Genomic DNA, 51,382 nt, shown 5'->3' on the forward strand with positions numbered 1-51,382 from the left:
ATGATCGTGCAGGTCATTCTCCAGACTTCCAGTAATGATTTATAACTCTAGTAAGGGTAGGCCAATCTGTTCAAATTCACCTTTCCTGGATAAAACTTCTGAGAGAAAGCAAATGTGGTTACTTTCCCAAGCATATCATGGCTTTCCTGTGCACTGATCATCAACAAGGAAGCCACAACCCTCCTTAAATAGGCTGATGCTCAGTCTCACGCTCCAAGTCTTTTCTCTCTTACACCCACTAAAATATGCACATACACACACTCCTGCAAAATGCTGAGAACTTAATTTAAAAGCAAAAAATTAAGACAAAAATGCATTTTAAATATAAAGCTGAACCACAGCTCCTACTGCCTGGCAGCATCTAGGTGATATAAACTATAAACATGCCCTAAGGGTCAGCTCTGGAATTCCTCCCTTACAGGGAGATGAATGCTTAACGCATTGCAAACAACAGTGTTGCTGAATTTGCAGCTCCACCTATTTTCTGAAGGTCAAGCAGCCTGACCTCCTTGCAGACACACTGCTGCATGTGCACACACACACACACAGAGACATAAGTAAAAATAAACAAAGTATTTACCAGCGTGCCTTTCACTTACATCGACTTAGTATTATCTATTGTAGTCATTCCATTGGAGAACAACATGTTATTAAGGGAGGCCAGCTCTGCCAAGTGTTAGTCCCCCAGAGGGGACTCACCCATGTGTTAAACATTTTAGCTCTTGTAATAGAAGGCTATGCTGTATATTTCAATGACAATTCACTTAGTGTTTACAGATGAGATACTTGGGAGTGCATCCCAGCAAGCAGTGTTTGCTTTTGATACCGAGAGAGTGGGCAATAAAATCATGTAGGGCATACTGTTTGTGAGGCAGATGTGTCTTGTAGCAGCCAGCAAAACAGATACTCAAGTTCATCTCAGGCACTTAATGTGTGCATCAGACTTGCTCAGTTATGAAGAGCCCTGAACATACTTGACTTCCAGAGGCAGCAAGTGGTTAGGAGAGTGGATGGCTGAAGGGTTTAAGAAATGTAGTGTCCCTTTACAATTAGGCAAACAAACTGCTCCCTTCTACACAACAGTTATTCTGAAGACATCCCATAATAGGAAAGAGGTAGATGGCTCAGGCTGCCTCATCTGCTTTAGAATGGAAAGTAGATTTCACAAAACCTAGTTACTATAAGTAGAGAGTATGCAAACATGAAGGAGGAAAAAACCAGGAATTACAGGAGGGAATTACAGATTCCTCATGGAGTCTTTCACCCAGTACTCTTCTCAAGCAGTGTGGCATCCTGAAGTGGCATACACTTCAAAAGAACGTTCCAGTTTTTGTTTCCTCTAAGTAGATTTGACTTTGTCTCATTTAAAGCAAATGTGTTGCTTTGTTGACATGAAAGTTTTGACGACATACCACCCTAATTGTTCACTGCTCTAGAGAAGCACAAACCTGCAGCCGATGCTCTATGACATGTTTTTGCGTTTCTCGTTGTTATTGCTTTCCACCAACTGATCATCACAGCAAGTCAGCCTGCAAATAAGTACTCCTGAGCACTTTAATGAGGCCCTTATCTCTGGCCAACTTAGGAATACTCGCTGGGCTCTCCCCTGTTGAACAGCAGCAACTCCAAATAACCCTCCCATTAAAACCAATGCACTGCTGTCAGGGATGTCAGGTTGAAGGGCTGGCAGGCTTCTGAAGCTGCTATTGCATCATCCTTTTGTTGGGCCAAGGTACAATGCCTACCGGAGTGATTAGAGCAATTACTCAGCACTGTTTGTCACAGACAATCAGATCTGACCAGCATGAATGCAGCAGTGACCTAGACCTGCCTCTCTAGCAAAGCATTATTATTGGTTGTCATCTTTGTCTTCAGTAGCTCTATACATGTGTCTAAGTTGGAAACACACCAAGAAAACTTCCTAGCAATTATTTCTCTTTCATTTTTCTCTTTGATGGGCCTCTCCAATCATCTGATATATACTTTCTTCCCCTGTTGTTTTGTGGCTGTGTTCCTGCTGATGTGTACTGTGACTTTCTGCCAATGAGTTAAGTAGAAAAAGCCGCTTGGGAGTCTCTAATGTCACCTCTTCTCTGTTGTTAGTTTAGCACCAACCAGAGAAGGCTGCTGCTTGCTGGGAGCTGATGGAAGATATGAGAGATCCCAGTCTTAGTAAGTCCAGTTCTCTGTACATCTCCTTTACAACATTTTCTATGGCAAATACAGTCTACAATAAGTATTTCATAGTAAACTGCTTATCAAGATTAAAAAAAAAGATAAAAAATGCGTTGCTCAAATTAATGTAAAGAAAGTTATATGATTTGTTTTTCTATGACTTGAATTAAGATATTGAAGAATAACACTTGAATCCAGTGACTGAAGTTGCCTGGCCCCTGTACATTGCTACTCATTCTCACCCTTGCTTTTCATCTTCAGTTTTGCTAGAAATCTGCAAGAAAGATCTGGCAAGCACATATCTTCTCACTGCTTTCCCTACTTGGACAAAAGTATCCAGCTGTACTGCATCTTTGAACCGCCACATTGCCTCTTCTTTTTCCTTTTTTTCCTATGCACATACAAGAGAGATAGATACTTCACCAGCATTACCAAAGAGCCAAAAGGCCTAGAGACATATGTTTCAGGATGCTGAGATGCCCCATTGATGCAGCTTCAGACAGATGGATGAGGTGAGGAAACTTGAGTCTACCTAGCACTATTCCACAGCACACCGATACAAATAACCTGCATGCAGATGTATGAGGGAGACTACTGGACATAATTTCATGCAGGTTATGCCAGCAGAGATTCTTACACTGATTCTGTCAGTGGTTAGTGGAGAAACGAAAGAGCTTGTGACAAGAATGTGTGCATGAACAAGACTTCAAATTTCAGTAAGAGAAAGATCTTAAATGTACAGTATAGTGATTATTGTTATTAAGAAAAATGCCTGTGTTGGTACTTCCAGCTATTACCAATAATGAAGGAATAAAGACCCCTCTGATCACAAACAATCCCAGCAGTAATTTTGTCACATTAGTACAGTAATTTCAGTATTGCTTTTAAAACGGTTGTTCAAAGCAATCAGCAATAGATTATTAAAGCACAAAATGCTTTGCAATTGTTTTTCCAGGAAGTAGCTACATACTACAGAGTTTATAATATAAACTATGTTCTGTGATGGTATAAGGACCCTGATGTTTAGACAGTTTCTCAAATTCTTTGCGTGAATGAGGAAACATTTGCCTTACGCAGGCCACTGGTGATGATTCTCTCACGTGCCCCTTAAACCATCTTTTCTCAGCTTGGCCAAAGCAGAAGTTCAGCATTCTGATGTTCTCCGGATAACATGGATAAAGGTATTGAGAAATGGAGCACAACAAAGAGTTTTTCATCTCTCTGACTTTGGGGACAAAGAACTGGGATGCTTTGTAGTTTGTCAGATCCTTAAATCCTTTGAAAAGGTTTAAGGATAAAAAACCTACAGTTAGCTAGGAAACAATACACATTTGAAATAATAGAATAAAATTACAAATAGATGAATTAAGAAAATGTATTACTAAGATTATACTTAATAAGTATCCTTCTTAGCAGATTTAGCATCTCAGCTTCTTGTCAAACTGGCTGATTAGCCTTTACAACGTACCCCAGGGCTGGTATATCCTGCCAAACTCTGAAAGGTATATATTTTTTCTCACTAGTGAGGGTGGTTGCCAGAGCCATCCAGTGCAACTGCTGTGCACAATCTGTTTCTTTTGTAGTTTAGAAAGGAGTAATTTTCTCTTCCTGTTCACTTATTGTGAGTAAGGAGATAATGCAGGGCATCAATTTTTTTACCTTTTCTCTAAGGTTACCAATTGCCTATCTTAATTGGAAAATTCCTGTTTTCAGCTCTGATCTGTCTATTCTTGCAATCTAGGACACAATAGCAAAGCTTTAGAAATCTTACAGCAAGTGTCAGTAAATGCAACTTAATAAATGTAGGTTTAACCAGACTTTTGACACCCCCCTATGGGTTTGAATTAAAAATGAAGGATGAAACCCTGGTTTGTATTGGTTTAGTTTGGTAACCTCTATATACCTTCTGTTAGATTAAGTAGGGTCTTTTCATGCTTATCTTAGAAGGCAAAGCTGAATAATCTGGGGGTTACCAGAACCACTCCAATACTCCATTATGGACACAGTCTCATGTTGACCATTTGCACCAACTGTTGACATTTCTTTAGTGTGAGGCAGGAAAAAAGAGAATGCTGGTACAGTCTTATTTAAATAATCTTATAATTTATTACTTGGAAATGCATGGTCATGAAGTCAATGTGGCATACAAAACAACTGAAGTAATTTAAGAGTTCAAAGGCTTAAATATATGTTTTCTTCAATCTAAGAACTGAGTTTAATTACATTGCTGCAAAATGGGTTTCAATTATTTTTTTCTCTGCTGTGTAGCCAACAGGTTGTGATAGGGGTGTTGCCATTCCTACTGCAACTTTTCCTCCTGTAAAAAGTGGCTTGAAAGCATATGTTGATATTCATAGAGAACAGACTGAATTCAGTGATTGTCCATGTGGGTGAATGCGCTGCAGGACCAGAGCCTTAATGGGGCTTGAGAACTGCCAAATGCTCTTTCTCACTGTTTGACTACCCTCAAGAGGTTGGAGAATCTGTAGGTGGACATGCTTCTGTTGTTGCTGGAAGACTTCATGGTATGGACTCTGCTCATGCAACTCAAGGAAACAGTAGAGACTAATACAGTCAGTGGAAGTGTTAAGTATACATGGAAGACACAGCCAGGGCACCAACTCACTAGATTTTTCAAAATCTTGAACTCCAGATGTTTTACTTATCCATATAAACCAGTAACTAAACAGAAATGCCTTGTGTGTCCTAATATTTTCCTTAAATGTTCTGTTCTTCTACATAATTTGCCTCTCACATTGGCAGTTCTCCTACTGTGAGGCAGCTATTAAGTCCAATCAAAGATGGCTTTTACAAACAAAATTCCCCAAGAAAATAAGGTTAATACCTTTTAAACTAAACAATGTTCCTAATGCAATGTGTTCATTCCTTGACTGAACTAATGAGATAGCTCTGCTCTTAAATTAACTGTAAGTAAGGCTATGGCTGATTGAAACTGTGCACGTTGGTCTGGGGAAGATATTAGCGATTATGAAAAGTTTGGCCAATGCTGAGGAGAAGGCAAAGAAAAAGAAGTCAAGTTGCTGGATCTGGTTCCACTGCAGCTGATTGCATCTGGCAGTCTGTCTCCATCTGAGTTGCTAACTGTCTGAGTACAGTACAGGGCTGTATCTTTTTGCATCCATTAAATCTGAATGGATTTAATAAATCCAAATAGCAGCTTTCTTTTTCCTACTTTCCTGACTTTTCTCTGGTAGGAATAGACTTCTTGCCATGCAGTTGAATCATCATTATCGTTATTACCTGATATTTTAATCACAGGTGATAGACCCAGTGTTGTATAAGACTAAAATTGTCCCTTTTACAACGAATTTATGATAAATAATATAAGAGTTCTGACTACAACATGGCCACTCTGGACAGAGTGACTATACGTAGCCATCTGGAAGAAAGATTTTAAAAAAAAAGATAACTGACTAACTTTTGCCAAGCTTTGTAGAAATTTTACTTTTTTAACCATGCTTTTGAAATATCTTGGGGAACATCAGTTCTATGGACAAGTTCGTGGGCTTACCCAGGTTAGTTTCAAACGTTCTAAGGGGTTAGCTGTGGCAGCCTAACCAGTGCCCCATCTGAGTTAGTAACTCTGTTGAGAAGCAGATAAAAGCTTTTACTGGAGTGGAGTGTGCTTACACATGAGCAATGCTCAAGTTGATTAACAGCACAAAATTGTTGTTTTATTATTACGCAGCTAACTTCTCCCCTTCTTTAGATATTATCAGGAATTTCAGCAGCAACCTGAGATTCAGCAAAACCCTATAATAAACTGAGACAACTGAAAGGCTCCTCTCAAAAAAATAACCCACTAGAATCACTGGTGGTTGCCTTAGAGAAGACACTTTAATGTGTGTAGATGTGCTGAGGTGGTGGTCACCCCCTAGCTCTACAGTGAGCCAGCAGGGCAGAGAAGAAAAGCTATTAGCTGAATAAATTTGTGGCCACAGTAAATCTAACAATAGGGTGCTAATTCCACATCAAAAACTTTTTGGCTATAGGATTTAAAGCACTGAGCCAGGATAATCTCACTCCAGCAATTTAAATGTGGTAAAAGTATTTGGATGTATTAATTTCGTACTGCTGGAGTTTCTGCCAAATTACATACTGTCTGCCTGCTTCATTCAAACTTTTGCTTTAAACTAGCAGCTGATCTCCCTCAGCCTAATCCAACATTCATAAAAAATAAAGCTTGCATAAACTCTGTATAATGTACTCAGGCTAATTCAACAGAAAAGCAGTCATATATGTGTGCATATCTAGATAGGACCTGTACCACTCTGTGCTCCAGTGGGGAGTACGTCTGATGTGGTGAGTGCAGAACATCAACCTTACATTTAGTGTGGGAAGTGAATCTGAGGAAATATTTCCCCTTGGCTTGAAACCAGCCTCATGAATTCTCACCTTGATCTAAGCTCCATATGATATTAACTACTTATGAATACTCTGTTCCCATGGTTATTGGGAGTGGGTTCCTTTGCCCCTGCTGCTGCTGGGGTCTGATTTCTCAGTTCACTTGTGATAATGTAGCTGTAGCCTAACCAGGTCTGTGAAGTTTGCTTCTGTTATTGCCCTCTCTGTTACATTCAGCTTCTAAAACCATGTGTGTATCAAGTACACATTATCGGTGTAGGAAGCCTAAATTAAAACTAGGATAATGATAAAGTTTTGGTCTGGTAGTTAAACCAAGGAAATGATTTTGGTTTCTTCTAAAATAATTTTTTCTTCTCTTTCACTCTATGTTGGAGGGAAAAGATTTTCCCTTGTTGCTTTACTTACACTGTTTTGGATAGACCAAGACACAGTAAAAGAAAAGAACGGTACAATCAAGCACAGTATCGAGGTGCATTTATAATATGCAAATCAAAATTTCTACAGCAAACATTTACTTCCTTTGTAACTTTTCTCTTTAAATGCTCTTGGTTGAGTGTTTATATTTTTCTTATATGTGGAAAACCTGTCAAAGTTGTAGCTAGATAGGTGAATAGTGTTGGTGTTTTAGGCTGGGCTATTATGTTGCTAACATTTCCTATTGCCTTCACATCATATTTCCAGCACATAGTTCTCCTATTCCTTATCACAGAAATTGATGCCTTGGCTCTGAGTGCTTCAGGTCTTACAGACAGGTGCTATTTCCCCAGCAGCTTAATTACACTCTTTCTTGGAGTGAGTACACAGCAGGCACTTTGCATTTATAATTTAACCCCTCAAAGACAAGCAATAGAAAATGACATGACACACACAGACACTTTGCACAAGATCTTAAAACCAATTATTCTATTCCTGCATAACATGAAGAATTCAGATTTGTATACAGCAATGAAATCTATACACATTTCACACCTCAATTTTTTCATTAATCCCAAAAGACCTTTTGAGTCAGGCCAGACCTGAATCCCTTTTTCAAATCAGCATTTTTGGGACCGTTAAGTCTCCGTTTTAATCTCTAAGTTCCAAGTAAACTTACTCTGCACCTATTTGCTGCCTGATTTTAAAAGTCTTTCCCTATAACAAGGATATATTCTTTTAATCCTCTCACTTGACATGTGCTTCCAATCTTCCTGTGTGAGTTTCACACCCAATACTTGTGCTTCCTACAAGAGGTTTTGTATTTTATAATTCCTCCCTCACAGAAAATTTGGATGGATTACTCTCTTCAATCAGTTAATGTTGAAGGTGTGTATTTCAGTAGGAGACCACTGGTATTCAAAATGTCATATTTTCTTAAGGCTGATGAATATATGATGCAGCACAGATAGTGTATGGTAGATCCTACTTACGCTGGTATGTTTGGTGATAGTGTAATTTCACAGTAAAATTAGAATTCATAAAATGCAGATAGACATATTAACCGTCGTGTCACAATTTTGTTTTACAATGCAGACTTGCTCAAGAGGCACAGTTCATGAGTTTTAATACAATTAATGTCACCTTGCTGATGAAACTAAACATCAGTCTGAATGAACAGTTTGAAGATGGTTAGAAAGAGGCAAATGGGCTTATGTGGCTTGCCAGAAGTCACCAAGGCAGAGTGCAAAAGCACTGGGGTAGAATTGTCTTCTCTGCCCCATTCTTCTCTTTGAGCTACCATGGCTTTACTTACCTGCTACTCTAGTAGCAGTTTAGCAAATTTAGGTCAGACTATTGTTTCAGAAAAACACAGCTACCCATTAGTGGAATTAATATATAGTTCCAGCTTGCATTTTAACAAGATTTCTGTTGGAAACATGTAACTGGGCAAACATGGTAAAGTTACTGCAGCAGTGGATGAGACTGGGTGATTTTTTTAATAATACTTTACATATGGCTTTTTTATTTCAAGAAAGGCATGTTGAAAAAGAACTGCTCATGTGTTATGAAAGAGCAGGATATATGCAGAAAGTATTTTCTTGTATCACTGTATAAATAAAAGAAAAACATCAGTGATGCGTAATATGCTTTTCAAAAAAATTCGAAGAAGTAAATTGTACCAAAGTGAATACACAAAAAAAGTGCCCCTTAAAAATGACTTTGTCATTACAATTTACCTGTCGACTTGTTATGCAGGACCTGAAGGGCACTTGCTACAGGATGTTAAAGAGGTTTCAAAGTATCTTCTTTGTTGTTTTACCAGAGGCTGTTCGCAAAAATAAGGTGATTTTGCTCAGAATTTAATTTCAGATCCTTCTAAAATAAGGAGGGGCATGCAAGACCACTGAAAGTTCAAGTCTTTGATGATGGTTTAAAACTTTCTCTTTAGCTGGTGATTCCTTGCTTTTCAGCCTAGTTGGTTCTGCAGCAAAGTATAAGAGCCATTTTCCTCAACAAAATAGATTGCTTTCTAATATATTTATATTTATATTTGCACCTGAGGTGATCCAGCACTCCTTGCTAATGTTTAATCTTGAGTTTGCTTAGTATCAAGTATTTCTTCTCACCAATAATGAAAATATTGATAGAATTTTACTAGGGTTCTATCTCCCTTGCTTTATGGTCTTATAGATAACAGCTACAAAGGCTTTATCATCCACATAGATGATGACAAGGCAATACACTCAAATTCTGTTGGAGTCTGTCCTCTCTTTACCTGGGTTCCCCAAAGCTTGGGTGTGAACTAATATGTGTGCAGTTCTGGCAGTCAGAGTATGAGGACCTTGGCGAGAAATACAGTACCAACAACTTGACAGTTTATGGATACTTTTGGCTTTAACTGCATGGTAACTTGGATGGTTCGGGTCAGAGAATTCTCTATTTCCACTTAAGGCATACTTAGTTAAAATACTGGCATTTTTTTGGCTCATATCATTGGCTATGAGCCATGCGCAGATATTTTTTCCTGGCAAGCAAGTCCTTCCTCTTTGACCATCTCGTTGCTGTTACCACTCTTACCATCACCATTAAGCTTCTGCTTTTGAAATGATGCTATATGGATTAACAGGTCATTTATAACTAAACTATGCAAACCATGTCTGTGTGACAGTGCATTAAGTAACTGAAAAAGGCAAAGGAGTCTAATTATCTGAACTTGACAGGATTCTATGTGTCAGTGCAGGTCAGTATGCTCAACTATTACCAATACTGTTACTATGCTGTTGTCACTGGTGTAACTGCAACCATTACTAAGGGCCAGTATGAAGCATAGTCATACACATGGCCTCTGAATTGAAAATCAGCATTGTCACTAAAAAAAAAATTGGCTTGGCAAACATTTAAATCGGATTTCCACAAGAACTTCACCTGCACATTTTTAAATGTCGAGATCTTTTTTTTGAAAAAAACCCTCAATGCATGGAGCCTCACAGCATCCCAGTCAGAGAGCTTCTCCAAGATGGATAATATACAGTTAGTACTACCCTCAGTAGGTGAGAGAGAATGTGGTGATAACTTTTCATAGAAGGTGGGAGTAACTTATGAGCTGCTGTGATGCTGCAATTGGTAATCAGAATATTAAGAACACACATGATGTGCTCGAAACAAACATGTAATCAGATGATCTATGTCTCGTTAAAATATGCTGACATGATGGGCATCCATAAAACAAACCACAGCGTTTCAGGGGAAATATCCTGATGGGAAAAGCTATAGATACTAATTTAATTTAAAATAAATAAAAAGGGTCTCCTGTGGCTTATTTAGCTCAGCACTTCAACTGGTTGTTTGCCATGTCACGCTGATCTAGGGCTGTTCTCTTATCAATTTTAAAGCTTTTGACATCCTGCATTCAAGATCACTTTGGATTAGCAGGGATTTTTGACCCTAAACTTTTGATTGCTTGTGACATCTTTGTCCATTTGGTCCACAAGCATGTACCAATGGATCGTTTTATTTAAACCAGAAAATTAACTTCTTCTCCATAATCTTTAGTTTTATTTTTCATCTCCCATCCGCATGCTAGAAATAGACACGTAAGTACGCACGTAGGCAGTAGGACTTACAGACACACATCCACAGTAACACGATTCGATATCACTAACTGTAACAGGAACAGAACAGTAACGCTCAGGTCCCTAAGTGGATGTGGCATTGTTTAAGCCTCAGGCATACAAATTAAAGCACCTACTAGCTGGCGTAATTTGCTTGGTCAAATATCAAGACAATTCTTCCACTAGCTCCATCCTAAGAAAAAAAACCCCAAACTTTAAAAAGAGCCTCTGCTTTCTTCTATTCCATGTATCTTGGAACAGACTCACATACTGCAGAATACTTGCTGGTATTGGAAATAAACTGGCACTGGAAAATGAACAAAGTGTAACACTAGGAAGTAACAGAGGCCATGGCAAACTTCAGGTATGAGGACTCCTCCTTCACTGCTCAGAAAAGACCATCCTTGGGGAAAAAAAAGTGAAAAAAAATTGCCCAAGTAAACTTGGTCAGAAGTTTCTGATGTAAAAAAACCCCCGCTGTAGGGCCTTTAAAAGCAGCTTTCTTATTGCAGTACAATTAGATAACTAACATGGCAGTTGAAATTCAATGAAATTTGGTACTTAACTCCCTTAACTTGGCATTTCCTCAAGCATCTGCTATTTTCACTACCTAGGAATTACAATCTTTCTAATCACAAACCTAATTTATCACAGCATTGTTATTCTGGTTTCTCCTTATTCAGTGAATTTTTTGAACTGCAAAACACGGTCCTATTGCTGGCCAGAACCATCCACCGGTATAATATAAACATTTACTCACGTTGGCTTATACATTTGCTACTTGGCTACATTGTTTGTTCTCTCAGCTACACACAGAACTAGTGACTCTAGCAAATCTCCCCTGGAAGAGGTGGATTAGCTAAAATGTAAGGATCCTGTCTTCATTAGCTATTACCTCCAATTCCTGTCATGTCAATATTGTTGGTATTTGACTTCTCAGACAAGAACAATGTAATCAGTTGTGCGTCTGTGCTTCTCATTCCAGCTGATATATACGTTCACATACAGTCAATGAAATTGATGGTAGGACTCTTCAAGCATCTCTTTGGAATGTCAGATAAGACATCTATTTTCCATATCAGGTAAAGGATGGGAGGGCACTCCAGCAAGACACCAGTTTTGTGATTTCTTAGAGAAGAAATATATTAAAATACAGTTGAGCTGAATCCTAGGTTGCTTACTAAGTTTCTCCTCCTTGTTTTTCCGGTTAAGTTGTAAGCAAACTCAATAGTTTTCTTACTAAACATGAAAGGCCAGACTTTTAAATGCGTTTGAACACCCACAATAGAATTCAGTTATACTACAGATGCACAGGGTATAAAGTAATCTAGAAAAACTGAGGAAAAAACTGCTGAAATGACTCAGCAATTGTGCTGTTATGGACAGTGCCTTTTTTTGTTGTTTTCTCCCTTGTGCAAAATAACCTCAGAAACACCCATCACACATAGTTTTAAGCCAAGCAGAGCAGCTTTTCAGTGAAAGGATGGCTTTCAGTTTGTGAAGAGGCAAACTGGAAGCTCTGAGTCACAGAGGGAGCACCAGTCTGCAATTCAATATTATGCTTCAAGCTTGGAAAAACCAGCAGAAGTATTTGTGTTGTAAGGTTGGGTTTTCTGAAAGTAGAGAAAATATGTCCAAAATAGTAATAAATTTCTCATATAGGTACAGGAAAAAAAACAAATGCAATTCATGGAACGCAGTTAAGATGATGTTACGTTTCATGGAAGCAGAATGTGATAAAATACAAATTCCAGCATATGATTTTTTTCTCTATTGTGTTACTGTTACAATTCCTCTCATATAAACATAGCAGTCATAATCCAGAGCTCCCTATACTGTACAAAAAAAAGACTATAATGATGGACCAAGATTCAAGTAAGTTTGGTGATGTCATGACGGCCAGGACAGGCTGAAATACATCAGTAAAATTTCACTGCACCACTTTGAAGTGTTGAGTAAACTGCTGTTATTTATTAATCTATTCTTAGCTTTTTTACCTTCTAAAAGGCAAATTGTGATCTACAGGAGCAGAGACTGCTTTCTTTTTCTCCTCTTTATATAGAGATTAGCGCAATATACCCCTCACTCTTCCAAACGAGATGCTTGGAAGTTTTGCTGAAATAATAGTACACTTTTAGTATTAAAACACACAATATATTGATTTTAATTTTTTTACTTTCTATTTGAACTAAACAACAGTATTTAGTCCTGAAACAGGAAAAAATCCAAGAAATCGAACTTAAAATGGTTCAGTTCCAGCTTCTCATGAAATTCAAAAATATCTGAAACACGTATTGGGGCCCAAATCTCTCTTTGTGACCAATCTGAGGTTAATTTTTTATATGTTTTTATTTTCTAACCTAGACTGATAGTTTATAAACATATGGTTGACAAAACATTATGGATGGAAGGCGCATTGGATAAATTAATCAATATTTAATCTACTTCTATTCTTTTGGGTTTATCATTAAAGTAATATCTCTTTTTATGTGTGGTCAGGGAACTCTTTGATGAAAGCCAAGTTTTCTGAAACAAACCACAGCTGAATTCACCTTTCTTCCCAAAAGCAGAGCTTGGTCCTTGGCATGAAATTCAAGACTGAAAAGTTGATAAAGATTCCCAGGGAAATCTTCCAAACATTCTTCATAATATCATGTGTGATATAGTGACAAGCTATATGTTTCCCTGGCACTGAGATTGAAAATGGAAATGTTAAGTATAAATCTTTGTGGAAGTTTCAGTAATTTTTAATAATTTGTTCTTTTGTGGCATTCATATGTGAATGATATATTTGTCCTAGAGCAATGTGAATTCATTTCCCCACATCTATAATATCTGCAGTAAGCTAAATTAAAAATACATTTGTACTTGTACAGTTAAATGATCATATTTAATGAAATGTCGGAGATGAATCTTAGCAAATAGTCAGGAAATTATTTCAGAAAGAGCAGCATTTCATTACTGGCAGTCAGGGAAAAGCAAAGAGATTAAACAAATGGTTTACTACTCCAAGATATCAGAGTAGGTGGGGGCAGTTCTGTCAGGGGAGTGACTGTGAATGTGAGACCTCAGCAGGGATTTGTACCTACGAGTGAGGAAGCGTTTGTATCGCACGAGGCTGGCATGGCTAATGCTTGGTGATGAGAAAGAGCTGTTGGCACCTGGCACTGAAAAGGCTGCGGGTGTTGCACGTTTGGCCTCTGGGAAGTGTGAAGGCTTCAAGCCACTCAACATTTCCTGACGGCTGCTGCCGTGGGTGCCAGTGCAAGGGAGTCCGCCGGCTGTCTGCCCAGTCCCTGAGCAGTCCTGGAGCTGAACCCCTAGGCTGGGTGAACAGGGATAGGTAACTATGAAAGTAACAGAGTTAAAGCAGGCCTGACAAGGTCAAGAGGAATGGGGAGTGGGAGAGTTACTGCTCAGGGGCAAAAGAAGACCAGGCAAATTGGTTTTGCTGTAAACATTATGGCAATAAGAAATGGTTGAAAGGTGGAGTGTGAGACCCGATTTTTAAAGCCATCTAGCTACTTTATTTCCATGAGAATTAGGGCTGTGTTGCACCCTCCCCTGTGGAGCTATCAGCATCTTTCACCAATCATGTAACTTCAAACAATTTTGTCCTCTAGCCCCTCAAGGAAACCTCTCTGTCTGGGAGCACAGTTGCCTTTGGCTCTCTGTTTAATCCATGGGAAGACATTCACAGCAGAGACTCAGATCTCAGGTAGGCTGATCTGGCTTCTGCGAACTTCGTTTCTTTAGTTTATAATTTAACTCTGATATTCAGATTACTTCAGTCCTCCCACAGGACTTCTTACTTAACTTCAGAAAATTAATTAGTTAAAATGTTGATCCTGTTGATAGATGTTGATTTATTTTCTGTCATGCGTTAGTAGCAGTCATTTTACGGTAGCAAGGGAGATTTGTTAGACCAGATCCTCCACACAGACCTGATTTGACCTGTGATGATCTGCAGCCTGAAGATCTTATAATTTAAATAATCGAAAGAGATGGAGGTGGGGAGAGAAGGATGGGAAGCATCCACAGTTTACAAACACAGGTAGAGGGACAGAGTGTTGGAGTCAGAGCGCAACCAGATGAAGCACAGCTAAGCCAGGTTTCTTACTGCTGTCTGCTCTTTACAGAAATAGAGGTGAAAGAAGATGTAGGTGTGAAAACTCTCCGCTGGCAAAAATTCTACATCAGAAGAAACATTTTCAGAGGCATAAAATAAATGAAATAACTGAACTGCATAATTTAATTACTTACAGATATTAACATATGCACATGCACACATATATGTACAAATAGAAGACAGTGCAAAGGTGACAAGGCTGTGAAGACATGGGTGGTTTCGAGTCTCACCCATCCAAGCATGCACACATTTAGGCTGCCATTTCTTCCTTCCTGATTTCTACCCTGACTTGAGCTCTTCAACCACAATGTCTTTATGAAAGAGAGCTGAGCGTCTTGCACACCATTATCGCTTTGTTTTACTTTTCCTTGTTTTTATAACAATAGCAAATTAAGAAGGCAGACAATATAAGTTATAGATTAGTTTGTACATCTCCACTTATATTATGTTTAAAATAAGCATCTGAATTGAGCAACCCACATAGAGGTTCTGATTTGCAAAGTGGAAAGAAAAGGCTGCTGGATTAGCTAAGTAATTAAGCAGTTGTGCAAAGCCATCTGAATTCTCTCAACAACACATTGTACAAGAACTCAGATCATGCATACAAAATTGAATCACAGAAAAATGGTTGAGGCACATCAGGTCTGAATGAGGAGAGTGTCAATCACTTCTGTTTGTCATGGTTCTTTGAACTGTGAGTTACCAACCTTAAGGAGAGATAAAGGATCAGTGTAGGGATCAGCACAATTCTTATGTCTGATCTGATTACATTCAGGGACATACATATAGGCTTTCCACATATTTCTAAAGGGGTTCTTATTTTTGGCATCATCTTTTTTCTCCTTTGGATTTCTTTTTGGTGTTTTCACTGTTGCTGCTCTTCAGGGAACTGTTTTAGGCAGGCAAATGCTGTCTAGTGGCCAGTCTTGTGAAGTGCCCATAATAACACTGGGAAGGCTGAGGGAAGTGAGAGAAAAAGACTGGAAATAGGTTCGAAACACAGCTGGAAAATTTGATCCACTGTAAATTGTCACCATTCTTTTTTACAGAGCCTGAGGTCTGAGAGATTTTTGTGGCAGGAGACAAGAGTGGACTTTCTACACAGAAATGCTAATAACATTTTTTTGCTCCTTATGATATCAGGCTTAAAACATACAGAGTAGATTCTTCAACAAGACTTTTTTTCTCCTAGTTGCTGCAAGATAGATATTCACTTACTAATCGCTGCAATGCACAATGATGCTACTAAACCAGATACTATCAGACTATTACTTTTCAATTCCATTGAAACTTGTTTGGATAAGGATGTGCTTCAAACATATTTTACACTTGCAATTTAAATAGGGTAGAATATACCACAGACAGTTTTACGTAGCAACGCAATTTGGGTTTTTTTGCTACCACGTTATAAAACAAGGTTATATGAAAAAAACAAGCTACATGCCTAAATTCAGGAATCTTGAATTTACTTCCAAAGTGTGGTTATCTCAGGTGAAAACAAAAATAAACATTAAAGAAAAACACATTTTCTTAAGTAGCAGAGTTGCCTGGTCACTTCTAGTTTTAATAATACTTGGTGAAAGAGCTGAGGTGTGCAATGAAGTTTTAAGCTTCAATTTCTGATTTAGCAAATCTCTTAATTGTCTGCATACATTTTAATCAGATATTCTGAAATGTGTTACTGAACTGACTCCTTAAATCTGCTTATATTTGTCTCTTTCCCATCCTACTATCCAGTCCCTACTACCCCTCTACTTTATTGCATATTCACTTTCCCTTAGCTTTTGTTTCTTTAGACTCCTTAATCTGAAGCACCAGCAGCAGCACAGCATTCTACATCATAAGCAGCAGTTGCTGTGAAAATCTAGGGCAGGAATAAACCTTTCTCAAATTGTGTTATGTGAGGAGCACTGCAAAAAGCGATAAAGAATAGCTACTCAGGACGGGCAAGTTCAAACTGGAAGACAGCAGCAACAGCAGTAGCCACAATTGTGCTTCTGTAGGAGAAAAGTGAGCTTGTGCATTGGATAAAACACAATGACATCTTAAGATTTCATCCCAGCTGCACTAGAACAGCAGGAATCAAAATACTTGTTCATGTTGTAATATGTTTGCTTTCAATCAGACAACAGAAGAATTCATTCTGTTTGCTTGGTGTTTTGCCCTCCTGAACTCCATCCCCACAATAGCTTTGCAAGCACATCTGAGCAATTCCACAGTGGTTTTTACATCCATGGTAAGTCATATCTGCTGGGCCTATATGCAGGAATTGTGTTTTACAGAGACTGCAATGAGTGATTCTTCCCCAAATTTGATTCTGTAAAAAGCTACTTGACTGCTCCAAGTAATCTTTTTTATTCTTCATCTTAGTTTACTCTTAAGGGTTTTGTTGTTTCATCTATTTCTGCTGTCCTAATGTGCACAAATCACTTTTAGAGATAGTGTCATGCGTATGAAGGGAGCAATTTATCAATACAGACACCTCTTTGATGAAGGACGGTTTGTCTTTACAAGGCTGGACAGCCCCAACTGAATTTCAATTTGCTATGGCATGCAAGGGATTTAGGGGATTAAGGTTGGTGAGAAGCTTTAAGCATCAACCACCTTATTATTGCTGAAGGAATATATGATTTGAAAACCTTGCTTGTCTTGATTTTTTTTTTAGTATGTAGGGTTGAGGTGGAGAGGGATGAATAAGAAAAGCAATAGCCTACTTGATGATTTAAAAGTTATTACTTTTCTTCTGCTTTTCAGTGATATCTGTCTATTTTTTACTGGGACAACTAGAATTTATAGGGCCAGATACAGTTGACACCAACTAAATATCTGGTTAATAGTATTTTACAACTAATAACAGATATAAAAGCTTGTAATAAAAATAAAGCTGTTGGGGAGGGAGAGAATGGACAAGGCAAGAAATGTAAGTCGGAAGTATTTATATAAATGAATGGATGGTGAACTGCTACAAATAAATATTGTTCTGACTGTAACGTATTATCTGCTTCTTAATACAAGCAAATTGATAAGGAATAACATTTCCTGATGAAAAAATATATTAAATATCTCATTCACCCATTCGTTCTTGGAATGAGAGAGTGGGAGGAAATCCAGAAGGTTACCAAATCTACTGGTTTAAAGCTGTGTTAGTTACTTTGTGCACCATGATATTATTTAATTTCTGATAAATACAAAGATACTGTGAATCAAAACCACCTTGAAGTTTAGCATTAAAGCAACCATTACTATTATTTGTTGATTTTTGATTCTTTTAAGTGACTAAACCACTACAGGAGTCATTTATCTGTTGTGCTGACAAAGACCCATTGTGGTTGGTGTCACACTGCCATGAAACTGAGTACAAGGGAGAATTATAGCCATGAGTTCCTTCCCAGGGCAAAATTTCCACTTCTGCCATGTATTCACTTATGAGGATCTGGTCTAGCTCCCAAAGAAAATGTTATCTCTTTTCTTCAGAAGATTTTTTGATAGATCCATACTTGGATAGAGAGCAAAAAAAAAATTGCGTAAAGTAGCTTTTCTCTTTCCCTTCCTTCTTCTGTCAGATCCTATGCTTTTAGAAATGGTGACTAAAGTCCTTCCTGCAGCCTCTCTGCCTGCATCCTCAGAGCAGAACAGCACAGCAGAGAGGAGAGAGATTGCTTCTATCTATGTCTGTCTATCTATCTATCTATCTATCTATCTATCTATCTATCTATCTATCTATCTATCTATCTAATCTATCTATCTCTCTATCTGTATAATGCAATCAATTCTGTTTCTTGGCAGGGTTTCCTGGAGAATAGCTATCAGGTTGTTCTCACACTCTCCTTCATGTGCTCTAATGAACATTTGTTCTCCAAGTAGTGGAAGCCTTTCAGCAGGTGATAAATCCTCCCCTGGATACTCAGAGGAATATTCCAAGTCCTTCCCAGGAGAGCTGAGATTTGAATTGAGATCTTTTCCTATCCAAGCACTCTATGGTGCACAAGAGAAAAAATCAGAAAAAAATTTGTCCCAGTTCTATGAATCTACTGCATCTTTCTCAAGGAAAATTGGTACATGTTACTAGAATAAAATCTTCAAATTGAGATAGGGTGCTTACCCATGCCCTTCCAAAATTTTAAGCCATATTAAAAATATGTACGTTTTCTGTATTTTTTGTTGGCATTGACTAACTCACTGTTTATCCATACAACTCTGAATAGACTTCCATGTCACCTTGTTGCCATAATGCTCCTCCCCTCCGTAGCATGGACCATAGCAAAGGAGGATAAATCAAACTTCATGGCTGTGCTGGATTATCTCTCTGATAAAGTTGCTAAAAATGAGTGCCAAATAACTGTCATCTGGCATCTTCTGAGCTGTGTTTAGTTGTCTCTGTGCTTGGCTAGGGGTTTTGAGTCTGAACTTTTTTGCTGTAGACCTCAGGTTTTTGTTGTTGGGTTTTTTAGTAGTTTTTGTTTGTTTGTTTTCAATACAACATCTTTAAGGCTTGGCACAGCTTGAGTATGGAATTGGGCATCTAGAAATCCCAGCACATTACTTACTTACATGTACTGTATTATGAGAGAAAGTTGGTCTGAAATGAGGATGTGAGGCTGTAATGAGAGATTAGGAAACTCATGGCAACATGAGTTTTTGTGAAAACAGGAAAATTTCAGAGGCATCCAAACCCCAATTTTCTTCCTTCATGAATGAAATGCTCTTCTGCTCTCCTGTGCTATTGTGCTGTAGCGTCCAGCCCTTATGGGCAGCCATGCTACTTACTCCAGAGGCAGGACTTCTGTCCTCCACCACTTGGCCCATGGTGAACACGGCAAGTCTGGTGCTCTCTGGAGCTGCACGAGGGAAAGTACTGTCCTACTCTTACACAGCTCAAAGAAAGAAAGATGCAGAGGAAGCTCAGTCATGATCTTGGTAGGGTACAGGATGAAGGCACCCAGTGAGGTTTGTCAAGGCTATAGGGGCCCATTAGTACCCCCAGGATCCTGGCACCAATACCTCTTCCTGCACAATGACATGTTCCAGGGATTGTGTGAGAAAGCACTGTAAACACTTAATTCCTCTTGCTTTCATTAAAGTTGGAAAAGACCTTTAAGGTTATTTGGTCCAACTGTTAACCCAGCACTGCCATGAACACTAAACCATGTTCATTTCCTTCTCATGTCAGAAATAGTTCTGAAGCCTTTCCCTCTACTCAGGTTCAGAAATGACCTACTAGGGTTTTTGAAGTAATGATGATCTGAGGATATATGTTAATTTAATGAGTCAGTTTAAAGCCTGAAAGCTTGCACTCTTTTTAACTTTATCAATTGTCATAACACAAAATATGACCTCTCCCTTCAATGCTTGTTTCCCCTGGAGTGCAAAGACACTGCGTGCTGCACTGGTAGTCCTCTGTTAAACCATGCCCATGTTCCAGTTCTATTCATTGGACTGGTTTATTGCAATACGTACATTAACTGTAACCTCCACATGGTGGTATCCTTCAATTTGCCATGCTTTTACAGGGGTGATGATACATGTTATGCTGTTTCATTTCCCTGTCTTGACTCTCATGTACACCTGCATGGGTAATTCAGCATAAATATATTTTTCTAAAACTGCCACTTGGAAAATCATCACCACAACATCCCATGATCAGTATAACAGCTTGGGAAAAATACATGCACTTACATATCTAGCAGCATAAGTGAAGTCTCTACCTTCTATTTCAGGCCAGGCAACAGGAGACAAATGGGAAAAAAAGACAACCGAGAAAAATCAGATTTTCTATAATTATATAAATTACAGCAAGAATGACTGTAATCACCTAAAATGCCTCTGGGGAGTTGGATTAGCAGAAGACAATTTCTCAGATCCACACTCCAGGGTTTAAACCTAGGGTTGATATTCAGAATTCGACTACCAAGCTAAAATAATTAACCCTTGGGAAGCTAAAATATGGAACTCAGAGGTGTACCATCCAGCTAAAAGGGAGGAATATGAGATTGATATTACTTTAAATTTCCTATGGATCCTAATATTTGACCAGGTCAGTCAGATCTCACACTTCAGTCCAAACTGTGAGTATATTTAAATAAAAAAACCTTTTCAGTCTCCCTTCTCTTGACATCCAATGAAAAGCAACAATCACTCAAACAAGTATTCCTTAAAACCAATAACCGATTTCCTTCAGTAATGTATGTCTCTTGCTAAGTGTATGATAAAAATACATATACAGATAAAAAAAGATACAGAACTAAAACTGATTTGTAAGAAAGAAAGCTAAAATATTGTAAAAGAAATTTAAAAAACTGGCTAGACATGTAAGCAGGGTGGGTGGTTAGGATATGAAAGTAGATGTAAAGACAGAAATTAATAGGAATGCCTTCTTTTCCTTTATTTTCTTTAGACAAGTGAGACATAATTCCTCTTTCCTGGCATATGGAGAATGTCCCTAATAAAAGAATTAAAACATTCCAAGAAGCTCCCCTTCACACTTTCTAGTTTTGAGGTGAGATCATGGATGCGACAGTAGAGGAGGGCAGAGTGAGCAGGTCAGAAGTTACTGTTCCTCCATGTGAATGTTTCCCTAGGTGTGCACAGGCTTTCTCTATACCTCACCTTGAATTTCATACCAGCAAGTGTCAAGGGATTGACCTTAAGCAGAACTGTGAAGGCATGAAGTTGTATTAGTATTATCTGAATCTCCTGCTTCTCTGCACTGCAAGTTTTGTGCTTTGCCTGGGGTCTCATCCCATGATTTGAATCTGTTATACTGCCACAAATACCTAAAACTTGTAGCTGCTGAATCTGCTACTGTTTGTGAATCCTAGATGAGATGTTACTGTCTAACAATGAAAACATCAATAATTCCCTTAATCATGGTGAAATGTTTTATCCATGTAGATATTGCTTTGAGAATAGAAGTTTGTATGAACAACATCAATCAGGGAGCTCACACAAATGAAAAACTTACAGCCCCACTGGCAGCCACTATTGAAGATTAATGCTGATAAACACTACATTCAACATAAGATGTGATTTCTGAAAATAAACCAATTTATTGGATTCCCAGACATATGTATTTTGTAGTCAACCATTGATTACTGACTCAGCTGATTCTACTGTTCATTCATCACACATGCTTATATAAAAGCTGAACTGTTCTCATTCAGGACTTCTTCTAATATAAAGCACAATTACTTGTGAAGCAGTACTGTTCCAGTTAAAAGCAATTGCATTTGATATCTGCACACTGAAGTGTCTCCATTTACTGTTGCATGTTGAACTGTACTGAATTGTTTTATGTTGGATACCAAAGATGACTCTCGTAGTTGTAGGGAAAGGAGGCTGGGTTTAGCATTAGGTGGGTTCCACAGGGTGAAAGCAGAAGGGACACCATTGTCATTTGCCTGGCAAGAGAGGGAAGGACCTGTCCCCACCAGAGTTGCAGTCCAGCCCCGAGGTCACTGTTCTGCTATCACAACCTGCCACAAGCAAGCCCGAAGTCATCACTTTGATGCCTCTTTGCTGCTGTAAACTACAGGGGTCTCTGCCACTGCTGTTGCTGGGACTGCTGCCAGGACTGTGGCCACCATTGCTTCCGTTGGAGTTAGAACTTTTGGCAACATAGCTCTTTTCAGATGACATGGCTTTCCAGATTTTGCTCTGCCCTTGTTCTCCGTTGTTTTTTGGCTACAGGAGGGCATTAAACCATGGAAAACTAGTTTGCCATATTGTTTTCTTTGTTCTCCTGAGCTCATAGTTATGGTCCAGCATGGGACCCCCCCCACCATTTTGTCTTTGGGAAACCACATGGAGCCAGCAGAGTGGGGTTGACCACCATTTTTTATTTTATTTTTGTCATAGGGGACCAGGCAATTGTTCTGTGTCTTTGTTGATTTAAACCATTTTCCTCCATATCTTTGCAGTTACTGCTATTTGCTTCAGTAAATTGTTATTTTTACTTGTATTTCTCTGTATTACCATCTCATTACTAGACGGGGCGGGAGGTTACAAAAGGGAAGTAACCTATTTGAAGTTCTAATTCTCCAGTGGTTGGTCCAAAACCACTACAATGACTTTTCACTGTTTGAAGAGAGTGTTGGTGTTTATAGCTTTGACTTTTATTTATCGAACAATAAACACCAAATGCTAGCAAACAAGAAAGGAAAGATCTTGTCTTCCTTCCCTTTCCATATAATTACAACATATTTCCATTCTATCTACTCTTATATATACCTCAGTAATTCAGAGGAGTTGGCACAAACAACAGGTCTGTAAGCAAATTAATGGCAAAGAACGGATGGTAAATAGGTAAAATATTTGATGAGATTTGTTTGTAGGAATGGCAAGATAACTCCCTAAACTGTTGTCAAGTCTTTCTTTATTTTACCTGAAAAGATAGGCTTTTGTAATCATGTTCTGATTTTACAAAGGTACTTGAACAGATGAGAGGCTCTCTAAGTTTCACACTTAATGTTAGGCACACACTCAAGATGCAGATGAACTAAACGCCATTCCTGTTAAGTAAAAAAAAAATAGTCTTGACTACATACTTTTTTTAATGATAGGAGCCGAAGAAATGTCAATTTTCATTACAGACTTTATTTTCACAAATAGTTCATGCTACTTATGCGATAAGGCTTTCTTATTTTTGTGTTGTTTTCAGTAAAAAAAAATTGTCTCTGTCTTTTTAAAAGACATGGCTGCTTCTTAATGCATTGAGATTTTTCTTAATAATGACACAGCACATAATCCTGAAAGCCTGAGGGTAAAGTTTAACCGTTTGGAAAAATGACCCTTTGTACTATTATGAGAACTAGCTAGAAGGCTTTGGTGTCTGAATTTTGTTCCCTCTGTATCATCAATTCAAAACCTGTTGCTCAGTGTGTTAGTTTTGGTTGGGGTAGAGTAAATTTTCTTTAGTGACTAGCATGGGTCTGGGTTTTGGATTTGTGCTGAAAATGGTGTTGATAATGCAGGGATGTTTTTCTTATTACTCAGCAGTTTTTGCACAGCATCAAAGCTTTTCCCGCTTTTCATATTGCCATGCTGGTGAGGAGGCTGGGGGTATGTCCTGCTTTTGGCTGGGGTAGAGTTAATTTCTTCTCAGTAGCTGGTGCAATACTGTGTTTTGGATTCAGAATGAGATCATACTGATATTTTGGTTTTTGCTAAGTCATGTTTACCCTAAGTCAAGGAGTTAATTTTTTGGTTATTTTTTTTTGTTTGTTTGTTGTTTGTTGGTTTGGGTTTGTTTTGTTTTGGGTTTTTTTTTGGGGTTTTCTTTTGGGTTTTTTTTGTGTCTCATGGTCTGCCAGTAAGAAGGTACACAAAAGAAACTGAGAGGGAGCGTAGCTGAGACAGGTGGCCCAAACTGACCAAAGAGTTATTCCGCACCATAGAGCATCATTCTTGGTTTATAAACTGGGGGCTGATCTGGGTTCAAGAATGGAGATCTGGCATCGGTTAGTGGGTGATGAGCAATTGTATTGTGCATTGCTTGTTTGTTTTTTCTTTCCATGATATAATAGTAATAATAGTAATAATAACAACAAGAACAATGTTATTATTATTACTACTGTTACTATGATTTTCACTAAAATATAATTATAATATAGTTATAATATAGTTATTATTATTGTATTTTACTTTGCTTTCAATTATTAAATTTATCTAAATGATTAAATTATTAATTATTAGACTTTTAACTCTCCTTCCCATTCCACTGGTGTGTGGGGAAAGAGAAGAGGTTGAGTGAGCAGCTGTGTGGTACTTTATTTCCAACTAGGAAGAGCTCAGTGAGGCACTGTCCATAATTTATTGTCGGTCCTGGATAACTGGGGAGGTCCTAGATGACTGGAGGTCAGCCCCTTCTCTGAGGCGACTAGCGATATGACGAGAGGACATAGTCTTCAGCTGTGCCAGGGGAGGTTTAGGTTAGACATTAAGAGGAATTTCTTCAGAAAGAGTGATTAGACATTGGAATGGACTGCTCTGGAAAGCAGAGGTGTTTAAGGAAAGACTGGACATGGCACTTAGTTCCATGGTGGTGTTAGGTCATAGGTTGGACTTGATGATTTCAGAGGTCTTTTCCAACCCAATTGATTCTGTGATTCTGTCATTCTGAGGGGACCTTTGGGGTTACAGCATTTGACTTCCCAGCAAGTAGGCGTTCACCCATCCGCGGGAAAGCATGGCTCCGTCATCACAGCAATGGTGACGTTGGAAGATAAACGCCCTAACTCCAAACATGTCCCCCTTCTCTTCCTTCTCCCATGCTTTTTGTTATAGTGAGTGCAGTGTTATATTGTTCGGCATATCCCTTTGGGCAGTTGAGGTCTGCTGTCCTGGCTGGGTCTACTTCCCATTATCCATGTAACCCCAGCCCAAATAGCACCAGGGAAAGCTGGCCACTGCCTACCCAAAGCCCAGGTAGGTGCCCGGGTAGTCTTGCCCCACTGCAAGCACCAGCACAGCACAGAGGTCCATCTCTTGCTGCCTTGCCTGTTATCTTTATTTTATTTACGTGTCTTTACTAAGGCTGAGTTTCCTAGAAGAAGGAAAGACTCTGAGTAACAGACAAGACAATGTATTAGTGATACTGTGGGATATGGAGATTTGATACCCAACTCTACCTTGAGCTCAAAGACTGAAGTTTACCTGAAACATAAAGAGGTCATTTGCAGACCCTGACTGTTCTGACAGGGCAGAGCAGGCTCACAGAAGGTCTTACTTTGGTGAATCTGAATTGCTTTGAATTGCCAATAGGCACTGGAACCAATAATAAAATGCCAGGTGGCATCTTTACTGTGCAAAGCACCATTTTATTATCAGCTATACATAGAGTCACAGGAAAAACTTGTGTGATCAGTACTTTTGTATTTCTGGGTGGAAGGTTGGTTGTGCTATCTTTTTTATAAATCTGTTGCGAACATGATGACAGGGATAAAAAGAATCCAGGCAATGAAAGCTTTTTCAGGAGTTGGTACAGCTGAATAAGAGTTGCAGCTTCATCAATTATAGTTTTACAGTGTTAGCAAAGATGAAGGAAAATTTCCTTTCTTGTTTCTTATAACTTGTTTATTGTTGGATAAATATATTTTAGTTCTGATTCATTTGTCAGATCCTGGAGATTCCTTGGTTCTGAAGCTGTACTAGGTCTTTGTTAGGACAAGTATTAACCAAAATGCTCTGTAATTTAGCTGTGTGCACAAAAAAGCAATTTTTTTTTGTTCTTTCTCTTACCTTTTTCTCTAATCTGCTTCTCACTCCAAGTTCTCAACAGATAAATATCATTAACTTGATGTCCATCACAGGAGTTTCCTCGGCAGATGTTGCTCTTCTCTGTGGAGCCAGTTTTTGTTACCATTTTTACTGGCAGATTCAAAATTTCATGTGTGGAATTTGTGTCTATTTTCAGATTCACCAACACTTGCTGATGATTGCATGCACTTCATCATGTATATGCTTTAAATTCATTGTGCAAAGGCTTATCCTCTCAGCTGACCCCTTGCTGCATTCATAGGAAGTAAGATACAGCTGTCATGACACATTGGTTAGCAAAACCTGCTATTCTGCAGGGAGAGATGTGCATTGTGCAATGCGAATGCCATATAAGCATTATTGTTTTTCATGCCAAGTATCTGTTTATGGCTGTTTATGAAAAAGCCAATCCAATCAGCATGTTAGAGTATACAGAACAACTTCGTTCTCATTGGCATTGGTAAAAGGAACAACACACTGAAAATTCCAGTTCTGCTTTGGAACTGACTAAATGCAATAGCTTTATAATATTATATGACTAAAAGAAAGATAATCCTCTGAGTGCGATGTAAAGCAATTCAAAGCCCAGCACCCAAAGAGTTTTAACGAGGGACCAATTAAGTGCCTTTGATCATCAGATCTGAATGTTCATGAAAGAGAATGTAAAATAAGTAGATTGAAGAACATAGCCATAAATGCTTTTGTGATTTAGGTAAATTTGTTTTAAAACCATAAGTAAAAGTTGAACTTGATGGAAAATGATTGCTGGTCTGTCTAGAGGCATCATGATGAGAAAACATGCTGTTCTGAGAACACCTAGAAAAGAAATATATGCAACCTTTAGTCTGGAGATAGAAGGAAAGATTCTGCTTATGTTAACAGCTGCAAAACAGCTCTGCAGGAAACATGATAAAACACAAGAGAGAAATAAATAGATGAACATCGTGCAAAATAAATGGGATTTCATTCTGAAAAATTAGTTCTGAGAACAGTAGAAATGGCAAACATGTCCACTATGGCTTTGTGTCTTGTGATTGAATTCACATCTGCATCAGACACACAAAATAGCATATACAGAACAACCTTCGCTTGCCAATTTACTACTTCATGACTACTGTCTCCAATTACTGGTTTTTCTATTGCTAAGTAATCAAACCATCACAAGGAAATAGAGGAGGGGAAAATTATTTTGTTAAGGTCTACCAGAATGCCCACAAGACTGGAGAATCCTTGTCAGGATGAAGAGCAAGTCTGCCCAAGACATATTCCCTAAACATACAATATGAGCCTATTGTGAGTTTAGTTATAATACCAGCACAGGTAGCATATTGGAGGCCATAATTGTTTGCATTGACTTTTTTCTTTGCAAGAGAATGGGCTTCCAGTTAAGTTAACACTTGATTATGTTCTACAATATAAATGCTTATCAATGGATTACTCAAAGCTAGTAGGAACTGCCAGTATTGCACTTGATTCCATATGGCCAGTGGTACCCTAAGAACAACTGTCATTATTTTGGCAATATCACAAGTATTAATCAAGTGTTCAATTGTCTATTGTCTTTCCATGTACAACTGGTCATTCCAATTCAGGGTGCAAGGAAAGGGGACCTAGATTCCTACAAAATGGCAATATTGATATCTTCAGCGAGTCAACACTAGTGTAATGTCTAAATGTGAAGCAAGTCATCATAAATTAAGCTGCAAATTTATAATACTAAGTTGGTCTGAAATAGTGCATTGACTTCAGTGGTGCTGCTATTTCATTTACAACAGCTGAGAACCTGTACAATGGTCTTTGATTTAAAAGATATACTTCTTCTTGAAATATATGACAAAATTTATTCTATTCTATTCTATTCTATTCTATTCTATTCTATTCTATTCTATTCTATTCTATTCTATTCTATCCTTGGTAATTGTTTTTGTAATATATAGTAAACCTTGTTATTTCTTTGAAAGTCTTTGCTTTCAGTGGTACTGTGAAAAATTCATAGTTGCTTCACTGAACTGCCATCATACTGTCATGACAATAATGCAACTGCCATTGATTACTGATATTTTACACATAGTCTTACTTTCACTCTTCTCTACAATCCAGGTTCCTTTTCTGTTGATTTAAACCAAGCCAATTGCAGAACTGACATTGTCTTCAAAGACAGCTCCATCAGTCTCCAAATATAACAACAATAACATCTTTAAATTATACTGAAGCTTTGCTTTCAAAATGGCTTTTACAGTGAAAGCATCTCTCCTCTCTGTACTGCACTGCTTGCATGTTTATGACAGTCTGACTGTAACTGCGAGAGAAATAATTTAGATTTAAAAGCTATTAGTCCCAGATGTACAATTGAATTTTAGTCTTCATTACAGAAACCATGGAAGACTGAAGAATAGTGGACAAGGTCGGAGCTGTCCAAGGAGCAGTAAGAGGAAAAGGTGATTATCCTGGCAAAAGCCCACAGGTGCATTGCCTTGTTTGAGTTGTCTGACTGGGGAAAAGCTACATCTTTAAGGAATGCTGCTGTCCTTTTAGAGGTATTGTGTGGAGGCAAATGCCAGGGAGATTTATGTGGTTCATTCTCTGACCTGTGATAATGCATCATTAGAGCCCTCCGCGTTTTCCACCTTTGTGAACAAAGACTCATAACAGGGACGATTATGAAAAAAAGAAGAGGAGAAGCTGCAGCAGTGGCAGGAGGGGAAGCGAGGTTCAGGCACACAGAACGTAATTCAGAAGTTGAACTGAGATATCTTTTTTTGCATTGCACCTTCATTTCACTTTATTCTAAGGACTCCATCCTTCCCTGCTTATCTGTCCAAAGGTCAGTCTCCTTTACAGAATTAGAACATAACACAAAGCCAAAACACACATCCCCCCTCTCCCCCAGTTGCCCTTCTCATTTAACCCTTCACTTTCTTGGTGGACATTATAATAAATTTAAGGGCATAAAAAACTTATAAGGAGAGCTGAGGTCACTCATGATCTTTGGTGAGAGCTCTATTGGGTCCTCTGAAGTGCAATGATAACAGCAAAAACTATTTCATGGCCCTGCGTACCTTTGCTTTTATCCTGACCCCAGGCAATCTTTTTATTTAGCTTGCTGAAATGCAGGGCTACTGCTCTAGCTGACTGACTGGGGAATAAGTTTATATGTATTTAACCAAACCAGACTAGCATCCCCTCTTCTCTGGCCATGGATGGATATGGATTCAAGCAGTTGTAATGCTTTTCTGAGAACATTACCAAGACATTTTAATCACGGCTTACTGCACTGGTAGATTAGTACCCAAATGCAATGACCTTCTTTTTGCCGTGGACACGAACATGCCAGAAAACCAAACTGTACTATTCTTTGTCTTGATTCAATAAATTAGGATTAAATAAAAAAGAGAGACAAGTGTGATGTACTTTGAAAATCTGAGTGCACCTGTTTTGTAGTGGAAAATTGAATGTTCTTTTTTTTTCTTCCATAAAAACGCTCCTGCCTGTGTTTGTCTCTTAGGGGATGACACTATAACCAGAATTTATGCATGGTTTCCTACATATTTTGCATTTGGAGGTTGTTAAGAAACAAAACAACAAAAAAAAATTGGTCTACATTAGGAGGTATTAGAATACATTAATCTGACTGTCTGCTCCTCTACTGCACTGAGGTCTGATTTCACAAATGTGCACAAGAAAGTGGATTGTAGGGGAGCAGAATTATGGAGGGAAGAGCTACCTGAAAGCCTTACAACCATATTTAAAACCAACCATTATCCTGAAGCGCTATGGCCGAATGCTTCATTCCTGGACACTGTTGTTTTGGCACTTCCATTGAGGAAAAGTAAGCATCAGATACTTCCACATCAAACTACTTGCGGTCTGTATCCACTTTGTGTTAGTTTGTGTGGATACATAGTAAGAAAGGGGGGGTCTGATCTTGAAATAGAATATCAACTTCTCAAACCAAGAATGTTTCAGAATATGCAGCCCAGGCTTTTCTCAATTTTACTTCCTTGTGCACACAGAATGAGACATTTCACAACATGGTGGGGTTTATGGCAGCATATATCAACAGATATAAAAGTGTGCATACCTTCAGGCATCTCTGCCTTCTTCCGTGTCTTGGAAATGGTCAGAGAAGCATCTTCCACCTTTGTGGAGAGGTGCAAGTGCATCAGTTATCCTTTTCTGCAGGGAAAAGGTGGTGAGTTGGATATATTTTGTCATGTTCCACCTGTTAGGAGCTGGTTTCCATCAGCAGTACTGTATTACAAATCGAGACTATCTGTTTTTATTATCTAACATGTCAACGTCCAGACAGCAGCAGTAACACAATGCTTACTTTCCATATTTAGGAGACTCTATTTCCACATATGCAAGTAACCAGCTAGTGTCAGAGGCAGTGGCATGTTCTGCACGTGTTCACAATCAGATTTGAAGTAGGGACCATCGTGATCCAAAAAGAAATAGCTTTGCATGGTAAGCAAATGAGGAAGCCTCTGTATCTTTGAGCTTTTTTGAGTATTTGCTAGGGTAATCTCACCTGTTGATTACTCTTTGAATACTTCTGATGGTGTGGAAAACAAATCATTCAAAACAAACAAGAAAAACAACCAAGCAACATAAAAAGGTGAGGTATAACAGATGTTTTGCTTAAGCATGTATAATACTTACATAAAAATGAAAGTGTTTTATTTCTCTTATGTCCTGAAAGGCATGTGGTAAAAATAATTTTATTACTAGCAGGTGTCTTCCTCAGGTGGTCAGGTAAAAAATTAAAAATATTTTTATAATGGTTATAAACCATTCTACATTATCTTAATTTTGTATAGTCAAAATCAAGATAGTACAGAAGTACTTGATGCACAAGAGAAGGGCAAGGCAAAAAAGATTGCAGTTTGTACAGTTTTGTTCTGTGTATTAAATTCGATGAAAGCAACTCTGCAGGTAGAAAGCTGTAGTTGCCTTCAAAAGAATGTATTTTTATGTGATTCCTTTTATGAAACAGCAACTGTAATTCCAGCACTTCACTTATGACATCCTTGACTCAGCTAAGTGCTTAAGCATCAGGCTAAGTCCCACTGAGATAACTTACTTGTGTAAAGGTCTTTATGCAACAGCAACAGAACAACAAGATGGCAAGAACAAAATAATTCGGGAAAAAAGTGCAAAATGCAATAGTATGCTAGTGATATAGGTGATAAGTGAGAAGGAAAAATGAAGCTTTTCATTTGACAGCTTCAGTGGTGTGTAACTGTTTTAGGAAGAAGTTTCATGAAATATATGGAAAATTTATCTAGAACATTACCTGGAGAAGTAAATTTGAAGGTGACTAAGTCAAAGGAAGTGAATGTATTATTTCTGAGGAGAGATCGAGTAGATGGAGACAAGGCAGAGGACATCAGAACAGTGATCATTGTGTGTGGAGGACAAAAGAGAGAGATGCGGAGGGATTGCATCACACACAAATAATCAATTGCTGTGTTTGTACTGTCAAACTGAAAATATTGCTACTTTATAGGGGTGGATGCTCAAGGTATCCTCTACTGATGAAGTATTGTAACCTTCTACATCAGGCAGCTTCAACATGTACACTAATCTCAAACCACTCATCATTCAAGCAACATCAAGTCGTAACCACACATATGTGCCAAATTGACCCTGCTTCCTCTCGCTTCACCATTGACAGTTCCCCAAAAGAACATATCTTCTCCCTTCAGAGCAACTCGCACAAGGTTTGGTATGGTCTTACTGGAAATAGCAAGCAATGTAACAGGTGTAAGAAAAGGAGATTCATTCTAGAAGATCTTAGAGAGTTATGAGATTTTTAACCTGTTCTTGAGAGAGGAGTAAGATCTACTTTTTGGGTAACATAAGCCACCTTCCTCCATTCTGCTTCACATTTCTTCTTTGTGTTGCTGTGAAAGCTCCATAAAACTGAAGTCAGTCATTTCCAAGAGAGGAAATGATTGACAGTGCCTGACGAGCAGCAGAATCAGAGATGGATCCATTTCTCTGTCCTGATCAACACACACCACTGCTATCTGACTGTCCATTACAGCATTAATACCGAATTTTTGCTTTAGTATTACAGAGCATCAGCTCTAAGTGCGTCACGCTCAGGGGTCCTGTATACCTGACTGGTCCTTTTATTAACAATGGGAGATGTAATATGTAGTGTCAGGAGTAAATTACACTCACCCCTTAGAATTACACTTGTTGATCCTATAGATACTCCATGCATAGGTAAACCTTGGTGCACTTCCAAAGCCTGGTGCTGATGTATCCACTCTTCAGAACTTTTCAATGTAAAAACAACTTGGAAAATGTTTTGAGATGTACAATGAAGTGTAGCAAGAGTTTAAAAAATTTTGTCATCAGGTTGCAAGATATCCTTCCATAAGTCATGACTATCCACTTCTCATGCACAAGGGTCAACCAAGTTTTCTAACAATGTACACTAGGATGATAGTGGATCTAGGACTCTGCAGTCACTGTTCCAGTGAAAGCAAAACTTCCTCCTTGTGCAGTGCTGGAAAGCCTTGCAAAAGAGAAATATGTGTTTAAACTCCTTTAAATGATGTGAAATTCACGTGGTTGTTCATACAGTTCTAGAATTAAAAAATCATATCCAGGTAATCAGAGGTTAGAAAATAATGCTCCAAGAATTCCTACTGCAAATCTTGACATTAAACCAATCTTACCCTTGTCTTACCACTTGAATCATTTATTTAAGCGGTGATAATAAAAGGTGTCAGCAATTCAGTTGTGAGCTCTTGAAGATTTCTGTGCGCATTGACCTTTAAGTGTTTGCATCTTGACAGGTGAGCCGTTCTTAACATCCCCTATGAGATATGGTGGGGGCAAGGGGTCAGGCATGCTAATGATAAAATTACCATTTACCTTTTACCTCACCAGTCTCAGTACCTGACATTATAAATGTAGGTAACCTTTCACCTGAAGGATCTCTTTCTTCTGCACTGCTAAGGATTATGCAGAAATGAATGTGCTTGCAGCTGCAGAAGAGGCATCAGTCATGAATAAAAGGTGCTTTTGGTGATCCTTTCCCTTTAATTTTCATTTTTACTGTTTTTTGAATTATATTTTTGGAAAAAAGCATGCAGAGTTTTGTCCTGTTTTATTTTAAGTGATGGTTATCTGGCTATTTCTGTTCTAGCATGCTAAATCTATTCGAGATTATTCTGTTCTTTCTTATTAAGATGAAAACGTTATTTGTTAATTGATTAATACAACTGATATGACAATGGTCAATAAGGTTTCTTTCAGGTATAAGTGGCCACATTAATGAGACCGTATTGATGATCTTCATTGTTTGCCATAGCCCAGCAGAGTCAACTCATTCACCTTTGCATCCTGATCCAAGTTTTCCCATGCTTCCCCAGTTTTCTGACTTTGGTCAATATTCCTCTCCCAAAGGCAATACCATTCAATCTGTGGTAATGGGTACACAACAGCTTTGGAGATATCAGTATGAGTCTGAAGACTGTATAAGGACTGCTGATCTCCAGTCCACCTATGACGTGCCTGATTGCTCAGAAGTAAACACTTAGACAATATGATATACTGTGAAGATTAAATAACAAGAGAGGGGAGTATTTACTTTTCCCCCCCAAAAAATATTTCATATTTCTAAAAGTGATGCATACTGTGGATAGAACAACTAACATGTTTTGGAGAAATATTAAAGATAGTGCTAGGTGCAGAGCCTGCATTTGGCTGATTCATGGGCAGGTGATTCATATCCTGATTTGAAATATGTATCCTTCTTGCCAGATTTAAAGCATATGAGGGTGGAAAACATGAAGAGACAGACACAGAAAATCAGATTCAGTTCCCTTCACTGATCAAGAGTCAAATGATCACAAGCTTAAGTAGAATTACCTCCCTGAAGAACAACCCCTTTCTGATAAATGCAGTCATGTAACCGCTAGGGCATAAATCGTGCAAATTGAAGACTATAATTCAAATATAAATCTTTATATTAAGTTTAGTGAAATTTGGTATTGTGTGAACATTATTCATATCTATGAATCTTCAGGCACAAATCTTGTTGCATTTTATTCATGTAATAAGGATATACATTTTGCAAAAGTTTCATTCAGCAAATATCGACCTTAATGAAATTGTACTCTGGGAAGTCTATAAAAATTGTTTCATCTCCTTCATATTGGAAAAACCTGAGTAGACCTGTTTCTAGTTTTATCTGTTCATGTACACACACAGAGTTCAAGCATCTTATAAATGAAAGGCACAACTTCATTACCTTATTAAATTGGCAGAGTAAGGAAAAGGTTTGGCTAGTACATATTGAAAGGACAGAGAGGTTACAATGCTTAAAAAAAAACAAACCACAGAAGAAATATTGTCCCTTCTAGAAAAGTGTATAACTCTTCTCTCACATCAGCCTGCGCTGCTTCTGCCATCAGGGAGTTTGTGAAGTAGCGAAGCAGGACAGAAAGCACAGGAAAAGCCTTCCTCTGGGAAGCTTGTACTCAAATCAAACGTGTTGAAAGGACACAGACAGGGATGTCATTCAGGCTGAATAGCCTGACAGAGTTATTTCCAGGCTTATCAGATCATGTTCCACTTGTCTGAATACTCTTGTTTTACTTCGGTGCATCAACATGAACTCAGCCCCCAGCACCAAAACGAGATTCATTTCCACAGTACAAAGGGTTCAACTGTGCTTTTCAGCAGGTTTCCCTTCTACTCCTCTGCCCATCTTTCTCCTGAAATGGATTGGTTCTTCTACATTCATATTCTGAATTTACAGTGGTGTAACTATTTTCTAGTAATGGTTTAGGCCACAGAGGCACACACAGTATTGTAGAGATATTTAGGAATTTTAGTATCAATATGAAAGGTTGCAGGGACTCCATAGATGTCATAGAAGTTGCTGGCAACATTTATAAATAGATTTTACAGATTATTATGTAGCCCCATCCACTGATCTATTTCTCTGGGACTAGGACTAATATTCCATGCTTCTGCAAATTGTCAAGCACATAATATCAAATATATTGAGGTGAAAAGAGGATCCTGCCAGTAAAATATTTCTTTTCCCTCCTTCAGACTGCAGCACATTGAAGGATTAGCATGGGCCAGGCTCAGTTGGGCAGTCAGTTTCTGATTCTGAGTTAGAAAACAGGAGTACTGTGAGCACCTATGGGGCAAATTCCTACATTGACAGCGAACACACATTTAGCCCTCACAAAACCTACAGTGTTTCTCAGCATGGATTAACATGATCTTCGCAATATCAAGCCAGTAAAATCCCTCAAATACTGGATTATGCTCTGTCTCATCCCCTTTGTGTTCATTGAATATATATGGTGCTAACTGGCTTCAAGGAATCTTTCTTTTGATTTCCCCAGAGGTATCCACTGAAGGTTTGATCCTGCAATACACTGAATATGCTGAACATTTGAGGAAGACAGAGGAATTTGAGAGCATGGAGGTATCTCCTGGCTACAGACATGAAGAAATGTGTTGCACCAGCTATGTCTTGTGCACCTTTATGCAAAATCTTTCCAGGACAGCAAGAGCAAGACAAAACAGTGGCACTTCAAAAAAAAAGAAAAGGAAAAAAGAAATCTAGTAAGAAGCACGCTTCCTGGAGATTTGGAGGGAAATCTTACCAGATACACCACATTCCTGAATCTACAAGGAGGATCTGGTTTCATGGCAAGGACTCACTCAGATCAGAAAACCTTCTACATTATCACTAGCTGCACCACTCACACCTATTAAGTCCAACAGGAAACATACTTTGCAGGTTGGCTTGTAAACTAAGATAACAGAACATATTTAAAATACAGTTGTGTACAATTGAGACTATTGATTCTCGAAGCTTTCAAAACAACATTAATCATGCAAAGAGGCAAAAATATGACATGCCAGTTAAGGAATGGAAGAAAAGGGAAGAGTCTTTTTCACAGAGATGTCTGTGTCAATGTATTTCTGAAAATGAATGAACAATCAAGTAAGTCTAGTGATGGATTGACCATTCCAGGAGGGACTAGAGGATATAATACACCTTTTCTTTTTTTTTTCCAGTTTATAGAAAATATAGCTTGCTGATGTAAAAAATAAGTGATTATGTCTTTTTATATTTCAAAAAGCCACTCCGTATTTCCAGTAAAAATAAAAGTGGTTGCAGTGCTGATGGGAAAACTTACATATAATTTAGCAATACATTGAATTATATACAGTTTTGGGGAAAAAAAAGTTAAAGTAGTTCATCCCCAGTATTCAAAGATTGTTCTATTCTGGGTAAATACTGGAATTAGCTTCAGAGAAAGACTTCAGTGAACTCTAGATCTACCGCTTATACCTAACACTACTCTATGGTATCTTGCTATGCTTTATACGCCACCAAGCACATGGAAATTGTTACAAATGGATTTGTTTTTTATAAGTATCTGTAGCAGAAAGGGTTTATTTAAATGGAAAATGTGTATTTCATGTGATCACTTTCCAGATTTCTCATTATTGGTAAAGCTTAATCAGGGGATGAGTTAAATATCTTACTTACAGCATGGTATGCTGTGCAAATATCTCCTAAATGCCAAATAACTGCATGTGTATATGTGTGTGTACACATACACATAGATATGCAAATAAGTATGCAGGTGTAATGTACATATATGTAAGCATATGGAAGTGTTTATCCTTAGCAGCAACACAAAGAATCAATGCATATTGCAATTAAATGAAGTATGTAACTTCTGAGTTAAGATAAAGACCTGGGAAAGGAAATCTGTGTACAGGGCTGGCAATCCTCTGGGGAAAAAGCCAGGAGAGTTGATACCTAAAAGGTTCATTCACTGCTTCTTTCTTCTCTGGAAATGCTGAATGAGAAACTCAGGTGCAGCATCTCCAAAAGCCTGGCCTGAGAGTGCTCCTGCCTGTCAAGGATTGTAATGGGAAAAGACTTTCAGCTTTCATGCAAACCCTGCTCCTTCGTCCAGCCTTCCTTCAACTGCAGGGAAGAAAGATGTGAAGGTCTTGGGATGACTGTGATATCTGTGGGCAGAATCCTCTTCTTAACTGGATGAAAAACATTTTCTTCTAATGAGAAAACCTGGAAAACAGCTGAAATCCCAGAAGTTTTAAATCTCCATGGTTATCTTCTTATGTGTTTCCACTGAAGAATGTAGTGGGAGCCAGGGCTATTTGTGAGGACATAGTGTTGCTATCTCTAATTAGACATTATCATTTCTTCCGGACTGGAAGCTTTCCCATGCCTTATTAGATTTATTAATGTGTGTTTATAGTACTGCAGTTGTATTTTGATGATTTTAAGTCATCTGAGACTGAAAGGGAATGAGATGATATTTCTAGTATAATTTGTTCTGCATAAGGCCTGTTTCCTTTAATACTGAAGTCCATTCTCTATTTGTGCAGCTATTGGACCAAATCAGCTCGTGCCAACAGGCACACTCTGCTAACAACTCAAGAAGTTTTGCCAGTTGACATCAGCTAAGAATTTGACTCCACAATTTGAGGGAGGGAGAGACAAAAATAAAAGAAGTATTATCGTGTCAAACTATATTTTCAGTTCCATCAGACCAAGTCTAGAGTAAGTTCATTTAAAGCAAGGAATTTTTTTAGATTTTCTTTGGTGTAACAGAAAAGAGTTTGTCCCTGAGCATTTATGCCTTTGAAAAAATCTCAGTCAAGCAGAAAACACTTTTTAGACAGTCTCTGAGATGCTAATGAAACCCAGAGCAACCCACTGATCTGCAAAGTACCTCCTTTAATGAATTTACACACACACATATGTGTATGTGTACGTGTATATGTATACATATACACAGTGTAACTGGGGAAAAAAAAACCCTAAGCAAAAGAAAAAACCTCAAGACGAGATACAGTACCCTTTAAGTACAGAGCTGTTTAAAATATCAATCTCCTTATTGTAATTTGATGTGTGAAATTCAGGCACGCATTTACAATTCAGATCCCATTCCTTAGGGATTCCCATTTAGGGCCTGTTCGTATGATTTATTTAGTGCCTTTCTTCACTTACTTACGCTTGAGATCGTTAGGTATAATGCACATATATGCACAGGGATAAAATGTTTATCATCATTACTTCAATGAAGTCATTTGCCATCCTTGACACCCTCTAATGTCCCAAGTGCTTCAACCCACTGGCTCATTTGCCCAGCTTTGCTCTCTCTTCAGTTTTTCATCTCAGATTCTCAATGTGTTCTCTTCATCAATCACAGATGTTTAGTCAGTAGCAGGAGGGAAGACAGCAGAATAATTATCCAAATATAACAAAAGAAGGTCCCCTTTGTGATGTGAGAGGGACAGGGAGGGGGGAGGGGGAACAGAGGAAGCATGAGTGTGGATTTCATGCTTCTTTGAAAACATTAATGATGTTTAATGGAAGCCAAAGGACCCACTGGAAGTCATCATGATCCCACAACTGTGTCTCGCATAGCTATGCCGAGGACATGGCTCCCCCCCCCAGTGTCCTCTTTCTTCTCCGCCTCTCATTGCCCCAGGTTGCCAGCATTTCACCACCACTGATGTTTGCAGTCAGGATCCACTTCGAATGTACCCTTTTGGGTCTATTTTTCAAAAAACTAGGATCCAAATCACTGTGCTCTGACTACATTCACCTAATTGGCCCTTGTTTTCGATGACATCCATGGAGTGGGGATGAACAAATTGAAGATGAAAGGGTGGGCTAGTGTGGGGGCAGGGGGAAGTTAGCATGGCCTGGGGCACAGTGTCATACACAACTGGGGAGAGGCGAGGAGGGTGCAGGGTCCCCAGGTGGCTGTGTGCAAGGTGACTTTTTCACTTTCAAAGAAGATTGGTCTTTCACATTTCTCTGCCCCCCTAGTACAGACACCAGCTGCAAGATGGTATTTCTCTGTGACATGAAAGCAGGAATATACAAAAAGCCTTGTAGAGTCTAATGCCAGGGAGACAGATCCTCGAGATGTTCATACTCAGGAAAATGTTTTTAGGGGTGCTTCAGAGCTCAGTGAAATGGTGATTGCCGATGTGTGCTAGATCCGGGAAAAGACAGCTTGGTGCATTGTTTGGTCAAATGCTATATATACTACTGTGGGTTGGCCTAGTTAGGACTCTAGAAAAATGAGATCGATAAAATGATAGCCCAGAGTTGGGACAAATTCAAATAGAAAATTCTCCTGTAGACCACAAAACCAACACAGAGCAAAAAGCAATCCTCTTGAAACAGAATCAAACAACACAAGATGGAAATGAACAATCATTCACCTACTTATTTTTCTCGGTGAGTCCATGCAGGACTTTGATCATTTACTCAATCATTAATATTTGCCACACTCAAAATTCAGTCAGAGTGACAAATACCAGAAAGGAAACTCAGGGTTTCTGACTGCTACCTGACATTTCCAAGCCCCAGCAAAAGCTTTGTTTTACTTTCAGTGCACCCTTCTCCCTTTACCTAAATATGAAGAACTTTGTTTGCTGCACACCTAGTGGAGGGGACTGACATAATCAGGGAAACACACTACAGAGAAAATTAATGTGGTTTACATCAGAAACACTGTAGCAGTGATTGTCTTTGATTAAAACAGGAAATTCTTTCCTTGAATACATCTACTACACCAGATGATAGAGGCAGATGTCCTACCAGGGAATTCCCAAGCCATTTGTTTGTTCAGTTTTAGGGAAAGAAATGGAAGATGAACTACTGGTACTGGAATCATAGCCAAAATCTATACCTCTACAGAAAACTAAATGTTCTTGATTTTTTTTTTTTTTGGGGGGGGGGGAGGGAATGTATAAGCCTATATATAACCTGGGATACTTTAATCTCCTTCTATTTGAAGTATGTGAGCTAGAGGTCACATAAGGTCACTAATGGACCTTTCCCAGTCTTTTGGGAAAGTCCCAATGGACTTTCTCAATCTTTTTTGAATCCATCTAGCATGTTTGTCTCTACAACATCTGATGGTAATGAGTTCCACAGCTTAATGAGACATTATATGAAAATAAAATAATGGACTTTTCTAGATCTTTGATAGAGATTGGTCATTTCTGCCCATGGGAAAGTGTGAAGAGTGCAGTTTTTCTTAGTCATTATTCATGCTAAATCTTAGCATGTCAAAACCAAAATAGAATAGTCAGTCTTTCATGGTTCCTCCTCAGAATTACATATTGGGACCTTTTTCTGCTTTTTAGAAATGGTCACTTCTAGTTTAACAAATATTCAACATTCACTCACTCATTTTTCCTGCTAATTGTTTTAGTGTTTTCTATTTTCTTCTCCTTTCTGAGCCTTCAGGAGGAGATTAGAAAGACTATGCTTGAAGATTATGAAAGAGAGAGCTTATCATGGCTGCTTTTACCCTTGCAGGTGATAGAGGGTTTGAGCCACAACCTTAGCAAAATTAACAACCTTAACAAAAACCAAGTGATGGTTTTGCTATTTTTTTTCTTATCTGAGATATAAAAACAGTGCACTGTAGCACAGAAATGACACATAAAGCTATGGAGAAAAAGCAGAAAGGAAATTCCTCCAAAGGGGGAATGAATCAGCATTCTCTCCAGGGAAATGGATAGAAATGTAAAAATCATAGAGGTAGCATGTCATCTATGGCATCTATTTTTTGTTAATACTCTTTAAAGCAATACTTGGAATGATTGAAGCACTTATCATTATGTCCACCATGTAATTTGCTCTCCTGCATGTCAGGACTGGTAAGCACCAAATAAATAAAGACATTTCATCAAAACCCACTCAGAATGTTACACATGTCCTGGAAATAAAAGGATTTTCCCCATGTTGGTTTCATTTTTATCTGATGCAAAATGTCCATCCTGCAGCATTACTTTATTTTCAAACTGGGACTTACATGGCACCTTCATGGCACCTGCTCTGTATCTTTTACTCTCCTGAACGCTTTTCCAAAAACAGGTAGCATGTGTCCAAGGTATTGAAAGCATACAAAATCATGTCAGACCCAGATCTTCAGGGTGAAATGTGCTGTGCAAATAAGAGGTAAAGGAACAATAACAGTTCAGAGAGTATTCCTTGTTTGAAGGCTAGGATGCTCCATTTACTTTTTTGAGTGATTGGCTTCACTCCATCCTATTGGTGTAAAACCAATAAAATGTCCTTAAAAACAGAGCTATTCGGGATAGTATTCATAGTATTACCTTTAATTATTGGCTTTCCCAGCAACTATGGCATTCATTTAGCTACTTAATTTATGTAGCCAGGAGCAGCTTTAGACATAAACAAAACAGATGTTTGAGGAGTTTGGGAGAACATCAGAAGCAGTAGTTTTCCCTTGCAAAGCTGGTTACTGGGCAAAGCCAGAGCCCTGGCAATTCTGCTGTCTTTGGCTCCAGCTGAGCCACAGGAGAGTTGGCAGAACACAGAGAAGTGCTGATGGAGGTGGTGGCAGCTGCATGGCTGATGGGCAGTTGCATGTAGTCTCTCCCCAGAGCAGCATGCAAGGCTTTTTGTGTGCTGGAGGTCCTGGCTGGGACTGTAGCAGTGACTCGGCCTTGCTCCCTGGACCTTTCCTTACCAGACAGAAATTTTATGTACCTGGTACTTCTGTCTTAAAGAAACACCATTTTTTTCTACCAGTTGCTGCTGGAGGGATCTCAAATCAGCTCTGCCAAGTCCATTTCATACAAGATGCTCCATACCTCAAAAACTTCACAGTCCAAACACAGGAAGTTAAATAGGCAGAAGCTCCAGACACAAAACTGTAGTCCTGTTTTCCGCACTCCTCATTGTCATAGTATCTTTGCACTGTCTTAATATCACATTTAGGAACCAAGACATTTTCTTTCCATAAATGTCCCTCCCATATGGTCAGTGAAATATGATCTCTATGAAACAAGTTTTCCCCTTTCTTGGGATTCAGAAGTTACAGCAATAAAACTCCTCTTTTCTGACATGCCAGAAGAATAAATGCAGCCTTGCAGGGCTCCTGGCTGAATCAGGATGTTAATGAGTAGGGAAACAGCAGTGAAGATGATGGCTAACCAATCAATAATGACTGAATTACAGTTTAAAAACTGGATGTGTTAGATAGTTATTAACAGTGTAATTATTCATAAATGTGCCTAATTATTCATAATTATTCAGAAACCTTATTACTTCCCTGATTGTCATAAGTGATCTCCGAGGCCAATTATTATTTGATTATGGCCACAGGACTCTATGTTGGTATTACTTCTTTTGTCCTAGAAAAGTACAGAGAAAGCAAGTGAAGTGAAATTTGTGGAGGATTATCTGCAGTGAGTAGTCCTTTAAGAACAAGAAGTCTGTGATTTGAAAGCTCCTGTTGTCTTTTGTCTTAGCTCTTTCTCCAGATTTCTTTGATTCCTTTATTACAGAAGCTGCTGCTGCTGCCTAATTAGGGTTTTCTTGTTGTAATTGCTGCATTTGATATCTTAATAGTGTTACAGTGAGTGTGAGGGAGGAAGGGGGAAAGGGGCAGAGGGACTATCAATGCACATGTTTGTGGAGAAACTGAAAGCTCCCCAGGCTGTATGACTGAGCCAGAAAGACCCAGGAGCCAAATCCCAGCTAGTTCAGGTATCTTGTAACTCAGAGGGGAGCTCTGTCAGATGCAGATGTTGTAGTTGCTGGCCCCCTCACAGTTGACAATAAGATTGACAGTGTCTTTCACTTGAAACAAACAGTTGGACTTGATTAGTCATTTCCACAAAAGCAGGTAAGAAAATTGTATTTAACATTTTCTTAATACACTGATATTAACAGGAATGTAAACTCAAACCTAACTGCAAGTGCTAAACCAAATGTAGTCAGGGTGCTGATGCAACCAGATCTTGTCATCAGAAAATCTGGGATTTTTGTCAGAAGACACTGCACTAATCAAACAGGAGCGTCAGCTTCTTTCCACTCTCTTTCCTCCCCTGAAAACATTAGAACCATTATATTGTGGGGCGGCATTAGTCATGTTAAATTAGCATATAGATGAGTTCTGGGGGTAGGAAGGAGGGGGAGATAGGTTATGATAACCTGATGCTGTAATGCAGAAATCTTTTGGCTTATATACCAGGCTCCACAGTGCCCTGAGCTTGTTGCACAGGGGAAAATGCAATTTCCCAGCAGGGATGTCACCAGCTTCTATTGTGTGATTTTACTGACAGTGTTTAACAAGAAAACACACAACCAAGCACTGAAGAATCATGAACCAAGCTCCACAAAATCACCCAATTGTCTTAAAAATTGTGAGATTCAAAACCCCATGTGTTTTGGTATTTTTCCTTTTGGTTGTTGAATCAGAAGAGATGGAAATTTCTTTGCACTGACAGCCAAGGTTGTCCTTTTAATGACTTGAGGGGGTATAAAGAAAAGCATTAGACACTGCAAGTGCTGTCAGGACCATTAGCAGCTCAGAACCACTGCAGTGTGAAAAGGACTGCCCAGTTGTGTGGTCATTTCAGCATCCCTTGATCTAGAATGTGTCATAGTAGTGGGTTCAAATGGAAGTACTATGGTTCCTCTAACTCTTCTGCAGCCTATTATCACAAAGTCTGTGACCAAATGCTATCATGCATATATGTTTGAGTGCTGTCCTCACTTCAGTAGACAAGGCCAGATTCTGATCGTGGTTACAGCTCTGTACCCCTGGAGCTGTTTCACAGGTGGAATCTGGGAAATGATATCACTGTCCTCTGATGGTATTCTCACAGTTGAAGATATGGCAGAAAATTGTTTCATGCTTAGAGAAGGCTACTAAATGTAAGAAATGTAATAGTTAAGTAGCAGTTCAAATGCGTATATACATAGCTCTGGATTTCTTAAAATCCCCTGGAAAGTTTAACAGTGATATTAATTCTTTTCATCAGTATATGTGGTATAAACAGTTAGATACTGGTAACACCCTTCTTTTGCAACATTCTCTATCTGTGATAGGGAATAAAAACATGCAGCAGAAATATATGTACAGGGTGCAATCACTTCTGAGCCCCACTTTTTGAAATTAGAACTGTTTTTGGTCTTTTGTGAAGGCTTCAATACATGGCAGTAGGTCTCAAATAGCACAAGATGCTGTACTCAACAATAGCATGAGACGAATGGACTTGATTTTTCAAGGTATCTCTGTGTAGGAATAAGAGTTTTGTGAGATGCATGTTTATGGTCTGTATTCTTGCAAAAAGTACAGAGGAACAGAAGATCTCTGTTTTCTCTAGAATATATAACCAAAAAAAGAAAAGTACTAGTCTGTCAGACAAAGACTGAAGACCACTCCCTCCTTCAGAATTCTTTATTTCACTGTGAAAGTGAAATTTCTTTGGTTACATTTACACACCTTTGGTCTTTTCTCATCACAATTGTGATAGCCATTCAATTTCTACAAGTGCTATGGGGAAACCAGTGCTCATTTTGCACACTGGGGATACTTCCAGGACATTGCAATGCAGCTTGACACAATAGGACAGAACTCTTCAAAAACTCTTTGACAAGATCTGGCAGAATGAAAATCAGGAATCTTATTTTGCCACAGTTCAGTCCAAATCAGACTCTATCATATTACAGGGTCCAAGTCTCAGTGAGTCAGATTAGGACGTAGCTTCAGATTTTGCAAATAGGATGGTGTATCTAGTAATTTTTTAATAGGGACATAAATTGATCTCTTCTCCTGTTAACCTAATAATACTGCAGCTTAGATCTGCTGCACATTTCTGTGGAAAAACAACTCAGTCTAGGCCCCCAAATGCAAAGTTAAACTAGCTGCTAATGTCACGAGGCACACCCGATCAGAGATTAAAAATAGATTTCACATACATAAACAGTCTCGTTGAACTTTTTTGACTACTGAATATGTGCTATTTATTTCTTACCAACCCAGCGAAGAGGATGAATATGTAAAAAACAATTCACATTTAATAATACAGCATAACTACTAAAGCAGGGAAGAATATCTTAATGTACCTTTTTTAGTACAGCTGCAGTTTCCTGACTTGCAACACAAGCTACTATGCTATCTTCTGCCTCCCTGACTTTCAGCAAAGTACATTTCACTGTATGCTAAAGGATAAGGCTTTGGTTGTTCTTAACTCACATAGGATGACAGCCCAGTTTTGCTAAGCCCTGGTTCCGGAATAATTAAGAAGGTGCTTCATTTCCATGAGTCTGAAAAGCCAAGTCTGCTTTTCCACAAAGCACAACAAATGGCCACAATGTATCCTATTAAGCAAAGTTAAGCAAAGCCCTAAGCAAACCCTCACAGGCAGTAGGAGCTACAACTTTAAAAAAAAAAACCCACAAAAATAACACAACCAAAAAAAACACAAGAGAAAAGGGTTGCAAGTGTGTGTTATTTGTTCCCCCTCCCTTTGTGGCTTCAAAGGGTGAAAATGGAAGAATGTGACTGCAGAGCATAATGGGTCAACACAGCAGCTCTGATCGCTGGAGCATACACTCTAAATTTCATGCTACATTAGGTAGATTTTTAAACCTAATCTGCTGCTACGACTGTTTTATTGGTAATTCTGTGAAGGTACAGAGTGTTTGACAACAAGGAGAACATAAGAGAGGTACTTGGTAATCCACAACTTTGTGACACCTCAATGACCCAGCAGTCCAGCACATTCAGAGCACCTTGGCTCAAAGGGGTGCACCATAACAAGCCTCCTTTCAGGTCTCATTCCCCTCTGTTGTGACAGTGAAGGCCATTCATTTAACCAATTACATTTTTTCCTTGGTGTCTGCATAACTTGGATGTATTGATCTAGTAAGAGTGTATTCTGCACTGAAAGGTTAACAGATTGGCATAGTTTTAAAAACAGCTCCTGTGTTCAGCCAAATACTGTTTGAGGGATGGATAAGGTTTTGGCCAACTGTGTTGCAGAGCTGTTAAAATGCTGCAAAACAGTACTACTCTCTTTTTTGTTTTTCCAATTTAAATCTGTCCAGTTTAAAATAAACCTTGGCCAGTGATGTAATTGCTGAGCAAGAGAGCTATGCTTGCTTTTTCTATGCCTGGCTCCACTGGTCTCTCAATATTTCACAAAAACAGAGCAGGAGCAACAAAAGCAACTGAAACCGAAGCACAATGACACTATACGCTGAATCAGATCGGTTTTTGACTTCCTGTATCATGAGATGAACATCCCCATTGCCACCCTGAAATTGGTACTCCTGCGTGTTTTATAAATCCATGAAGGGCTTCTTCAAGGAACTAAGCCAGCCAAAAACTCTTTACTTTGGTTTTGTATGGCTGATTTTTGATTGGTTTAGCTCCTTGCATTGGCTTTACAAGGTCTGTGCCAGGACCAGTACAAGAGAGAAGCATGTGGCTGGCAGGATGAAGAGAAAGACACCTTTAGAGGTGATGATGAGGAATTTGGCTTCTGCAGATCCAGAAAGGCCTTCAACACGAGCTGTGCAGCTCTGTCATGGCTCATGTGCTTCTGGTGGTGCCAGGAGACAGACCTGTTGGTGGTGAGTAAACTTTACTGTGGGATTGGAGATTCTGGGTGCTACAAGGGTCAGCTGGAAGTTTGGCAGGTGGCTTCAGGGTCAAATGTGAGACTAGACATCTAAAGGAAGAAAATTATAATACTCATGACTACATCCACAACTAAATCAAACCCAAAGCTACCCACAGCAATTAATTTATCCACTTTGAGAAGTTAACTAGTGAGTCTTTCTAATAGAAGTGGGGAAGGCTGGATCGAACCCTTGTTTGGTAGACCTTCCATGCAACTTTTAACACATTTCGCAAATATTCTCTTTCTGTATTATGCTCATTGTAACTCCAACTGTCCTATAATAGCATAATTCTTATGGACCAACTTTGATTTACAGTGCTCTTACTTTCTCCTTTTCATTGTAATAATTGTTTTACAGAAGTATTACACATAATCAGGGTCCTGTACATTACAAACAATGACACAATGGCCCAGATTGAATAGTCAGGTTGTAATTCAGTCTGCAGGCTGAGAGGTTTGCTACCATACCCAAACCCTTAAGCTATATTCTTCAGTGTGGGACATTAGCAGGATCCCTCGATTGAATTACAGCATTGTATTCCATCTGGGACTCGGTATTGTAGTGTACTTAACATTGTACTACATAGGGAGGCATGAGAGTAATGGAATTTTACGGTAATAAGATTTTTTTTATTAAATGAGAAGTAGGAATATAAGAGACCCAACTACGTAGCATTGGTGGAGTTAGAAATAAAGATCCTGTAAAACATACTTGAAAAATAAGCTTTTGTTTGATTTTACAAATATTGTATTGCGCTGTTAATATACAATAAACCTCTCAGAGCACTAAGGTTTTTCTCAAAATGTAGAACTTGCTATAAAGTTTTAGATGGATTTTTATCAAAATAGTTACAACATATTTGTAGCTGATTTTTGAAATGAGATGTGTGTCGTCCTCCCCCAGTTCAGTAAAGTATTTTGGTACATGTTTCAATTCATCCTTATAAACACTAAGTGCATGTACATGTGCATGTTTCAAATACTTTACATCAGATATAAAGTAGACAGAGCATATATAAAATACAGGCTGTATATACTCTATATCAAATACTTTTAAGATTTTTCTGAAATCAGTGCTGAAAGTTATTTTTCATTTTTCATTCCTCTTAACAAATCTATATACCAGAGAGATGATGGTGGTATAGCATTGACAAGCAAGTAAAACAAGTGCTAACACCAGTTCAAAATCTGCTGCTTCTCTGCACTGACTTGGGTAATACTATATCAATTAGTTAATATGAAACAAACTAGAAAGACTCAGATTTTTAAAGGAAGACAAGAAGACATAAAAAACAGGCAGACACAACAGAAATAATTCCCTATCATATATTTTTCTTTTAAATTAATATTTCATGTTCAGTTAAGCAGCAGTCTGTTATCTTCCTAGTAAAGTAAAGGTATTATAACCAATAAAAAATATTTATTGCCATATTTTATGTTTTAATCAAGGACAAGCCCCGCAACATATTCTTTTTTAGCTCCTTGACATGGTGAATGATTAAGTAAAAACAATAGCTTTTTATGTTAAAAAGAAAATGCTATGCACTGATTAGTTAATTAACACAGCATCCTTTGGAAGTGCAATAAATCTGAGGAATCAGGAAGAAATAGAGATAAGAATCTGAAAGATATACTGTGTAATTCAAGTTCTGTTTTCACTGTGCTAATTTCAGTTTTGTCATTGGCTTCAGAGGCCAGAGTCTTCTCCTTAGTCCCCATGGCAGAAAAAGAGAGTGTTACAGGATCTCAGAAATCCCTGTGGAAATGCTGGGACTTGAGTTTTCCAACAACTCAAACTGGAGAAATTGCACGTGCAAGCACTGTGGGGTGTATTGATCAAAATAAAATCTTCATGAGCCCCTAATGAGCAGTGAAACAAATTTCCAATTATTGGTGGCTGTTAAGTGGGCAAAATTAAGTAAGCAGACTACTTGGTCAGTTCAGACTTAAGTCTGGATCCTGTTCTAAGTTAAAATAGGCAATGATTTTCAAGTGGCCCTTATTTAATTTTTCTCCTTCACTGCTGCCATCTTCCTGGTTACTATTCAACTAACCAGTTTTTACCATTTTCTCAAAATGCAGAAAAATTAACCTTCAGGCATGAATGAGGTATATTTATTTTACTACTACTACTGCTGCTGTTGCTACTGCTGCTGCTACTGCTACTACTGCTGGTTGTTGCTGTTAATCATTAAATGAATATATATTTCTGAAACCAATAAATCCACTTTGACTAATGTTTTGGCAAAAGTATTTAGAAAAACTTGGGTCCTGTTTCAGAGAAATATATTGGGCAGAGTTCCTGATCTTCCAGAAAGGATTTAATTGAGAAGAAGCTTAGATATTGCCCTTTGTGGGACTAAGATCCCAAATACCATGATGGACTAAAGAATAAGACAAAGGTAAGTATTAGGTTAAAAAGGAAAATATGAGGGACATGATATTAGACACTTTTTGTTTTCCTGAGGGAGATTAACAAGAAAGAGTTTGCAAATCTCACCATCCTGGTCTGTCTGAGTCCCTAGGCAGAGCAACATTGAAGCCAACAGCCAGTTCAAGCAGAAAGATTTTTTTCGCTTCTACCTTGGATAAGACAGAATTTATAATTTTAGCTGGTACAGACAGGTATATCCCCTTTTATTTGCCTCTACCTACTTAGAGTCTTCGATCAGAATATATTTTTTTAAAACAAAAACAAACAAAAAACCACCTCAGGTTTGGTCATATCAAAAACGAGCAGAAAATTCTATGCTTGACCTATATCATGTTCAACAGCTCCCAAAAATTCCTATATGTTCCAATTTCCCAGTGAGTGACACAGTGGGAAAAGGACAAGATGCATTGTACCACAAATCTTTCTTACATATGTTTGCATTTATAATTTGTAAGTTTAATGCCTTAAGATTTGTTGTCAAATGCTAATCTATCTTGTTGTTTCAGAGGATTGTTCCTCTCCCACATTAAAGATTTTAAATCTTACAGATTTGTATCTCATTTAGTAGATTCTAGAATTAAAATAATGATAAGGCTGAGTGGTTAGTTAGGACCAACCCAAAGTCAGATTAAACTGGTTTGTACTGCTGAGGAAGTGAAAGAATTTTCTTCCTTTTTTGGTCACACTTCATGTTATTCTTCCAGATATAAGAAGTGTAGAAAGGGTTCCTAAATTATTTGCAGCTGTTTTAATAAATGGACTATACCAGCCCAATAACACATAACCAACTACAAATGCACATGCTGATATGCATCTGTTGCGTACACTGATCATATCTGAAATGAGCTTATAACATCCATTAATTATTTATTAACCTTTATAAACTGCTTAAAAGTAGAATGCTAATATCAAATGCAATCTAGTGGGAACTGGGGATAATTTTCCCCAGCAGATAAATGGTATTTTCAGACTGATCATGTGATGATTCTTTATACCATGAAGAAAAGTATAGAGAGAATCCATGTTTTTTTGTACATTCCAGTCATATCTTCTAAGCTCCAGTCATTTAAAGGTATGGCTTCGTGAATGTAGCAATTATGTACTTAGATGTGCTGCTGTAGAATTCAAAATCTTTTTCATATTAGTCCTTTTATAAAAACAATACTTCTTTTCCAACATGTTATCATGTTTCTAGGACTCTGAATATTCAACACAAATTCAATATAAAAGCTCTATTTTCTCTGAAAAAGCTGTCATTGACAAAGGTTTTCCTCCCCTCCCCGCCCCTTCCCTTCTCTCCCTTCCTCTCCTCTGATTTTAAACACTTAACTCCTCCTCCAATGCAGTTCCCTTTTAAATTGAATTTCAAGAGACAAAGACAAAGCACTGAGGTGCTTCTGAAAATCCTTCCAAAAATTGCATAAACAATGCAGGAAATCAACCTTCTCTCCTTTATTTCATATTATCAGCTCACAAGCTACTGTAATCGCTGGTAGTGACTGCAATAGTATCATGCTAGGCTCTGCCTACCACAATGCTGATATCAAGAGCTACACTTGTGTGATTAGACCCATAGTTCATCTCAGAAGGAGCAACTAATTTTTAAAGTGTCATCCATAATTTTTTTGTAAATAGTACTACAGTGAAATTAATTCTAGCTGAAATTAATTCTTATGTAGAAAGCGCATGTATGATGTACACACTACTTGCTTTTGCATTCAAGCCTGGTGCCAGCTGTCTGTGCAGGACTGACAACATCCTTGTTATCATCTAAAGGACAGTCCTCAGCAGTCAATCAAAAACCCAAGGTTGAAAGAAGCTGACATAATGCCCATCAGAGTCTTCTCATTAAAACCGATTTCAGATTGTAAGTTGACTCTCCTTGACCAGAATGACTCCGTGGATGTTCATGTAGTTTATAAAGCGTTGCTCAGACATTTGGTAGCCCCAGCAGCAAATTGTGCAACATTCTGTATGTCCAGAGGGTCAGATGAATTCTAGGATGTTCCTTGCATGTCCTCTGAGGCCAAAGTGTTTGCTCTTCAGTTGTTTCTGTTTTATTAATGAGGGTGATATTTAAGTGCCTCAGAGATATGATTGGTAAGGATGACTTCTACAATGGCTGACTACCAGGTTATAAATTCTCACTGCTACCACCTCTTCCACTATGTATAATTTTCTTCTTCCTTCTTTTTTCCTGATGTCATTCTCACCTCTTTCAAAAATAATCCTACATCCTTGAGGTCAGCATAAATTGCCAGTGCAGCTTTCTGAAGACTGTACCACACAGCAGTGCACAGTATTATTTTTTTAGCACATCATATTTGCTTACACATTTTAGCGCTATCAATCTCTCAGCTCTTTCTGATTATGCATTTTTTTGGTTTGTCATACAAAAAGCATTGTGTTGGTTTTATGTTTTTCTTCTCTTCTTATTTTGAAAAACAAAGCAGCTTTTTTTTTTTTTTTTGG

The 51,382-nt window shown here is 38.3% G+C and overlaps 1 long non-coding RNA gene across 1 annotated transcript; it reads left to right on the plus strand.

Annotated features, from left to right (window-relative positions):
* Positions 1–24,835: 24,835 nt before the first annotated feature.
* Positions 24,836–35,593, plus strand: LOC116780329. The gene is made up of 4 exons (XR_004354425.1): positions 24,836–24,873; positions 26,129–26,263; positions 28,344–28,409; positions 35,355–35,593. It is a non-coding gene; the product is annotated as an uncharacterized LOC116780329 (long non-coding RNA).
* Positions 35,594–51,382: the final 15,789 nt, after the last annotated feature.

Source organism: Chiroxiphia lanceolata, chromosome 1 (assembly GCF_009829145.1).
Source record: "Chiroxiphia lanceolata isolate bChiLan1 chromosome 1, bChiLan1.pri, whole genome shotgun sequence".
NCBI classification, from domain to species: Eukaryota; Metazoa; Chordata; class Aves; order Passeriformes; family Pipridae; genus Chiroxiphia; species Chiroxiphia lanceolata.